The sequence below is a fragment of the Vulpes vulpes genome, chromosome 12 (genome assembly GCF_048418805.1).
Source record: "Vulpes vulpes isolate BD-2025 chromosome 12, VulVul3, whole genome shotgun sequence".
Taxonomy (NCBI): Eukaryota; Metazoa; Chordata; class Mammalia; order Carnivora; family Canidae; genus Vulpes; species Vulpes vulpes.
The window spans coordinates 183,343,636-183,413,444 of NC_132791.1; the positions used below are offsets into that span (position 1 = coordinate 183,343,636).

At 45.1% G+C, this 69,809-nt stretch overlaps 3 protein-coding genes across 9 annotated transcripts in view; 2 read left to right on the forward strand and 1 right to left on the reverse strand.

Annotated features, from left to right (window-relative positions):
• Nucleotides 1–708: 708 nt before the first annotated feature.
• On the forward strand, nt 709–21,902 carry ZDHHC1 (zDHHC palmitoyltransferase 1). 4 transcript variants are annotated; one of them, XM_072731707.1, is made up of 12 exons: nt 709–888; nt 7,008–7,053; nt 8,857–9,099; nt 14,687–14,862; nt 16,638–16,739; nt 17,079–17,233; nt 17,324–17,482; nt 17,769–17,881; nt 20,694–20,776; nt 21,013–21,106; nt 21,245–21,323; nt 21,427–21,902. In XM_072731707.1, the coding sequence occupies exons 3-12, from the start codon at nt 8,857–8,859 to the stop codon at nt 21,708–21,710; spliced, it is 1,488 nt and encodes a 495-aa protein (XP_072587808.1). In that variant the 5' UTR covers nt 709–888; nt 7,008–7,053; the 3' UTR covers nt 21,711–21,902. The 4 variants fall into 4 exon arrangements, with proteins under 4 accessions (XP_072587808.1, XP_025867280.1, XP_072587810.1 ...); XM_026011495.2 differs by having other exon boundaries at nt 17,109–17,233; XM_072731709.1 differs by lacking the exons at nt 709–888; nt 7,008–7,053; nt 8,857–9,099 and adding an exon at nt 9,737–10,135 and having other exon boundaries at nt 14,754–14,862.
• Nucleotides 21,903–22,629: 727 nt separating this feature from the next.
• On the forward strand, nt 22,630–26,384 carry TPPP3 (tubulin polymerization promoting protein family member 3). Of its 3 annotated transcripts, none has more exons than XM_026011498.2 (4): nt 22,630–22,884; nt 25,249–25,442; nt 25,558–25,711; nt 25,830–26,384. In XM_026011498.2, exons 2-4 carry the CDS (start codon nt 25,255–25,257, stop codon nt 26,016–26,018), a joined length of 531 nt encoding a protein of 176 aa, XP_025867283.1. In that variant the 5' UTR covers nt 22,630–22,884; nt 25,249–25,254; the 3' UTR covers nt 26,019–26,384. The 3 variants fall into 3 exon arrangements, with proteins under 3 accessions (XP_025867283.1, XP_072587811.1, XP_025867285.1); XM_072731710.1 differs by lacking the exon at nt 22,630–22,884 and adding an exon at nt 23,033–23,198; XM_026011500.2 differs by lacking the exon at nt 22,630–22,884 and adding an exon at nt 25,034–25,155.
• Nucleotides 26,385–29,948: 3,564 nt separating this feature from the next.
• LRRC36 (leucine rich repeat containing 36) overlaps nt 29,949–69,809 on the reverse strand; it is a 46,040-nt gene continuing 6,179 nt past the window's right edge. Inside the window, exons 2-14 of one of the 2 annotated variants that reach the window (XM_072731705.1) lie at nt 62,057–62,184; nt 59,057–59,249; nt 58,181–58,277; nt 54,440–54,528; nt 46,585–46,712; nt 45,097–45,142; nt 41,146–41,586; nt 38,929–39,218; nt 36,778–36,943; nt 35,649–35,794; nt 34,737–34,860; nt 31,731–31,845; nt 29,949–30,284 (exon numbers count right to left, since the gene is read on the reverse strand). In XM_072731705.1, the coding sequence (XP_072587806.1) occupies nt 30,059–30,284; nt 31,731–31,845; nt 34,737–34,860; nt 35,649–35,794; nt 36,778–36,943; nt 38,929–39,218; nt 41,146–41,586; nt 45,097–45,142; nt 46,585–46,712; nt 54,440–54,528; nt 58,181–58,277; nt 59,057–59,249; nt 62,057–62,184 (2,189 nt within the window). In that variant the 3' untranslated portion in view covers nt 29,949–30,058. The remainder of the gene's footprint in view (nt 30,285–31,730; nt 31,846–34,736; nt 34,861–35,648; nt 35,795–36,777; nt 36,944–38,928; nt 39,219–41,145; nt 41,587–45,096; nt 45,143–46,584; nt 46,713–54,439; nt 54,529–58,180; nt 58,278–59,056; nt 59,250–62,056; nt 62,185–69,809) is intronic. The other variant, XM_072731706.1, reaches the window with a different exon arrangement.

Genomic DNA, 69,809 nt, shown 5'->3' on the forward strand with positions numbered 1-69,809 from the left:
TGGCCGCTTAACCAACTGGGCCACCCAGGCACCTCTGTCCCTGGCAATCCCCTCAGAGCCCAAATCTGAAAGTCCTGTTGGGACAATGACTGTGGCCTCAGTGTCAGAGAGGCACTGTGACTAGAGGGTGTTTCTCAGACATCCTGAGTCCTTGGAATAACCTGGTTAGGAGGAGCCCAGTGGAGACCAAGAGTGAATTTCCTACCAGGCTGGAGGATGGGGGCTCCCAGTAGGATTTATACTTGGTTTGAAGGAAATGTAAAAAGAAGACATTCTGTGCTATATCTTTTGCTCTTCTACTTCACACTTTATATTGTGGGGAACCTGCATATGCATTTGGGTATTTGTCTGTGTCTTTCTCTTAGCCTGGCAACTCGCTGAGGGGCAGGCGTCTCGAGAGCATCCCCCACGGAACGGCCCGTGCAGGCTGCCTGGGGGGGCTCCCGCCGGTGGTGGTCTCGGGGGAGAAACTGAAGGGGGACGCGTTTGGGACAAGTTCGCAATTCGAAAGGGCGGGGGAAAGCACGTTTCCCAGGACAAAAGTTGGAAGCGAACGGGAAACCCGCGGGCCGGGGCCTCGGGGGGCACCGGCGAGCCCCGCCCCCGCCTCGGCGCCGGCGCGAAGGGACGCGGCGCGGTTTGGCCGCTGTGGGGCGCCGTAGCCCGCGCCGTTGCCGGGGCAACGGGCCCAGCGCCCGGAGAGTTCGGCGCGCCTCGGCCTGGCGGGCGGTACCGGCGGCCCGCTCCCGCGCGACCCCGGGGACTCGGCGGCCCGGCCTGCGCCGCGCGGCCCGGCATGGGGCCCCGCTCCGCGCTGCGCCGCCGCCTGGCCCCGGGCGCCGTCTCCGCTGCGAGGGTCTGAGCGCTGCCCTGGAGGGGCACGGCCAGGTGAGTGACCTTGGCAGGGCCGGCGTAGCTCGGCCCCCGCGACGCGCAGGTGAGGAGCCCCGCCGCGGTGCGCCCCTGGAAGCCTGGCCCGAGCCACGGGCTCGTGGCCGCGCCGCCCGGCCGTGCTCTGCGCTCACCTCGGCCCGGGGCCCGCGGCCTGGCCTCCAGGGACCGGGCCGAGCGCGGGGCTGCTCGCCTTCGTCAGGTTCACGTAGCTGCGCCGAGCGCCCACTGTGTCGGGCGCGGGGCCGCGGAGGCCTCCGAGAAACGGCGCGAGCTCCAGCGCTCACGGGTTATTAAGAGGGGGAGGGGGGCAGGCGCCAGCGAGAAGACCAAAGTGATTTTAGGTGCAGATAAGCGCTCCGGTGATGTAATGGAGGGGGCGGGGGTGGCGGTCAGGCAGGGTCTGCTGTAAAACGTGACTTTGAAGCTACGACCTGAAGGTTGGAAAGGAGCCAGCACTGTAAGTAGGGGAAGGGTGTCTCTGGAAGAGGGAAAAGTAAATGCGGCAAAGTCCGGAGGCAGCGAAGTACAGTTAAGGAACAGAAAGGGGGAGGGGAGCATCCAGGGGCATAATGGAGGTTTCAACTTTATCCCAGCAGCAGGAGGAAACCGTTGAAAAGTTTTGATGAGTTTGAGGTCTTGAAAAGCTCACCTTCCTCCGGCCTCTGTGGACCGCGTCCTTATGATAAGAGGCCAGCAAGTCAGGCGGGGGCCGGTCCTCGTTCTGCCCGCCTAGCTGTGTCTCCCAGAAGAAATTAGCCTCTCTGAACCTCAGTGTCTTCATCCGTGAAAGGGGGATGTTGTCCTGCCTGTTGTTCATGGGAGAGAAAGTGAGAGACCGGTGCATGGAGGCCACTGACTGAGGAGGTCTACCAGAGCAGTTTGAAGTGCTAGGACCTACCTCAGAGGGTAGTTGAGGGTTTATGTGTTAGAGCAGTCAAAGCAGTGCCTGGCACAGAAGAAGTCCCCTCTGAATACTAGTGATGGCCATTAGCACTGAATCGCCGTAGAGGAGCAATGATGCAGGCTTGGAATAGGGGGATGGTGGCAGAGATGGTAAGAAGTGGCTTAATTTCTCTTATTGAAGGAGAATTAGAGATAGATGAGGGGTGGTCTCTGCTTTTGTGGAACTGGTTGTTCATTGTGGGAGATGGGTTCGTAAACAGATAATCACCATGAGCTGCAGTGAAAGCAGCGTTGGTGTTTAATTAGCCAGTTTTTGGTTTCCTTTTGTTTTTCTTTGTTTTGTCACAACGTTGTTCTTAACGACTGTTTCTTGGTGGGTGTTCCTCAGGGCTTGCTCCTGCAATCTTGTGAATTGATTTCCTGGTTAAAATCAACAACCCTTGGCTCCACTCATTGGCCTTGTTGTCCATCCACTTTGCTTCCTCCTTCTTGTCCCCTTTCCCTGGCTATATTTGAATCCTGAACAGTTTGCACTGCCTGCTTCAGGAGAAGAATAGCACAGGAAATGTTTTGGGACCCTGTCAACTCAGGAGTGATTGAGGTTCCAGGCTTTTCTTGCTCTAGCATCAGACTTCTGCATGTTGTTCATGTGAGGAGCCCAGCCGCATCTGAGACCAATGGTTGGAGAGGACTGTGAGAACAGCTTGAAGTCTCAGTTTATTTTCTGGGCATTGTTTTGATGTGCATCTCTTAGTAAGACAAGAGCCACTTCCCAGAATTCTAAGGCCAGAGAGTTCTCTGGCACCCTTGGGGAATGTTAATAAAGTATTTGTCCCAAAACTTTTTATAAATGACTTTTTGCATCGTAAAGCAGTGTGCACCACGCAGCATTTTTCTCCAGCTCCCCTTTAGGTTTAAATTGGGCATCTGAAAATAAATAAATAAATAAATTGGGCATCTGTTAAATCTTAGTGAAAATTATTTTAAAAGCAGATTAAGGGAAAAAAACCTGAAAAGTTGTTTAGAAATATCCACAGAAAATCATTCATGTGGCAACCGTAAACCCTCTAGTCTTTCTTAGCAAAAAGGAAAGTGCTTTGAGCAAACCATCCTATCGTGTGTACCTTCCCTCTGAGTTCTGGTGTCACAGGAAGCTGAGCTGGACTTTGGCTGAGGACTGGGGCAAGTTCCTGCCCACCAACTCCTCTATTTTGCCACCTGGGTCCAGTTCCAGCTTTGACAAGACCCCTAACAGCTCGTAGGGACCTCTGTGGTTCTTCCTTACAGCTCTGCAGATGAATGATTCAGAATTGCTTTTGAGAGTGAGAAAGCATTGAACTAAACTAATAAACTAAGCGCTCTTTTTGCATGGTCGTTAGGTGGGATTTCCTTGTTTGTCAGGCGTGGTACAGGGCTCTGGAGCCCATAAGCACGTTTGGTCCACTTGGCAGCCCAGTGGGGCCAGGAGGGCGTGAAGTGACAATTATTTATTTGACATTTTTTTCCCCAACGCATTACATGCATATAGTAAAAAAAATAAAAAATAAAAAAAATAAATAAAAAAAATTCAAGCGGTACACAGTCAAAGCGAATCTCTCTTACTCCAGCCACTAATTCTCCTTCCCAGAGGACACCCTTGTGTTTGCCTTCTTGCATTTCTTTCCAGAGATAATCTGTGCAAATAGAAACTGAAATGTCTCTCCATCCCCCTTTGCTCCCCCCCCCCCCCGTAGCACCCTCTACAACCATCCCACATCTTGCTTTTCCACTTCACTGTATATCAAAAGTCATTTCATCCCTCATTGTTTTGATGTTGTATAGCATTTCATTGTGTGGATGTGCCATAGTTGGTTTACATTTTTTGGTCCTTTATTATTACAAACAAGACTGCAGTGAATCTTTGTGACCATGTGTATAAGATATGTACCTAGAAATGGAATGACTGGGCCCAAGGGTATATGCGTTCTAAAGTTTGGTAGACAATGCCAAAATGCCTTCCAGCTAACTTTTTTTTTTTTTTTTTTTTTTAAGTGAGCTCTATTCCCAACATGGGGCTTGAACTCACAAACCCTAGATCGAGAGTTACATACTCTATTGACTGAGCTGGCCAGTTAACTTTTTTGAAAGCCTAGTAAAGGAGGCACTCAAAGAGGTGGCTCTGAAATTTGCCTCCGGGTTGCCCAATCTGTGAGTGGCAAGGCAGGAACCAGAACCAGGCTCTGTCTCCAGGCCTAGCTCCAACTGGCCTCTCTCTGGTGGAGGTCCTCAGGCCCTCAATACCTCTCAACAGCCCTGTCTCTTCTCTTCTGACCCTATCACTCGACCGCCCCCCCCCCCCAGTTCAGTGGCCTCCCCCTGCAAACCCTCTTTAGTAATTTTTTTTTTTTTTTTAGATTTTATTTATTCATGGAGCGGGGTGCAGGTGGAGAGGCAGAGACAGACAGAGGGAGAAGCAGGCTTCCTGCCAGGAACCCGATGTGGGACTCGATCCTGGATCCCAGGATTATGCCCTGAGCCGAAGGCAGATGTTCAACCACTGAGCAACCCAGGCGTCCCAGTAATTAAGTTGATTATTTTCTGAAATCCTCACTTTGCAGGAATGCAGGGATGGCCACAGCCTCTCCAGGGCGCCTACTTTTCACCTCAGTTTGCCAGTGCCATTCATGAATCTCAGAACAACATTCCTAAATATATATATATATATATATTTTGGTGAGAGCAGAGGTGAGCAAGAGGGAAGTAGATCAGTCATATAACTACTCTACAGTTCATAATGAGAATTTGAAATGTTAAGAGTTTCCTCATTTAAATTGGGCATATAAATTAAGGTGGCCCAACTTCCGGAAATGCTATTTTAGGCTTTAGCAAGTGAGTGTTAACAGGAAGAGACCATTGTCATTCTGGCAGTGACCATCACCTTACTGGGACAAGGAAGGGGCCTGTACCCTCCCGCCCACCTGAGGAGCTAGGTGGGTCCTTGGCTTACAAAGGTGGTGGCCACTTTCAGCTGTAACACTCCATGGGGCCTCCTCGACCTTGTCTTTTCTCCATCTCCACCGGTTTAACTCTGTGGTTTGTTCTGTGACAGCAGAAGGTACACGAAGAATCTTTTACCATGGCTCATATACCTCTCAGCTCAGCAGAGATGCAGCTGGGGGCATGGGAGTGGTCTGGGGGCCTTGTGGGCTTGACCTCCCTCTTCTGACCAGTTCCTCCCAAAGCACAAGGCCGCTGGGTGGCTGCCCTCTCCCCGGCCCACCCTGTTGTGGTGTCGCCTTTCCCCTCTTGCTCCTGCCCCCTTCCCCACTAGAAAGCTTTCTAAAACACCCATGACCTTTATGTCTTTCCCCTGCTCTAAACTTCCTGTGACTCCTGGTGGCTCTTCAGAAGTACCCAGGCTTCCTTGCCTGGCCTCTAGGCCCCATGGGATCTGACCCTGCAGTTGTCAGGGCTCAACTCCCTCTCTGGAACTCCCCCTGCCCCCCTACCCATGCACCCTGTGTTCTGTCACACTGAATGTCACCCATTCACTCACTGCTCTTGTGTCTGTCTCGACCCCCAGAAAGCAGGAGCCTGATCTTGTCTGTGTTTACATATTTAGCACCCTCGGCCTGGGCCCCCAAAGCGCTGGCTGGGCCAATGTGTGAGTGCACAGGCTGGCCAAGTTGTCCGGGAGCAGAGCCATGCAACTTTCTCCTAGAGAAGTGCTGAGAGGGGAGGGACAGCCAGAGAAGTTCCTGGATCTGGTGACAGTGCTTAGTCCCATCCCGGCTTGAGGCCCCATCTTGGATTCTCTCCTACCTCTTGGTCCTTTTAATCAAAGTTTTTTTGGGCCAAAAGAATTTGTAGCCAACAACCCCACAAGGGAAAATGTCATCAGTTAAGAGCTGGCTGGCCCAGGTTTTTGGGGCAGGTGGCATGCCAGGTTGAGTGTCTGGAGTGCTGCCACTGCCGCAAGCGATTTAGGCCCAATAACACCATCCCATTGCCCATAGTCTCATATGAGCAGCACCTCCCTGGGCCAAGGGTCCCCTGGTTTGGAGTTAGATCTGCCCCCAAGGCCTCGGATGGTGATTCCTCCTGCTTTAGGTAATCAGGGAGGCAGCAGCTCTGGGGTGCCTATGGCCACTGCCAACTCACCCTGGGCAGCAGGGACGTGTCAGCCATGTGTCTGTTTCTTTAGAAACTTCCTCAAGGCGTAGGGCTGCACAGGTGTGAAGATGGCAAAAGGAAAGCTAGAACTTAGGGATCCCAGTTCATGAGTTCTCTTTAAAGTAGTTACCCTGGCGATGGTGTCACTGGAGAATTGATGCGCCAGCCAGGAAGATTTGGCCCAGAGCAGAATCATGCAGCTCAGCTGTTCACAGGCCTTCACCTGACAACCTTTGACTGTTTCCAAAAATCAAAGACAGATTTACTACTGCTGGGGACATTGAAAATGAAGTGGGATCATTTTTTTTTTTTTTTAATTCACCTTTGTCCCTTTGATCAAAGGTGAGAGGTTAGAATAACAATCCAGTGGTCCATCGCTCGTGGCAACATGATCCTTGGGACCACTGGTTTAAAAAAGCAGCTTCAACCAACCCCATCACTTTGAAAATTGACCTCATAGAGTATCAGATGCACCAGCGTCCTTTTGGAGTGATGAGGACAAGCCAGAGGGCTATTTTAAGGGTAATTGCAGTATATATCATTAGGGAGCATTTCTGTGTCAGGGCCTTACTTACAGGGTCACTGATCTATGCACAGCCCTGGGTAGCCACCCCAGCCCCACTTTTCAGATGAAGAAACTTAAGCTACTCAGCTAGTAAGTGCAGAGCCAGGACTTGAACCTAAATCTGTTTCTCCCAAAGCTGGGGCTCTTTCTTTCGCTGTTTCTTATTGAAGACAAAGCAAATGACCAAGGGATTCCAGTTGAGCCCTTGAGAGAAAACTAAGGTCACTCCATTTAGGTTTGAGATGAGGGTACTTGGAGGTGAATATGCTAGACTTGACTTCTAGGAGGCTCTGAGCCTCAGGTGGGATGAAGCGCAGTGGCTAAGTGCGAATGTCCGGCAATCAGGGTAATAGCCAGTGGCCGGGGTGCTGGGACAGGAGGTGTGTCTGCGTGGTGGCTGTGCAGATTGAAGGCAGGGCGGAGTGGGCCAGATGGCTTTGGGTGGACCAAGATTCCACACCATTTACTGTACCCACATTTCCCTTTATTTCAGATGTTTTCAAGTCTGCAAACATTACTGAGCACCTACTAGGTACAAGGTATGTTGAGGGTGCTTGGGGGAGGAGATGTGGGGTACAGGGGTGAATGAATCACAGTATAGTTGCTCCCCTTAGGAGAAACTTGCATAACGGGGGAGGCATGAGGATGACACAGTGTTCCAAGTAGCACAGTGACCTGCCCAGTAAAGACTAAGCACGAGGGCCCCCTGACTCTGCTTGGGGCATCAAGCATCTTCTTGGATACTTAGTGTGGGCTCTGAAGGTCAAGTTACATGTTGGGGGGATCCCTGGGTGGCTCAGCGGTTTCACGCCTGCCTTTGGCCCAGGGCACGATCCTGGAGTCCCGGGATCGAGTCCCGCATCGGGTTCCCGGCGTGGAGCCTGCTTCTCCCTCTGCCTGTGTCTCCGCCTCTCTCTCTCTCTCTCTCTCTCTGTCTATCATAAATAAATAAAAATAAATCTTTAGGGATCCCTGGGTGGCGCAGCGGTTTGGCACCTGCCTTTGGCCCAGGGCGCGATCCTGGAGACCCGGGATCGAATCCCACGTCGGGCTCCCGGTTCATGGAGCCTGCTTCTCCCTCTGCCTGTGTCTCTGCTTCTCTCTCTCTCTCTCTCTCTCTCTCTCTGTGTGTGACTATCATAAATACATTTTAAAAAAAATTAAAAAAAAAAAATCTTTAAAAGAAAAAAGTTACATGTTGGGCCGAGAAGTGAGGAAGATGTTCTTGGCAGATGTGCTGAGGGGGGTCTGCTGTACTTTCTGGCATAGTAGGACACCCTGGCCCATGGGCTCCTGAAAGGAGAGTCCAGGTGCCAGGGTTTTGTCCCCTGCTCCTGGCCTTCCCACCAAGAGTTCTGAGTTGGCCTGTCTCCCCAGTTGTGGCACTGCCTGCCCAGGCTCTAGTCCCACCTGAGGCCCAGAAGATACTGGGCGTGGCGCTCTTCCTCCTGTAATGACAGCACACCCTGCCTTGCTTGTAATTTTGGCCACCAGACCAGGTCTTAGAGTGAAGGATTGTGGGGTGGGGACTGGAGGAGTACTGCCACCTGGTGGTCTGGCTCTGGAGGAGGCCTGGCCTTCCCTGAGCTCTCAGGTGAGTCAGAGGGCATCGGCCTACCTTCCTGTTCTCAGAGCACCAGGCCCCAATTTACCTAGAGAAACATGGTCGTTTCTGCTGCCGGAGGAAAGCGAGGAGGGATCCTCCCTTCTCTGTTGCATGCTGGTTCCTCCCCAGCCAAGATGTGTCAGGCAGCCCTTCTGAGGCATGGGGGAGATGGTTTAGGATTCCCCACTGGCCCCTGTCCTAAAGAGATTGTCCTGGCCCAGGGGCAGAGGCCAGACCCCCTCTGAGTGTCCCTCCTCCCCGTTTCCCCTAGCAAAGAGTATGGGACCCTCTCTGACACTTGCATTTGGGCCTCAGGAAAGAGGTGACTAACAGAATCAGCATGTGTTCTCCTTGCTCTGGGCCCAGCCTGATACTGTTACCAGATGAGAACATGTCTTATTGGGTTTAACTTTGATGGCTGTGGGGACAGAACACTTTGAGTAACAGGCAGCCACACTGTGTCCTGAATAAACCCTGGACCCCCCTACCTTGTCCTGGCAAGCAAGGACTGGGGCTAGAGCTTGCCCTGGGGCTTAGGGAGAAGCGCTCCACTAGCACCCTCCCCTATGGACTATCTTCATCATGCTAGGGCGCTGGTTCTCCTGCAGAGTAGCCAGGAGATGGCTTCACATCCCAGCCTGTGCCCCCCTGCTGAAACCTGGCTGTAGGCATGAGGTTTTGGGCTCCAGCCTGGGCTTCCTCAGGCTAATGCTCTATACTTTTTCTTCCTCTGGAGATGAACATCTGCAACAAGCCCTCCAACAAGACAGCACCTGAGAAGAGTGTGTGGACGGCACCCGCGCAGGCCAGCAGGCCTTCCCCGGAGCTGCAGGGCCAGCGGTCCCGCCGGAATGGGTGGAGCTGGCCCCCTCACCCACTCCAGATTGTGGCTTGGCTGCTGTACCTCTTCTTTGCCGTGATTGGCTTTGGGGTCCTTGTTCCCCTCCTGCCTCATCACTGGGTGCCTGCTGGCTATGCTGTATCCTTGGGAAAGTGTGGGACTAGTACATGGAAGGATTGGGGCAGTGGACGGGGATGTGGCAGGAGCCTGAAGCCGTGCTCCAGAGCCTCAGAGAGTGCGGGTGGGCCCTTTCTCTGCCCGGGAGGATCAGCTGCCTGCCTGCCTGGCTTCCAACCCCTATCTGACCCCACTGCCTGATGGGCCTAACGTACCTTGAAGCATTTAAAGCCCACCCAGCCAGGAACCTCATCAACTGAGGGTACTGTAAGAGTGATCACAGAAGAGAGCCTTAAAGCTAATTATGTCCAGAGCTCAACAAGGGATAAATCAGAGTAATTATTCCATTTACAAAAGAAATTTTCACTTTTCTAAAAGAGTCACGGTAGGATTCTTTTACATAGTAAGTTTCCCGGTATATTTAAAGTGTGGTTTTATATACAGTCAGATAATTATATTGTACCCGGGACTGTTTAGGAACTCATTGGTTTTGTAAATCAGACCCTTAGGGTAAGGTTGAGTTGACAAGAGGAGGGACAAAGATGCCCTGGAGGCTCCTGGGAACAGTGACAAACACAAACTTGCTTTAGCCTAGTGGTGTGACTACCTCAGCCTTGGCCACGACCTCCAGGGACAGAGGACATGGCGACAAGGCTGAGAGATTGGGGTGCAGCAGGTGGCCATGTGCCCCTGTCCACAGGGTGCCCAGGAGAGTGTGCCCCGGTAGGTGGGCTTCATGAAAATGATTTCTTGGGCTTCTTGCGGGGAGGAGTGAGCTAAAGGAGGTTAGCAGGGATGAACTTGAAAGCTTTGGGCATAGCATCAGCAGCAGAGCTTGGTCACAGCTCAGCCCTCTCGGGGCCGTACGGGACTGAGCAGCTTCCGCTAGCTCTCTGGTTCTCGGCCTCCTCTGTCTGACAGGAAGAGCCCTGCCTGCTTCTCAGAGGACAAGTAGCATGCAAGGGTGTGTGTGTGAGCCCCAGAACTTGGGAGCTAGAAGTGTGAGCATGCTGTCTCAGAAACCGCAGAGCCCTCGGCTGATGAATGACAAGGACAGGTGCGTGGAGAAGGTTGTTCTCAGATACCAGCGTTGGCACTGGGGGGCTTCCTGGTTCACTAGGGCCCAGGGCTAGTCATCAGCTCTGTCAGTGGAAAACTGGACTGTCTCTGAGGTGACTAACAGGCCTTAGTCAGTGCTCTTAAGTAGAATGCTTCATGAAACATTCCTCCCATGATCTGGAATGGGCACACCCTTCACTCAGGATTACCTGCGTTTCTGCCACCAGCGTACCTAGGAAGCCAGATTAATAACCACATGGCTGGAATGAGTACGCTTAGTACAAATAATAGGTAAACCAGAGTAACTAGCATTTATTGAGCACATATACGTACTGGGTACTGTACCATCCCCTGTACGTGGACTATGGCATTCGAGCCTCATAATAATCTGTAAGGAAGGTGCTCACCCCACTTTACTAATGAGGAAATTGGGGCTTAGATTAAGTGAGTTCCTGGGGTCACAAAGCTGATACCCACTGAGGCCAGAAGGGCTGCTCAGGCAAGATGACTCTGAGACAGTGGGACAGTTTAGGGCTTTTGTCTTCTCCACGTTCATTGCTTTGGGCAGTGTGGAGGCTCACAGAGCCACACAGATTGGCACTCCCATTTCTAAGCCTGGATGCTTCTCCTTCCTTCCGTCAAAGCCACTTTCCTTCTGCAGGCTTCCTCAGGGCCCTTGAGGCACGAGGTAGGCTAATGGTGTATACCACATACCCACCTTGGGCCTGGAACCGGCCTGGGCCCTAGTGTTGCTAAGGGGAGTAAGACTGGGCCCTGGTCCTGGGTGCTTAGCCTCCAGCTGGAGGAAAGCCTTGTAGATTGGAGGTTGTCACATGGTAGGTGTGAGGGTGGGAGCCTTATAACATATGGGTGTAGGAGCAAGGCTGTCTGGACCAACATCACTACAGGCCCAGATGCACACCTGCTGTGTGCCCATCCTCTGTGGCCGCCTCTCTGGTGCCCTTGGCTCTGCCCCTTCATCACCTGTATCCCGTCAGTCGGCAGGTACTGTCCATGTTACCTCCTAAATAGCTATCAGACTTGCCCCCATTTCTCCCCGCTGTCATCTGCCCCTCTGACCGAGATGACTTTCGTTTCCAGACAGGTCTTCCCACACACACTCTCACTTGGGCCAGTCCATCTGTGTCCATCTGTCTGTGTCCCTGCAGTCAGAAGGCCCTTGCACAATCCGAATCTGATCAAGTTGCTCCCCAGCTTAATGTCCCGTAATGGCTTTTTCCCACCTCAAGGAACGACATTCAGGATCCTCAGGGCTCTCCATGTTCAGGGTTCTGCTCATCTTCCCTGCCTCTTATGTTCTTCCTTCTGATGTTCTGTAGTGACACCAGGAGTCCAGAATTGGTGGCCCACAGGCTTGTTGGGCCTACAGATTTTCTTTTCTTTTTTTCTTTAAGGTAGGCCCTATTGCCTGTGTGTGGCTTGAATTCATGACCCCAAGATCAAGAGTTGCATGCCTCACCAACTGAGCCAGCCAGGCACCCCTCAGATTTTCTTTTTCTTTCCTTTTCTCTAGGTGAGATTTTCTTTTTCAATTGGAGAACGATTAACACACAAAATGGACAAACATAAGTGTTCCCTTGGAAAGTGTGTTTTATTTTTTACTTTGAAAAAAATATTTATTTATGAAAATACAGAGAGAGAGAGAGGCAGAGACAGGCAGAAGGAGAAACAGGCTGTACGCAGGGAGCCCCACACGGGACTCGATCCTGGGACCCCAGGATCACGCCCTGGGCTGAAGGCAGTGCTAAACCGCTGAGCCACCAGGCTGCCCTACTTTTATTTTATTTTATTTTATTTTATTTTATTTTATTTTATTATTTTATTTTATTTTATTTTATTTTATTTTATTTTATTATTATTATTATTATTATTTTTTTTTTTATGATAGAGAGAGAGGCAGAGACACAGGAGGAGGGAGAAGCAGGCTCTACACAGGGAGCCCGATGTGGGACTCGATCCCGGATCCCTGATCACACCCTGGGCCGAAGGCAGGCACTCAACCGCTGAGCCACCCAGGTGTCCCTATTTTTTACTTTTTAAAATACTTTATTTATTTATTTGAGAGAGAGAGTTGTGAGAGGGGGAGAGGGACAGTTGGACTCCCTGCTGATCGCAGAGTTTGATCCCAGGACCCTGAGATCATGACCTAAGCGGAAGGCAGATGCTTAACTGACTGAGCCACCCAGGTGCCCCTGGCATGTGTTTTATTTTATTTTTTTTATTTTTTGTTATTTTTTTTCTGGCATGTGTTTTAAATTTTTTTTTTATTTCTTAACATTTAAAAAATGAGATCCCACATAAAAATCCAGATTTCTGGCTCCTTTTGAAAAGCCAGAATTTGGTGACATGTGCCCCCCGTTCCTTCATGGTGGCAATAAGCTGAGCTGGAACCACACATCAGCCACCCCTCTGGCTGTGACGCTATTTGCTCCCAGTACCCAGCCAAGCACCTCTTGTCTGTGGTACCTACCAGGTGCCTATTATCTGTTCCTCTCCAAGTCTCAGCTGAGATGATACTTCTCACGGCAGCTTTCTGGATACCATCAGACTAGATGAGGTTACCCAGTTACTAACTCACTTAGTTCCAGGGCGCCTGGGTGGCTCAGTTGGTTAAGCATCTGCCTTCGGCTCAGAACATGATCCTGGGGTCCTGGGATGGAGCCACACATAGGGCTTCCCACTCAGCAGGGAGTCTGCTTCTCCCTCTCCCTCTGCCCCTCCCCTAGCCTATTCTCCCTCTCAAGTAAATAAATAAAATCTCAAAAGCAAACTCAGTTAATCCCATGAACTTCCTTCACTGTAATCAACCCATTATTTGATTAATATGCATATCTCCCACCGGACTGGAGGTTCCTTAGGGCTGGTAACCAAGTATTTCTCCTGCCATCGCTTCAGGGCCTGATGTAGAAAACATCTCAGTGAACAGTTGAATGAATGAACCAGGGGGGTGGGGGGCAGGAAGAAGAGTTGGAGCAGGCAGAAAGCTAAGTGTTTGCCCATATTCAGTGTGCGTCTGGAGAGAGGCTGGAATGGTGAGGAATAGTGGTTGGAGATACCAGGCAGGTTTGACAGGATTGGAACAAAAGGGGCCTTGGCACTGAACTGAATAGTAAACTTTAGTTTGAGAGCCACTGAGAGCCACTTTAGAAAATTGAAGCAGGCAACTCTTTAGGTTTAAGCTATTCAAAGCTCACTTTGGGACCAAGTGAATGGCAGGCTTAAGAGCACACGGACACAAGGAACAGTGAGGAGACTACGGAATAACCCAGGAAAGAAGTCTTCGAAGGCCTGACCTGTAGCCAGGGCCGTAAGGACAGAGGTTGCGATGGACTGTAGGCCTCAAGTTCCTCTGTGGTACGCACCTTAGGGCACAGCCTTACTCATGCAGACATGTGAAAATGTGGCTGCTGGGAGGAGGAAAAAGAAGGAAAAAGGAGGGATCCCTGGGTGGCACAGCGGTTTGGCGCCTGCCTTTGGCCCAGGGCGCGATCCTGGAGACCCGGGATCGAATCCCACGTCGGGCTCCCGGTGCATGGAGCCTGCTTCTCCCTCTGCCTGTGTCTCTGCTTCTCTTTCTCTCTCTGTGACTATCATAAATAAAATAAAATAAATTAAAAAAAAAAGAAAGGAAAAAGGAGGTTGGGTAGCTGATGGATGGAGCATGACTGATGGAGGGATGATGTCTGCCTGGTTAGCAGAAGGAAGGAAGGATGGATGGATGGATGGATGGATGGATGGATGGATGGATGGATGGCGGGCAGGTGGATGGCTGCCTGTGTAGAATCTATTGGTGAATTTTTACAAATTTAGACTTGGCAGCAAGTTGTCCACATACTCGTCCCCAGCACTTGGTCTACTCATTGAGCAGACAGGCCCTAGAAAATCTGTTTCAGCTGCAAGAGTTAGCCATGCTGCCCCTGGCCAGGCCCTGAATATTCCAGTCACCTGAGAACCCTTAGCCCTAGGGCTCCAAGTAGCTGGACTCCAGTCAAGGAGGTAGTGAGTGTATGAGCCCCTGTCCACAGTGGTTCTCCATTCTCCATCTGGCCCAGCTGCTGAGAAAGCATGGCTGCTTCCCTCTCAGAGCTGACTTCCTGTGAAGGCAAGAGAAACAAATTTGGAACTTCTACTTTGGGTCCCTCAGCCTTAGAGGATAATCTCCTTCAGTCTCACTTCACCATTTAGAATCTGAAACTACATCAGATTCTGAGGTCAGCAGCCAGCACCTGTGCCGGCTGGTCTGGAGCAGCGAGGCCCAGAACCCTGCGGTTGGGCCCCGAGCGGTGGTAGGCAGTGGCCTGTGAGCCCGCTCCCAGACGGCTCCTCCCTCCATCTGGGGCGTGGGTATGCTGAGGAGGTCTGACCAGGAAGCTCTCGTGGGGCTGGAGACAGGAGGTAGCACAGACAGAGAGTCTCTGCATAGGGGAGTCCCATGGAGGGAGCCAGCTGTTGTCTGGCTCCAGAGGGGTGGGGAGGGGGGCTTCCAGCCGGCAGAGTGCAGAGTTGAGTCTTTAACCTGCTGGGCCAGTGCATGGGCGCCATCTTTGCCGGCCACCTCGTGGTTCACCTGACCGCTGTCTCCATCGATCCAGCAGATGCCAACGTGCGGGACAAGAGCTATGCAGGGCCCCTGCCCATCTTCAACCGCAGCCAACATGCACATGTCATTGAAGACCTGCACTGCAACTTGTGCGACGTAGATGTGTGAGTGTGGGCTGAGGGTGTGTGGGGGTGGGGAGTACCCCAGGAAACTGCCAGTGGGCACTCAAGGCCGAGAGGCACAGGCCCAGGGCTTTAGAGTTGTCCTGGTGCCTCAGAACCCTCATGCTTTACATAGTCAAGAATCTTGATGGGAGTAACAGAGAATTGGAGAATTGGGAGACTGGAGACAGAAGATGAGGACTGGCATTTCTAACCATTAAAGTAGGAAACAGAGGATCCCTGGGTGGTTCAGCGGTTTAGCACCTGCCTTCTGCCCAGGGTGTGATCCTGGGGTCCCGGGATCGAGTCCCACGTCAGGCTCCCTGCATGGAGCCTGCTTCTCCCTCTGCCTGTGTCTCTGCCTCTCTCTCTCTGTCTTTCATGAATAAGTAAGTAAAGCCTTAAAAAAAAAATAAAGTAGGAAACATTTGGCACCACCACGGGCTTTTGTAATGACTGCCAGTAACCCCGTCACCCCCACGCCCCACCCCCGTCTCTCACAGGCATTCCCAGGTAGGGGCAGGGAGGGGAATTAATGCTTGAGTATTTATTACGTGCTAAGTGAACAAGCCTTATGAACAAGCCTGCAGGGTGGGCAGCATCTTTGTCACCTCCCAGAAGAGGAAGAGCCCGACGCTGCAGAAAGCTCAGAGGCCTGCCCGAGCTCACATGGCTGTCGGGGAGCAGGGCCGGATTCACAGCCCAGCCTGTCTGGCCCCCGAGCCCATACTGTTATCCTCAGTTCCCATAAGGAGTCTGAGGCCTGCAGAGGCCAAGTGACTTCCTCCAGATTACCCTGCTAGTGGGAAGGGCAGTCAGACTGTGCAGAGCCCATACCTCCTGGGTTGTTCTGGATTGTTCTGGATTGTCTCCCAGGGCCCCTTCCTACCCTCCTGGAACTTCCAGCCGCAGGCAGGGCATCAGGGATTGGGGGTATGGTCTAAGGCTAGTTCCACATTTCTAATCTTGAGATCTAGCAGCCTCTTGAGGTGGGGGTGTCCACAGGATGGAGAAAGAGCCAATGACGTTAAGGCACCAAGGAGTTTGGTGTCAGATGATCCTTTGCTTCACTGGTTGCTCTTTAGTGGATGTGTGGCAGTGGCTGCCCGCTCCGTTCTGTCCTGGGGAGGGCGTGCAGCTCACTCTTCCACACCTCTTTGGGCTTGCATTCCTAATGGAGCCTCCATCATCTGGCCCCCTGCAGTGAACTGCTCACCCAGATGTCACCTTGCTCCTCTTCCTTTGGCTCCCTTTGGGCTAGCCCAGACAGACAGGTTTTCTGGAAGAATGCCAGTAAAATTCCTACAGACTGGCAAGGAAACAGGGACTCAAAAAAATGGAGAGGTCAGAAAAAGCAATGCAGGCCCTGTACCCAGCAGCCTCGTTCTCTTCTGCTCCCTGGTACCACACCTGCGTCGTCTCCTGGCTCGCGCAGGGTCCTTGCCTGGAAAGGAAGCCCTGTTTGCATTTCCTACCGCCGGGAGGCCGGAGTGCAATCCCAAAGGGGCGAAGTGCAAGCCGCCCCGCCCCTCCCGCCGCTGGGTCGCGGCCCTTCAGACGCGAGGCCTCCTGTGGGTGCTCTGCTTCGCGGTGCCGCCAGAGGGCGTTCGCGTTCCCCTTCGCCACACGGCCCGCGGGCCTGAAGGGCCGGCCCCTACGGGCTGGAGGCGGGTGGGGGTCCTGGCCCCTCCGCCGCCGCCCGCTTGGCTGCCGGCGGCCCGCGGCGAAGTGCGAGGAGAGCAGCCAACCGCGTGCGGCCCTTCCACCCCTTCCCGCAGGAGCGCGCGCTCCAAGCACTGCAGCGCCTGCAACAAGTGCGTGTGCGGGTTTGACCACCACTGCAAGTGGCTCAACAACTGCGTGGGCGAGAGGAACTACCGGTGAGAGCGGGACACGGGCCGCACCTTTGCCTGCATTTGCACGGGTCTGAGTGTGAGCCAGGGACCCTGAGCCCGCATAGGGGGCGGGGCTGGGGTTAGGGCGCTTGGGGGACCTGTTGCCGTGCATTCGCGGGTGCTGGTCTGAGCGTGATGCTCCTGATGGCTGCTGCCCGGGCAGGTTTGGGGCCTCTCTCCTGCTGGGGCAGCCACTCAAATTAATCTTTGCCTTAAGCCATTGGGTGAGGCTCAAGCCAAGCATGAGGAGCTGGGGCTGTGGGGTCAGAGACCTGGGTCCCCATCCCTCCCTTGGGCCCCTCTGAGTTCTGGGCCCTTACCCAGCTGGAGCACCTGGGTGCCGGCTGGGCCCAGGCTCTTTCTACACAGTGTGGCATCTGCCTTGCTGGGTGTCCTGCTTCTCGTGCTGGTGGCCACTTATGTCTTTGTGGAGTTCTTTGTCAACCCCATGCGGCTGCGCACCAATCATCACTTTGAAGGTTAGTTCCAGCTCCAGGCCCACGTCTGCCCGCCGACCCTGGGCCTGTTCTGGTCACAGTCCCAGATGAGGAGTCTGCTTTGCCTTGCAGTCCTGAAGAATCACACAGATGTGTGGTTCGTGTTCCTGCCCGCTGCCCCTGTGGAGACCCAGGCTCCTGCCATCCTGGCTCTGGCTGCCCTGCTTATCCTTCTGGGCCTGCTTTCCACAGCCCTACTGGGCCACCTGTTCTGCTTCCACATTTATCTCAGTAAGTCCCCTCCCCCCCCCCCCCCCCCCCCCCCGACACACTCACATACACCTACACCTGCCTTGCAAGGGACAGGGTCCCTAGGCCTCAGGGAGGTGCCAGTTGTGCTGTAGAACTCTGAAGCCGTGCTCCTTCTCAGTACCGTCTTTGATGGTGGCCTGGTCTCGCTTCATGGATTAGTGTATTTGGGGACAGTGGTTTCAGCCTGGGGCTGGGCACCCTCCCTTACTTTCTGAACTCTAGGATCCCCTTTCCACTGCATTGAGCCCTCTCCTCACCCCCTCAGTGTGGCACAAGCTCACCACCTATGAGTACATCGTGCAGCATCGCCTGCCACAGGAGGCAAAGGGGGCCCACAGGGAGCTCGAGTCATGTCCTCCCAAGATGCGGCCCATTCAGGTATAGAAGTGGCCCAGAGGGCTAAGGGGGTGGGAGATGGGGCCTGGATGTGGGAGTGGTGGTGGGCTGTGTAGCAGGCATCAGTGATGAGACAGGGCAAAGGGAAGCAGGCTGGGAACTGCAGCTGGAGTAGAGGATGCCCAAGGCTATAGGAACAAGGCCAAGCCTATACTAAGCACAAATTGGCTTGCTCAAGTGTGGGCGCAGCCAGAGGGAGCCCTGTGTTTCCCTGACCCCATGTACATGCCTTTCCAGGCTCCAAGCATGTGCTGGAGGGCATGGAATGTGGGAGCCTGAGAGTGGGCAGGTTGGGGCTGCAGAAGAGAAGGATGGATCAGCAAATGGGTCATGAGGATATAGCCATCTGTTGTCTCCATTTGTGACCCTGAACCCTTATACCTATTATCATATCCTGTATATCATAATCCTTAGAAGAGCCTATGAGGCAGGTAATGTAACTGTGCCCATGTTGCAGATGAGCCTATTGAGGTCAAGAAGGGTTAAACAAACTGGATCTCGGAAAAGTTAAGGTCTTTACACTCTGAAGCAGGAACCCTCCAGGCCTGACCAGCCTATCCCCATTCCCACGCCCCGTGGCTGCCTGAGGTCAGCAGCTGGGGGTTGGGGGTGGTCCAGTTCTTGGAGCCCCCAGGGACTGGGAAGGCAGGGGGCCCAGGCAGGCCTTGCTGGGAAGGCTGAGATCTGGATCCCACGTCCTCATGGCAACTGGACACAAACACAGGCTGGTGGGCGGGTTGAGAGAAGGCTTGGGACCCCGCTTCTCCTGTTCTCCCCGCTAGGGGTGGGCCTGGCTGCCAGGCCTGGGAGGCCTGGGGGAGTGGTGACTTGTGATGGCAGCCTCCGCCCCCCGCCATGCTACCGTGTACACAAATTGGAGCCTGGCCCTGAACCCATGTAAGTGGTGTGGCAGCCATCCTGGGAGTGGGCATCTCCATCCTCGCTTCACGGAGGCGTGGGCAGGAAACTTTCCCGGGCTTCATGGTCCGTGCCGTTGAGGCAGGGCTGGCCCTTCGATGCTTAGGCTAGAGGGCTCTAGGCCCCTGTCCTGTAGGCACTGCCTGCCTGCGCTTCCGAGTCAGCTGTGGCAGCGGAAGCAGCTAGGCCATTTCATGTCACCTGTATGTGATCTGAGGGAGGCCTCCCCAGGGGGAGGAGGGATGTGCTTGCCTCGGTGCTCGAGGGGAGTGCTGCGGCCCAGAGGTGCCCTTTACTGTTCAGGAATGTGCACATTTTGAAGGTCTCTCTGAGTGGATCGGAGGGACAGCTGTGATGAGAGGAAGGGGGTTTGAGCGGGGAACCCCCTGGGATACCTTCAAACTTCTCCAGCTGGCAGGGGCCTGGCCGCTGTCTCATCGTGGTCCCTCGGGCTTCCTCTACTGCTGCTCCTCTCCCCCTCCACCCACCCTCCTTCGGGTACCAGGGTAGGCTTCGCCTCCTCCTGCTGGGCCCTGGAGGGGTGCTGAGTCCACACTGGGGAAGAGGAAAGATGTAGGGGGCAGATTACCTTGAGGTCCCAGCTCTCATGACTGGCCTCTGACTGCTTCTTTTCCAAATTTCCTCTGCTGAGGCCGTCACCCTCACACCACTTCCCAAAGGGCTAGCCTGGGCTTTGGTTGGGCATGAGGCTTACCCTGAGCTTCAATTTCTGCATCTGTGCAGCCAGCCTGGGGCTGACTGGGCTCTGTCCCCCAGATTTGCCAGGGCCCTGAAGGCAGCCTCCCCACCCCCACCCTGAGCAGGAATGCGGGAGGGGCCCCATTCTGGAGCCGTTGCCCCCAAACATAGGCTTGTTTTAGAGACGGCTTGCTGTTACAGTGTCATCTCTGCATTAGTCAGGACGCCTGGGTCTCCATGGAAACGACTGCTGAGCAGGCGACAGCTGTCCGGTGCCCTCCCCCCCCCCCCGTGGGGGCGGGGTATCATTGTCCTGGCTCTGCCCTGTACCCTCCATACCCGGGTTGGCTTTTTACTAGCTTTTGTCTCATCTGCAGTCCTCATGGGCGTCCTGTGTGCTGGATGGCAGCCCAGGCCACTTCTGTGACCTCCTGGACTCAGGTTCCTTCACTTTCAGGGGTTGGGTGTGCCACTCCCAGTGTCACTGTGGGGATCAGTGACTAGAGGAGACACAGAACTTGCCCATAAACCTGACCCCAGATGGGGCTGTGGTGCTGTCTACACCCCCCCCCCTTCTTACTACCTCCTCTTTTGAGGTGGGGAGACCTCCCATCATCCCACCAGCCCTCATCACTCCCCTCCCTGGTAACTGAGATTGTGGCTGGTACCCTAAGGGCTCAGCTCCCGTCCAGTCATGCACGCAGCCTCAGGTGCACACCCCAGCATATGAAAGGCTTGGCCGGTCTCCCAACCAGAGAAAAAAATCAGTTCAGAGCCTGGGGCCTTGGGAGTGGAGAGGAGCAGGAAAGGATTGCTCTGAGAGCCTCTTCCCCACCCCCCACCTTGGCCAGAGCAGGCTGGGGGCCTTGGACCTATGAGGCTGGGGGCTTCCTGGAGGAGGAGTTTGACTAGATGAAGTAAGGAAGATGGTGGGGATGGGGTAAGGTCCAGAAATGGGTATTTTAAACCTTGGCCTATAGAGGGGTCTTCCCAGCACAGCTGGGAAGCTTAGAGGACAGCCATAGACCTTTGCAGCCAGACTTCCCCCAGACGCCAGTAAGCAGTAGATGTTGTGCACAGGATGGGGTGTTGTATACAGGATGGGGTGGGCTCAGGCCCTAGAAGGCCTTGGATCCATACCTGGCCCCCCAGCCTCCCTGATCCCCACCTTCCCCAGGAGATGGAGTTCTACATGCGGACCTTCAGCCATGTGCGCCCAGAACCCCCTGGCCAGGCCAGGCCTGCCACAGTGAATGCCAAGTGAGTGCAACCTGGGCATGTGCCACCTGAACATCTCTCATTGGCATGGCAGGGACATCCCAGGTGGGAGAAGGGGGTAGGCTAAAATACAGGTCTGGGTCCAGCTTGGTCTGCCCTTGAACAAATCAGTGCCCCTTTCTACGTGCTAGGAAGGGAGGCGTATTCAGGACCTCTACTGGGGTGGGATTTGAGGAAACAATGAGCATCCAGTGATTACCCTTTCACTCCCCCCTCAGTCTTTCCCAGTTCTTTGCTACCCGAGGCCAAGGGGAACCCCCACCTCCCTCCTCCCCAGAGATGCGTGCTCTGCCCCCCCGGATCCGACCCCAGGTAAGGGGGACTGTGCTGGGCTCCTTGCCCAGGAAGAAGGGGATGGGAAAGAAGCCCCTACCCTGCCTCAGTCCTCTGCTTCTTTGAGCGATGTGGAGTCTAGGGAAGGGGTACTCAGGCTCCCCCCTCTCTCTGCAGAAAAAGAGGAAGCGGCGAGTGTATAAGGTGCCAACCTCTGGGACCTTGGAACCAGAATCACCGTTGCCCAGGCTGCCGGGTGAGCGTCCCCTCCAAACCAGATCCTGAGCTCTGAGGGAAAGACAGGTAGGGCCCCGAGAGTGTCACAGCCCCCAGTTTCACATTTTCCTCCGTCCCCGCAGGGCCGGGGGCTCCGGGCCCCCGCTCCAGCTCGCTGTCGGATTCCACGGGCTCCAGCCCAGTGCACGATGCTGGGCCCGCAGGCGCCTACCACTCGGCGTCAGCCGAGTCCATGGACGAGATTCCAGTGGCGCAGACGCGCCTGGGCAGCGCCGCTCTGGCCGCCCCGGTGGGTAGGGGCCGGGAGCCGGGGCTGGCCCTGCAGCTGCGTGCGCCTGCCGTGTTCGTGAGCCCGAGCAGCGGGGAGCCCCGGGTGCGGGGAGGCCTGGAGGCGGGCCTGGCTTAGCGGGGTGGAGGCAGGAGGGCCAGGGAGGAGCGGCCAGCCCCGTTCTCTATGCAACACCCCCACCGTCGCTGCACCGAGTGCACTTTAGGGGCCCCTACGGTCGGCGGGATGGGTCCCCTTCCTCTGCAACTCAGCAATACCCGCCCCACCGGCCATGATGCTCCAATAAAGTCTTTTTTATGCTTTTGTGGATTAAGTGCATACTTTCTTAATGGACCGTTGTCAGTTGGGGGGCGGTGCTCGTACTTTGAGTCGCCACCCAGATTACCATATGGACAGGTCCTCATGGGCTGAAGGCGCTCAGGTACAGGGCACTTGGTTGTGAAAAGGCTTTGGAGTGCTGCCTGGAGGTGGTGGTTTTTCTTGAAGATAGGCTTTATACCTGAGAGAAAGCAGGCTTTGGGATCTGGAGGCAGCAGCGGGAGCAGAGACCCCGAGGCCAACACGGAGCGGAACGGGACGCGGGTGCCAGGGGTCCTGGAGCTTTTTTTCCTGCAGCTGGGATGGCAGTTGGTGCCCCAGGATTTGGGGGCTGGGCTCGTGATTCGCTCATTGTTCCCTCTTGTTGCCAGCGCTCCGAGTTGTGGCCGGGGATGCCACACGTTAATTGGAGAGCTGTGGTCTGGGGAAGGGACCTTCTCATTCCGCTCCCGCCCTGCCGCCCCTCCCCGCAGCCCGCTCCAGGTCCCAGTCTTAGGTTGCTGCTCTGGGAAGCTTCATCTCCCCTGTGGAGGTGGGGGCCTGTTTTGAACTTTGGGCGAAGCCCCGGTTGAGGGTGTCTTCCCGTTAGGGGGTCATCTGAGGACGTCCAGAGCTGCAGAGGGCCGGTCTCCCCCAGCGTGGAGGCCGCAGAGCTGCCCTGAGAGCTGCGGGAAAAGGCTATAGCAGCAGCTCCGCCCCCACGGAGTGCGGAGGGGGCGGGGCCTAGTGGGTGGGGCCGGCGTGACCTTGGTCATTCTCCCACCGAGACAGCCCCGGGGGTGGGACTCCCCGTCTCTATGGAGACCGAGAAACAAGGGATAATACGGTGGAACCGCCCGGGCTGCAGTCCCGCCCCGGAGCCGGCAGGGAGCAGAGCTGTGGAGCCGCCCGGTCTCCCGCGTTCCTAGGTCCGTTCTTGCGTCCTTCTGTCCATCGAACACGCACTAAAGGAACAGCCACCAAGTAGAAGCAGGTAAGAGACCCGGGCGCCGATCACCCTAATCCGTATCCTGCACAATAAGCAAGGGGGTGGGGTGGGAGCGCCCTGGAAGGGGTTCCAACCCCAAATGGTACCGAGCCAGCTGAGCGGCCCTGCCCTGGGCCCCAGGCGTTCCTCCCCCACCTCCTTGCCCTGATTGATGACTCCAGCTGTCCCAGTGGGAGCCAGCGGGTGGCCCCAGTCCCTGGGCGTGGCTGCTCCCCATCCTTGGCCTGCAGACTCCTGGGACTACAGCCTGCGACCCGCCTCCACCTGATCAGTACCAAGAATCCTTCCCGCATACAGGAGTGAGCACCGGATCCCGGATCCCACCAGTCACCTGGGACAAGCATCCGTAACCCGCAAGCTCCCCCAGACTTTACCCGTGGGCTGAGTCTCCATATCCCTGGTGGGAGGTCTCAGGGTAGAGAGAGGGAAGGGGAATGCTGTGCTGACTGGGATTATGGGGCGACGGAGCCACTACATGTAGGGTCTGTAGGGGAACCCAGGCCCAGAAATTGCAACTTAGGGACGGATGGCCACTGGGAAAGGGTTTTTAGTGTTAAGGCTGGTGGTAAATATAAGGGGGTGTAGTTCGGTAGGGGCTGTGGTCACTGGAGGCCTTAGGATAAAAGGCAGAGGTAGAGGTTTGCTGAGGACATGATGGAGGGTGTGGTCAGGCTGCTGCTGTGGAGATGCAGGGTGTGCTCAGGGAGTCTCAACGTGCGGGTTCTGGAAGTGCAGGTCCCTGGACGTGGACACCTGACGGGCTTCAGGGCAGGGTTGAGCATAAGGCCACAAGGCTGTGGGAATGTGAACAAGGGTGGGTGTGAGGATGTGATCAGAGGCTACAGGTGTAGGGAGGGAAGGGGAGTTGTGAAGCTCTGGTTATAACAGGGGCTCAGTAAGGGCAGTGGGCATGCGGAAGGGGGGCTCCTAATCCCAGGGCTGGGGTGTGTGGATAGAGGCAGCTGCGGTGGAAAGCTGAAGGTGTGGTCAAGGAGGCCTCAGTGCAGGGCTATAGCTTTGGTCAGAGGACTGCAGAGGGACTGGGGGCGGGGGGCGGTGTAGGAGACACACTTCAGTGCAGGGCTGAGGGTATTATTGGTGGGTTTCTGTACAGGGCTGTTAGTATATGTGTGTGGGGGGGTGCTGAGGTAATGGTCCAGGCCCTCAGTCCCAGGGCTGGTTAAGGGTGTGGTCAGGGGAATAAGGCGGAGAATGTGGAGAGCCAGTGCTGAGTGCATTCAGCTGTGGGAGTGTGGACTGGTGTGAGTGCTCAGGGTGTGGCCAGAGGCTTCCATGGGAGACTGAAGGTATAGATGCTGGGGAAGTGTGTGCCTCAAAGTAGGGTGTAGGTGTGAGGATTACAGGACCAATGCTGTAGTTCCAGTTGCCAGCATGCCTCCAGGGGCTCATAACTCCACAACCCCTACCCATGCTAGTCCCTAAATCACACCGGCTCCCCTGAAACTCTACAGACTGGGAGGTTACAGCTCCAGTGGATGGCAAGGGGCCAGGAGGCCACGGCTGTGCCCCAGGCACTGGGAGTGCTGGTGTGCCGCACCCGTGAGCCCAGTTCCTAGTCCAGCCCAGCCCAGCAGCACTGGGAGCTTCTCCCTGAGCCACCCTGACACCCTCCTGCCCTTAGCAACATTCTCCAAGCGGCACTACCCTCCCTTAGCAACTGTCTCCAGGCTTCACAAACTGTGGCCAGGCCAGCCCCAAACTCCTGCTCCCCTCATGTTTTTGTTTAACAGCAAATAGTAACAAGGTCCTGGCTGGGCCAGCTGTACCCCTGCTTAAGGCATGCACCCCTGCTCATGCTTTGGCTCCTTTCTCAGCCTGGGCTGGGTCTTGCTAGGTCCTCACCACCCCAGTAGAGACCCTGTCCTCACCAAATACCTGCCCAACCAACAGCCTGGCCTGGCCTGACCTAGCCTGGCATAGAACTCCCAGGGAGGGGGGCCAGCTCTGCCACCCTCACTTCCACCCAAGCAGGCCTTGTGCCAGGGCCAGACAAAGCCATGGTCCCAGCTGCTGCCCTCAGAGTCTTTCTGGACAGTGCCACTCTGTTCCTAGCTTGGTGTGGGCATTATGATTTCATCTTCTGAACTCCACTGTAAGCCAGGGCTGGCATTAAGTGATACCACCTTTCCTCTCAGGGCTCTGGGACCCAGGGACACAATGAGTGCTGGCCCCTCTCCCCAGGCAGCTCCATCTCCAACAGGGTTTATGGCCTAAGTGCCCGTAACTCAGACTTTGGTAGGTTTTGAGGTAGAGGAAGTGATGTTCTGTGCCTTGGGGAGGGAAGGGGCAGACTGGCTGGGAAGTGACTGAGGTGGGTCCCTCCTACAGGGTGGTATGGCAACGAGCACAGATGTGGCTGGGCTGGAGGAAAGCTTCCGCAAATTTGCCATCCATGGTGACCCCAAGGCCAGTGGGCAAGAAATGAATGGCAAGAACTGGGCCAAGCTGTGCAAAGACTGCAAGGTGGCTGACGGAAAGGCCGTGACAGGGACGGATGTCGACATCGTCTTCTCCAAAGTCAAGTGAGCCCCAAGCAGTCCTTGCTTCTGATGTTCCCAGAAGGTGGGGAACTGGGGGGCTGGAACCAGGGAAGACATGGAGAAGGGGGAAAACTCATGGTGTTCACATACCTGGCAGGGGAAAATCGGCTCGAGTGATCAACTATGAGGAGTTCAAGAAGGCCCTAGAAGAGCTGGCAATGAAGCGATTCAAAGGGAAGAGTAAGGAGGAAGCCTTCGATGCTGTCTGCCAGCTGGTGGCAGGCAAGGAGCCAGCGAATGTGGGCGTCACTGTAAGTACCCTGGCTGGTCTTGGGTGGCCACTGAGGGGGATACAGAGAATCACTGCTGGGGGTGGAGGGCTGGGCTCCCTAACCAGGTGTCTCTGGGGGAACAACTCTATCCTAACAGAAAGCAAAGACAGGAGGTGCTGTGGAACGGCTGACCGACACCAGCAAGTACACTGGCTCCCACAAGGAGCGCTTTGATGAGAGTGGCAAGGGCAAGGGCATCGCTGGACGTCAGGACATCCTGGATGACAGCGGCTATGTGAGTGCCTACAAGAATGCAGGCACCTATGATGCCAAGGTGAAGAAGTGAGGCCAGGAAGGCCCCCCAGTGTGGCTACACCCAGAAGAGGCTCAGGCCTGGGCCTAAAGGGCATGTGGAGCAAGAGAACCCTGTCCCCTCCCTGCTGGACCTGCCACCCAGAGCTTCCTGCCCAGCCCCACAGGGCTAGCCCACCAGGCCTCTGACCCAGACTGCTCTGCATCCCCTTTCCCTTCCTCTTTTCCTCCCTGACTTCTGGATGTCTGAGGAGAGTCTGTGCCTATAGCCTCACTGCCCCAACCTAGCCCTGGGCATGGCTAACCCCATGGCTAATATGCTTGCCTCATATTTAAGCTGCTGCTCCGGCCAAGTGCCTAATTCTTACCCTGACCTCAATAAAGACACCTTTTGTATCAATATCGCCTGGTCATAATGGGGGTAATGACATTCATACCCTGCTGACCTCTGTGTTACCGCTTACTTGCATGTCACACTCTGCCGATCTTTCCACTGGTAACCCTGCCCAGAAAGAGACACACACCAGGCAGGCCCCTTCCATTAGCGCAGAGCCAGAATGCCTGAGGATGCTCCTTAGGGAAATCTAATCTTTCTCCTCAGTCCTGACCCATAGTCCTAACATCACAGCTTGCCATCCTGCTATTAGAGCTCAGTGTTGGCCCCTCCAGGAAAGGAATGAGACAGCAGACTAGGCCTGGGCCAAGTGTTGGGTAGGGCCCAGTGCCAGGCCTCAGATCAGTGCCTGGTGACAGGTCCCCATCTTGATGGGGCTACCAAGGTTAGTCATTGTGGGGTCCAGCTCAGAAGATCAGAAAAATGCGAGACCAAGAAGAAACTCAGAGACTAGATAGTCCAACTCTCTGATTTTATAGCTGAGAAAACTGAGGCCCAGAGTGAGGGGGCTTCTGCAGAACAGAGCCAAGAACCATGCCTCTTCCCCCAAGGCCAAAAATGGGGCTGGATGGCCACTGATAGAGCATAGCACCCAGCCTTTGGTGTGACCAGGGTGTCCAACAGTGAAGGGGCTTCTTTTCACTGATACCCCTTACATGTTCAACATCCCAGGTTGAGAGGAGGTAGGGGAAATCTCTGGTCCCTGAGGACTCCTGGAAGTTTCCAGATCAACCTTTTTTCTTCTCTGAGGCTCTAGGTGTTAGGCCATAGCTATTCCCAAGTCCAAGGCTTTGGGGCCAAATCTCCTTCCTTCCTAACAAGCAGGCTGGATGGGACTTTGGCCTATCCAGGACAGGGCAACTCCCCAGGGTGATAGAAAAGGCTTAACAGATACACACAAATACCTTTTTTTCTGACCTGGATAAAATTGGCAAATCAGTACCCTTGCTAGCAAAGCCAGGTAGGCAAGGAAGAAAGGTTAGGTTTTGTGGGATGGAGCTATTAAAACTCTCTATATAGGGGTAGCCCAGGTGGCTCAGTGGTTTAGCGCCACCTTCAACCCCGGGGTGTGATCCTGGGGACCCAGGATCGAGTCCCACACGTCGGGCTCCCTGCATGGGGCCTGCTTCTCCTCTGCCTGTGTCTCTGCCTCTCTTTCTCTGCCTCTCATGAATAAATAAAATCTTAAAAAAAAAAAAAAAAAACCCAAAACAAACAAAAAAAACTATATATTAAACTGGCAGGAAGACTACACCTGTCAGATTGCCCCTGCTCTTTCTTTTGGACACAGAACTTCCTGAGAATCCAGTTTCCATCCCAATTCTGTTTCCTTTTTTCTCCCAACAGTGCCAGGCATAGGGTTGAGGAATCTCTCTCCACTTACTTTCTACTTGCCACCAGAGCCTTCCCCATTCTATGTTGAGCCTGCTTAGCCCCACAGGGCAACAACTCTTTGGCCCTTTCTTTGACACCACCAATCCCTGCCCCTGCCCTCTGGACCAAGGGCCATGAAGGGGAATTAAGAAACACAGCTGACTTCCCCAGAAGGGGAGAACAGCCCTAGAGAGGTGCCTGGCCTGGGACAGGGCCAGCCACTTTCAGTGACAATAGAAAATAGGATGGAAGGTGACTAAGTCTGCTTTTCCTTAGAGGTACCCTAAGTAGTTCTGGGTCTAGCATTATTAGATGTTCATAGGGCAAGGGGGGAAGGGCTGGGGTTGGAGAAAGAAGTTCATTATTTTTCCCTCAATGGTTTGCCCCCTAAGTTGGCCTGTGTACTCTGCTAGGACCTTGAAATATGACAACTTAGGGCTACGAGGCTACTGGCTAAGGCTACCCTACCTGTGCAAAGCTTACACTCTTTGAAGGCCTCTTAATGGGGCCAAGGCAGGCCTAGAAAAGTCAGGAGGGGGGCTGTTCCTACTATTTTCACAGAGCTCACTTGAGCTCCTACAGAGCCATGCAGCTCAAAGAAACTTAGGGCTCCTCTGTACATGCTTCTTTTGGGAACCCACATAAAATTCAGAGGTCTGTGGATTTTATTTATAACTTAGAAATGTGTGATCTTGGTTGTGATCTTCTTGTCTCATTATTTTGGCTATAGCTCTCCTTCCCTGCAGAGTACCTGGGTCAGGGGAGCAAATAAGTGTGTAATCTTTCCACCTGTCTCTTTCTCTGACAAGACCGACAAGACCCTGGAGATGAAGAGAAGCACAACATGGAGTTAGATTGACAGTCCTTCGCCCCCTACATGCTCTCCGGCAACATTAGCTGCCTGGGCTACTCTAAAGCAGAAACATACTTAGAGCCATTTTCATGACCTTTCCCATTGATTTTTTAAATGCTCAACCAGTCAGGATTCAAATAAAAATTATGCCTTAATTCTGAAATACAGGGTACTCATGTGTAAAATGAGCTCAAAGCTAACATTCGGAAGTTTCATCTCTGGTCTGGATCACACTAGTCTTTTCCCATATTTCTTCCTCCTCTTTGGTTCTCCCCTAACTCCACATGGTCCTCAACCCATTCCTCTTACAGAGAAAGCTTCTCAAACACAAATATCACTCCTTTGCCCTCTCAATCTAAAATCTTCAAGGAATGGTGTGACCTAGCTCCTATCATCTCCTCGCTCCTCAGTTCCCTGAATGGACCATGTTCCTTCCCATTGCCTCTGCCCTTGGCCCTATGCTTTGCCTGGTGACCTCCTATTCATTCTTCAGGTCTCAGTTGAAAAGTCCTTTCTTTAGGGGTGCCTGGCTTTCTCAGTTGGAAAGGCATGTGATTCTTGATCTTGGGGTCAAGAGCTTGAGCCCCACATTGGGTACAGAGATTCCTTAACATAAATAAAAATTAAAATAAAAAAAAAAGATAATTTCTTTAGCAGATTTTTCCTGACACCACACCTCGCAGGCTAGGATAGGTCCTCTGGTTGTATATTCTTCTACCATTATGACCCCATGACCCTCTAAGGGCTCCAGACTCTTCTACTCTGCATTCTTGGCCTGGGAGACTTCACACACCCCCTCTGTTACCATTTTAATTCTGGAAACTTCCACTAAAAAGTCCTCATTGGCGCCTTCTCCAATTCCCCAGAGTGGAAACTCCTTTCTTTGCCTCTCTTTCTCCCTGTCATTCTCTCCAGGGCATCTTTGGGCTTGTATTTAAACTTGTTAGGTACCACTATCAATCTTTGAACTCTATCACATGAGTTTTGCTTTTCTCTTCAACTCAATAGTTGGGCTGCTCCTAAGCTGACACCAGACAGTGTCACCTTTTTACTATGGTGGAAGGAAACTCAAAACATGTTTGATGAGCCAATCAGTATAAGGTCTCTAAATTTTTCTAACACAAAACACATCTGTCCACTGATGTTCTTTTTAAACCTTCTACTGCATAGTTTCAAGTTTCAAAAATCAGAAAAATGTCTGATTTTTTTCTCTTCAACATTTTCAGCCAAATGTTTCTATGTGATATGCCTAGAATTACATGCATTATTTCTGTGAGCAGGAAGAAAGAATGACTAGACAGGAGGAGATAAAAAGAGAAATAAAAAGGACCAATACAATGTAATCAGATTAAGATTTTTTTCTTAATCTTATAGGTGAATACCACCATACTAGTGGCAATGACACTGAGAGCCCCTGGGGCCAAGAGGGAAGCTGCAGAGAAGGTGCTCAGTACTAGCTCCATAAACTAGCCTCTGGAACAGAGTCTGAGACACTCTGTATTAGATACTGACCCGTGTCATGTGCTACTGGTGAGGAGGAAGTCAGTGTGCTTTTCCCAAAGGGTGATGATCTCCCCGAATGATGACTCTTCTCAGGAGGCAAGAGTGCTTTCCCAGAATAACCTTTTTGCTCTTTATTCAGCTGCTGCAGCAAATACTCATTAGTTACCACCAGGGATCTGAGGCACAGGCAAAAAAAGATAGTCACGAAATCATAAAAGCAAAGCAGATGCTATTCAGACCTGAAATGTTTACTAAAGACAAATGTTAAATGAAGTAACATCTTTAAATAGAAAGAACTGACCGATTTATGAGTGGGTTATTTTAAAAGCAGGCTGACAGTTTCTTTCTTCATTACATTTCTGTTTGATAATGTTCCAGACTGACTGTAGCAGTAACATAGTTCACATTTTATATGATTGTTCTATTCTTTCCAAAGCACTTTCATGATGAGGTAAGTAGAAGTACTGGAAGATTGGCATCTGACCAAGCCTCCAATTTCTATCCCCAAATCTTAACCTCTACTTCATCTAATTTATCCTGCCTCTGCAATTAACTGATGGTGCTAGTCAGGACTGTATTCTTGGACTCTGTATTACCATATAATATTAAAAGCTATCAGAGGCTAGCCAAAACAAAACAAAACAAAACACATGGTTTGACAACACAAAGAATTATTTCAAGTTACTTTAAAATACAGCAATTTGTATATCACTTAAAGAGATATACCCTAATGTTCTTAAAATGTGGTCTCCAAATCAGCAACAACAGCATCACCTGGAAACTTATTAGAAGGGTAAATTCTCTGTCCCCATCAGGCCCGAGTCGGAACTCTGGGGAGTGGGGGCCCAGCAATCTGCATTTCAGTAAGTTTTTCAGGTGATTCTGATAACCCATTTTGAGGAGGATGACTTTATACCACTTCCTCTGCTTTTGTGTTTGAAATAATTATAACGAAAAGTCTACAATGGATCTGAGTCCAATTCTCTGAATATGGAGCTATCCTAATTCACTAGCTATTCAGGAAGTAAAGTTTAGGGATCAAGGTTTGGGGATGGAGTTCTTTAAACTTCACTGAAAGCCACAGTGAAGGTGTTTTGCAAATCAAAATGTCAAGAGCTTCTGTAAATGTACCAATACAATATTCTTGGGGCCCCTTCTGATTTGTCTAGCTGGCATCCTGAGGGATGAATTATGTTCTTTGAAGAGGCTGATGCTGTTAAACTCCTCTGAAAAGAACAAATACATTGGACTTTCTATCATTCCCCCTAAGTGCTTAATGTGTCTTCTGAGATCATTAGGAGGCAGGCATTTTCCAGAAGAGCCAGAGAGATGATTTTAGGGGCATGTAGTGATCAAGTAAAGCTAGCTGACTCAAACAAGGGTCCTGTTGGATCCAGTGAGAAACTACTTATTGAGGTGTTGCAATCCACCAATGCCAGCAAAGACATTTAGTCCCTCATGTGTCCTGGAACACAGAAGGTTTACACATGGATACACCCAGATACATGAGGTTTATACACAAAATGAATGTGAAAAATATATAGATATTATCAAATAAGACAAAGCATATAAAAGAAAGTAAATATCTGCTCCAGAATCCAGCTAGATGGACTCTCTCCTACCTCTGACTTTCATGGAGAAGGGCCACTGTCTCCTCCAGCTTTTTCAGCTGGGCAAGCTCCTGATTCAGGCAAGCCACTTGCATGTTCAGCTGTTGGTTTTTGCGCAGAAGATCGTCTACAGAGGGTACAGTAGCCAGGTGTGAACAGGATTCCAAGTCACTATCTCTGAGCACAGTTTAAATAGTCAGGTGGCCATCTTAAAGAATTGGGCACCCCCCTGCCCCCACCTCCACACTGTATTCACCAGTCCTTCCCTTAGAGACAGCAAATATGGGGCTTAGCAACAGAGAGATCTGAATGAAAATTCAACCATTTAATATTTCACATTAGTTTATTTTTCTGAGTTTCACTAGAGCTAATAACCCTGCCCCACCATGGTTATGAGGATATAATCTTCATTTAGCATAATCAACTTATATTAGGTCTCTCTGTATTCTCCATTTTACTTTGTGAATGGCTGTCCTTCACTCTTTATAGAATCAGTGAAAACATCTAGAACTGCGTCAGGCACATAGTAATAACTCAGTGAGTGCTTGCAGAAACTGAATTTGTAGTCAAGACGCTCATAGTGTCTAGCTCCCCAAATATATTACCAATGACTGCAATAATGAAGTAGGTAAAAGCACAGGAACTCTGGTCCTAAGTCAGTCAGTCTTCTAGAACAGTACTTCTTAAACTTTAATATGCTTATAAATCACCTGGGGATTTTGTTAAAAACAGATTGATTCAGTAGGTTTGAGGGAAGCCCAATATTCTACATGTCTAACAAGCTCCCAGGTGATGCTATCATTTCTGATCTATGGATCACTCTTTGAGTAGCAAGGTTATAGAATATGGAAAACAGAGCTGAAACAGCTGTATCAGCACTAAGCCAAAATACAGTACTGTACCTAATGGCTGACTGAAAGTTGACATGTAGCAAACAAACATCTATTTTCAGAGTAGGTAAGTGGAGATGCCTTGATTATTCAGGCTTGTGAGAATCAGATAGTGAGGAGTTCCAATTCTGGAAATTCAGTGCTGACTTCTAAATCAAATTCCTCATATAAATCCAAATGCTCATGATGTTTGCTTAGCAATGCTGAGCTAAATGTTTAAAGTTCAGGATAGATATTATCTAAAATACTGGCCTAAACTATGTTAATAATAAAGTAGTACAAATCAAAATGTCAATGGGATACTATTTTTCACATCACAATAGAAAAAAAAATGTAAAAATACCAAAAACCAGTGTAGACAAGGATGGAGTGAAAAGGGCATTCAAATTTACTCACTGCTGGGATGTCTGGGTGGCTTAGCGGTTGGGCGTCTGCCTTCAGCTCAGGTCATGATCCCAGAGTTCCCGGATTGAGTCCCACATCGGGCTCCCTGTGGGGAGCCTGCTTCTCCCTCTGTGTGTGTCTCTGCCTCTCTCTGTGTCTCTCATGAATAAATAAATAAGAATCTTAAAAAAAAAAAAAACTCAAATATACTCACTGCTGATGTGAGTATAAATTTTAAAAACCTGGGCAGCCCTGGTGGCACAGCGGTTTAGCGCCGCCTGCAGCCCAGGGTGTGATCCTGGAGACCCGGGATTGAGTCCCACATCGGGCTCCCTGCATGGAGCCTGCTTCTCCGTCTGCCTATGTCTCTGCCTCTGCCTCTCTCTCTCTCTGTGTCTCCATGAATTAAAAAAAATAAAAATAAATAAAAAATAAAAAAACCTTGCTTGGGAGTATTTTGACAATATGCAATAAAAACCTCAAAAATGTCCACATCTTTTGAGCCACTAAATTCTACATCTAGGAATGTCTCCTAGGAAAATAATCTAAAATTTATGTGCATAAACAGGTGTATTATTCATGATAATGAATATTAAGACTCTCAGCTCCATTCAAAGGGAAGAGACAATTTCAGAGAAGCATTTCTACTTAGGGTCTTCACTCAAGCATTTCATTTCAAATTTTCTGAATATTTGTAAATTTTTAAAAATTATTCATATGATATTATAGGAAATGCCTTTACCATTAAATTAATAATATTAGGGTATTAAAATCAGATTGCTGATTGCCTAGGGTAGAAAGTAGGGGAAACTCACTGCACAAGGATCTGAGAAATGTTCAGTATTTTAACTGAGATGGAATTAAAAGAGTGTATATATTTGTCAAAATGCATCTAATTTAAAATGTATGCATTTTGTTATATGTTATTTATTTTTAAAACATCAAGTCATAAATTTTATTTTTTAAAAGATTTTATTTATTTGAGAGGAGAGAAAAACGGGGAGAGAAGCAGAGGGAGAGGGACAAGCAGACTCTACACGGAGGGCAGAGCCTGATGCAAAGCTGGATCCCATAACCCAAAGACTATGACCTGAGCCAAAAAAAAAAAGAATCAGACGCTTAACCGACTAAGCCATCCAGGCACTGCTAAAAGATTTTATTTTTAAGTAATCTCTAAACCTAACATGGGGCTGGGAGTCACAATCCTGAGATCAAGGGTAGCATGCTCCACAGAGTGAGCCAGCCAGGCGTCCCTCTCAAATTTTAAGTTAAAAATATATGTATTGGGATATGGTGAAATAAAATATACCAGAAATAATAATGGCAGTATTACAGGATAATGGGATTATATTTTCCTTATATTTTCCCAACTATCTATAAACAATATGATCTTTTTTAAATTTTAAGTAATCTTTACACCAAACGTGGGGCTCAAACTCACAACCCCAAGCTCAAGAGGCACACCTTTACTGACTGAGCCAGCTGGTGCCCACAGAACAAGATCTTCTGCAATAATCAGAAAGTGTCAGTCTCAAAAATAATGACAATAATAACATCTGTACCTGCTTTACACTGACAAAGAGCTTCAAACAGTAACTCAAGACATTTATATTACAACTCTCTGAGGCAAGATGATTATTTCTATATAGGAAGCCATGTGACCTCTAGATAATGAAGCTTATTAAATGGGTCATCTATAAACAGTTGTTTTGGGACATCCCACATGTTGCTTTCCTGAACTCACCATAAGTGTGTGACTGGTGCCCACTCACCACCAAGGTGGCAGCACCTTCCTCCAACTGTTGGATTTTTTCTGACAAAATGAGGTTTTCTTCTAGTACTCTGACCAGTTTTTGCTTCAAGCTTTCCTTTAGATGAAATGAGAAAACAAAATACAGGTATATTAAGAATTTGAGTGGAGTGCTTTTAGTGTCTGTGAAAGACACTTTCCTCTGTTTAGTGATAAAACGAGTGGAGGTCAGCATCTAACTTTCTCATTAGAATTTTAATTCATTGGTAAACATAGCACAAGTGCAGCAAACAAACATCACATGGAGATGCAATCTTTCCTGTGAGTTATCCACTACTCTTGAAGAACAAGTACTTCTTTTGACAGGTAGTACGCAATTCTGAATCACCTATCCAAAGTTTCTAGAAGCTCAAGTTGGTGTGTGAAAATCCTCTTAGGTTAAGAAAAGAGGGAAAAAGCCTAAGGATGGGAGTCCCTTCTTCCTTTTCTAAACTCAGCACCCTAATGCTCTAGGAATGGCCTCTGGTTCAGGGCTCTCTGTTCCATCAGAAGGGAGGAAAGCCAATCCCAGAGACATTGACCTCCTCTCATTAGAATTAAACCATAACCTTCCAAAATATGAACCTAAGTATTTTCATTCTAAGGTCATTTTTTTCTTTCTCCAAGTCTTTCTTTAGAATTTTTGGAATACGGGAAATATTAGGGTGTCATCCTTGCAGAACCTCCAAGTTGTCCTTATGCTGGCAAGTTTTGTGTTCCTAGTTTCCCTGACTTCTTTGTATTTTGGTTCCCAAACATCTAGGTTCATGGTGATGATGATCTTTATGGCACAAAGCTGTTCTAGTTTTGCTGCTCTATCCTTTTCTAATAAAGAAAGTTTAGGAAAGGAAGATGAGAGAGGCATACCATGTCATTGGGGACCACATGCCCAGCCTCCTTCAATTCCATCTCTCTTCTCCGGAAGGTCTTTGACATGTCTTCAGGATGTGAGTGACACCACTGCTGGGAAGGAGCAGGGACTACCAAAGTCAGAAGCAAATCTCGGGCAGGACCTGCCAAAAATTCAGGTAGGGCACACGAGCCAATCTTAAAAGCTAAAGCACAGAATTCCTAGTCAAAAACTACCAGCTCTGTAGGACAAATACAGTTATCTAATACCCCCTTTTTTACAAAAATTTACTAAGTGGCTGTAAGAGGTATTTCATAATGGATAAGAAATTCTATCCCATCCCCTCTATGGAGAAATGACTGTAGACCTTCATGAGTAGTCCCTCAATAGCCCTGTGCTATTCTCTAGTCACTGATGAGTGGCTCCTGAGGATAATTTCCTAAAAAATGAGAGACAAGAGTCAATGTGGGAAGGAAAGTAACTATGCTAAGACTTTTTCTCCTATGTATCCCTTTAGAAATTCAAATTAAACAAAATTAAGCCCAAGCAATGTTAAAGTTTCTAGTTTTTCCTTTTTCCTAAACATTTACCACCACCAATATCTCCTTGAACTTTTTTTCCATTAAACAAATAATACTGTGGGGGCAACATTTACAGAACATTCTTTCCTCCAAATTCCTAAAAAAGAAGCCCTAAGAAGAGTCCAAATATTTTATTCATTCATTCAAATTTTTCAAATTATAACATTTCAATAGGCATATTAGAATTCTGATGATCAAACCCAATTTTTATTGTATTTATTATTGGCACTGTCCCAAGGGTCATAAAATCCTTCTGTAATCATTACCACCACCATGCTCTATTTTACATACCTCATCACTCTACGTATTACTTAAAGACTACCAAAAAAAGTCATTAAAGAGACAAAACAATTGGTATGGGAGGGAAGGATGTTGATAAAACAGGGAAGAAGATTATGAGAAAAATGCAGATTTGTCAGTTACTGTGCCACTGAAAGATTTTGTTAAGTGATCACGGGAACAATTTTTTCCCTACAAGTTAAAGGGGCTGAGTGGCTTTTATAGGAACACAGACTGGAAGCAAGGTCTGAGCCCTTCTCCAGGAGCAGAGAATGCATTCACTTACCGAGAAACTTCTTGTTAAGGAGGAGAGAGCCAGAGCCATTCCAGTGCTTATCCACAAGCTCCAAGAGCTGTCTGAGGACAGTGGCCACATGGGAGGTTCTGGCAGAAATCGGGGGACTGTGATTTCCTGGCAAACCATGCAAACTGCCCAGGTCACTAGAGAGAGGCTCAAGAAAAAAAAAAAAAAAAAAACCAAACACCAACCATTTGTCATTCTAACACAATATGGTAAGACTCTGGACATTTAAAGTGTTAACATTAAAAAAAAAAAAAAGGCGGCTTCATCATTCAGTTTCGATTTGAATATTATGTCTAAGCAAATGTAGTAGTATATTCAAAGATAATTTCAAATATAATAGTATACTAATTTTTTGTAGAGATTAAAAAAAACATTAAGTTATATAGTATAAAAAGATTAAACTTGCAGAACATTTTAAAAACATATTACTGGGCAACCTGAGTGCCTCAGCAGTTTAGCGCTGCCTTCAGCCCAGGGCCTGATCCTGGAGACCTGGGAGGGAGTTCCACGTCACGCTCCCTGCATGGAGCCTGTTTCTCCCTCAGCCTGTGTCTCTGCCTCTCTTCCTCTCTGTGTCTCTCATGAATAAATAAATAAAAATAAAATCTTAAAAAAATATTATAGATCATAAAATGGGGAGTATTTTTTTTTTAATTTTTAAAGTTTATTTAAAAAAATAAAGTTTATTTAAGTCATCTTTACAATGAACATGATACTCAAAACTCATTCATGACCCTAAGATCAACAGGGCTCTACCAACTGAGCCAGCTAGCCTCCCAAAAATGGGGAGTATTTTATCTTATTTCATTTTATTTTAAAAGATTTATTTATTTTAGAGAGAGAGAGAGAGAGAGAGAGAGCATGAGGGGAGGGGCAGAGGGAGAAAAAGAGAGAATCTCAAGTAGACTGCACTGAGCATGGAACTTGATATAGGGCTTGATCCCATGACCTAAGACAAAATCAAGAAGCAGATGCTTAACTGACTTTGCCACTCAGGGGGGCCTGAGTGAGTATTTAAAAAATTTTAACTCATAAGCTTATATTTAATATGCTAATATATATTATATTTGTATACATTTATTTATATATTTATATATTATGTATAATATATACTTATAAATATGTATTCAATTACAATATTAAATATAAGTGTTATAGAACTTTTTAAAGATTTTATTTACTTATTTGAGAGACAGAGAACATGGGCAGAGGGCAGGGTCAGAGGGAGAGGGAGAAGCAGACTCCCCACTGAGCAGGAGCCAGACATGGAACTCAATCCCAGGACCCCAGGATCATGACCTGACCTATAGGTAGACGCTTAACTGACTGAGCCACCCAAGTGCCCCTATAACATTTTATTTTATTTTATTTTTAAAAATTAATTTTATTTATTTATTCATGAGAGACAGATGGGGGGAGGGAGAGAGGGAGGGGGGGAGAGAGAGAGGGAGGGAGAGAGAATGGCAGAGACACAAGCAGAGAGAGAAGCAGGCTCCATGCAGGGAGCCCGATGTGGGACTCAATCCCGGGTCTCCAGGATCACGCCCTGGGGTGAAGGTGGCGCTAAACCACTAAGCCACCCGGGCTTCCTTGTTGGACCCAATACTAAAGTTACTTTTTATTTATAAAGAATCTTATATAGAAAGATGTATAGGTAGACCTGTCCATTAAAATTCACAATTTTTTTATTCATTTATATATATATGTTCATTAATGACTGACTGAATTTAAAAAAAAAAACTGAATAATTTTAAGATTATAAACATCAGTGCTACAGAGTTCACTCTTCAGCCAATCCACAGCCCCTGGCAACTTCTGCATTTCCTGCTGTGGTAAACTTTGTCTGCCACTTCTTATTATCAACATATGTCCCCACAATATTTATGCTCTGGAAGTAGATTAGGGAATGTTCTCAATGTGACAGAAATGAGAAAATGCAGCAGAAAGGGAAAGTCTTTCCCAAGGGCAGAAGAGTCACAGGCTTTGGCCTGGCCATATTAACCACTGGCCTCTAAAAATCCCTTTGAATTTGTAGTACCCTTGGTCAGAATCACTGCCATCCCCAACAAAACCCCACTGTGGTCTTGGATCTGATGTGTTTTTTTGCACAAGCACAAACAAACCAGTACTTGCCTCGCTCCCTGTAGTATCTCTGAAACCAATCTTTGGATTCAGGGCAGCAAGTATATTGTCCTTCCGTTTGAATCCTCTCCTCGATGGACTTAATGATCTCTTGGTCAAACTCTCTCTATGTTCTGAGGTCCCAGTAGGCAACAGCAGTGTCCGTAGAGAGTCTCCCAGGGCAGGGTTGTTTGGGAAAGAACCATGTGCTGGAGTCAAATCACTGACACTGGTAGATAATTGTTGCTCTGCATTGACCAGTAGAGCAGGGTCACTGTTGAAATGGGTTGTGGCATACAGATCTGTGAAGGAAACAGGCTGGGAGATGACCCTGCCTTTCAACTCTCTCATGTCTCACTACCAACCTTACCCCACCTAGTCATAACAACCTCTTCTTACTATACACCCTCAATTCTCTGGATCCTTTCCCTTCCCCCACTCCACCTGACAAAATCATAACTGTCTAAATCCAACTGTCTACGGACTCCAAGCCTGCATGAGAGTAGTAGGAAGTGGCTGGAGAACATGCATCTTTTCTGTCTTTAAACTCATGGCCACTCTCTTAATTGGGCCCTGTATTGCCCAGTTATAACTAATACACTAGTCGATTTACTGTTTTGTTCTCTGAGATGACCATTTGACATCTCTCTTCTCTTCAAACTTCCAACACCTGCTCCTTCTCATTCTCAGGTGCTGACCACTCTATTTTTCTAAGAAAAACAGATGCAATCAAATAAAACATCTACATGATCTTGCCACCAAATCTACCAACTCACCTGTATTTGTATTTATAAATTCTCTGCCTTCCTTTTTTTTTTTTTTAAATTTTATTTATTTATGATAGGCACACAGTAAGAGAGAGAGGCAGAGACACAGGCAGAGGGAGAAGCAGGCTCCATGCACCGGGAGCCCGATGTGGGATTCGATCCTGGGTCTCCAGGATCGCGCCCTGGGCCAAAGACAGGCACTAAACCACTGCGCCACCCAGGGATCCCTCTGCCTTCCTTTTTTAATAAAAGATGAACTATCTGTGCTTCTAAGGCCAACTTCTCCACTGGTGGACTGGATTCTAACCTCTTGATTACCCAAGGATTTTTTTTTTTACTTGTGATTGTCCCTTTTCTCTCCTACATCATTGGCGCTAGATGCCTCTACTGGATCATTTCCATCACAATTTCCTTGATCCCATCACCTCTCCATCTACAGTTCTCTTTCTCTACTTCCCTTCACTGCAAACCTCCTTGAAAGATTGTATATAGTCTATGACTCTATTGCTTCTTCTCAATTCTTTCTTGAACTTACCTCAATATGTCTTTTATTAACCATGCATCTCTTAAAGCTACTTGCTAATGCACTGCCAAATACTATATATCATCAGAGAAGCTTTCCCTGATCATTCTAAAACATCACTTCCTCATTATTCTCTATACCCTTACATTATTTTTCTTCACAGTACTTATCATAACTTGACACATATTTATATGCTAACTTGTTTATCATGTCTTACCCCTTTATTTTTTTAAAGATTTTATTTATTTATTCATGAGAGACAGAGAGAGAGAGAGAGAGAGAGAGAGAGAGAGAGAGAGAAGCAGAGACATAGGCAGAGGGAGAAGCAGGCTCCATGCAGGGAGCCCGATATGGGACTCGATCCCGGGACCCCAGGATCACGCCCTGGGCCCAAGGCAGGCGCTAAACTGCTGAGCCACCCAGAGATCCCCTGTCTTACCCCTTTAGAATGGATGAAAATTGGGAATTTTTTATTGTGTAAAAGATAAATGGAACTTTAGTTTTGTTTGTTACTTTATCTGCAGAGCAGCATCTGGCAGATAGTAGGTATCCAATAAATTCTGTTGAATAAATTAATAAATAACTGAAGCATAGTCTCTATCATTTACATAGAAACTAGCTTTTTTGGAAAAAATAACTCAGAATAGAAGTGACTGTGATCAGAGAAGACTAGATGGTACTAGAAATATGTCCTGGCATGCTAGTTAGCTACAACAGCATATAGTTATGAAGCTCACATTTCCACAAATTTTCTTCAATATATCTATCATGTTAAACTCATGTCCTGAAGATTTGTGGAGGTTTCATTGGCTACTGATGCCCCAAAATAAAATTTAAGAATCACTAATGCAATTTAAGAAATGTTAATTCCAAAATTTCCAGTTATACCTCTATCTTCATGACTAGAAAAAGGCCTATAAACTGACAAGAAGCTATTACCTGAACTAAGCTTCAAAAGCCTTCCAGTGCTGGAGTCAGGATTTGACAGAGAAGTCAGTAAGTCTCCACAGGAATGGGATGTGGTGGCCTTCGTGTCATTTGAAGGCTTTATGCTATATTCTCTGTAATTCTTGCTTCTCTGAGGCCTTTTACCAAGACTTCCGTGCAGGCATAGATTTTGAGAATAATGACTATCATAATTTTCTAGACCAACATCTGAAGGTAACTGATAGGGATGGATCTGGCTAGAATCACCCACATCCAGACGTTTACCCAATGAGACATCATGGGTAAGCTGATAAGTATCAGGTTTTAGTATCAAGTCCTTTTCTGGAGAAGAACCTGAAGACTTATTGTCCAAAAAAGACAGTCGGTACCCTTCTCTAGTCATCTTCTCTGGGGATCGGACTGTGGACTGATGAGGAGAGTAGCGTCTGAATTCTAACCACCACCGAGGGAAAAAGAAAACACAAAATACAATGAGAATTCTTGGCTCAGTTAGGGTACCTCAGTTCACTGGGCATACCACTGTCTACCAGAAAAAGTTCTCAGGAAGAGATGGTTTATAATTTTGATAAACAGTAGCATAAAATGATAAAAGGACTTTTACATGGAACAGTAAAACATATTGGACACTGTGTAAACAAAGAATCTCTAACATTCTGGAAATAAATTTCATGTCAACATAATCCCCTAGGAATTTCCTCCTAAAACTGTAGTAGCAGAGTTTTCTAGATGTTGTTTTCATATAGAAATTTTGGTGTACTCCATATGACAGTAGTTGTGATGTTATGTCTTCAGTCCATAGACAATAGTTGGCAGGTCTATAATTTCATAGACTCCTCACAATAAAGCTAGGCCCACCCCTACTCCCAAACTCTACTCAGAGGCTCTAAGTTCAAACACTGGAAATGGATATCCTAAGCCAATTAAATGGCAGGGAATCCAAAATCTATGAAAATCCCTAATGAGCTATAAAGCATTTCTTTCCAACAGCTATCTGTCATCTCTAAAGAGTGTCAGAGTGGAGTAAGTAGAAATTTTAGTCTTAGTGCTCTTTGGAATTTTCAGAGTTTCACGTGCTTAAAGGTCTTCCTTAGAAAGCAAAAAATACTATACCTGACTTAGTCACTTTACCTTAAAAAAAGTAGAATCAGGCACTTTTTATCTCTATAGGACCTATAGAATATCAACATTTTACCCAGGGCCAGCCTATACAATGGAGAAAATGATGCAGAACAACTTTTTTATGTAACAAAAAGAATTTAATAACAGATGCTGAAATTAGGTAATTCAGACTGTGTCTCCTATTGAAGACATTAAAAAAGTGGGATGATACAAGTTCTTAAAAGCATCAAAGAACTTGTTAGCTAGTGAGGAATTTCTAGGCCAAAATCTAGGAAACAGCAAGGACTCACATAGGTAAGTCTAGCAGTGAAAGTCACTTTTACTTTTAGGAATTTTGGGGTAATAGGGACAGAAGTTCAAGTTTAGCAACTATGCAAAGTGAGGACTATAAAAAACCATCCCTACCCCCACCCCTCCACATACACTTTAAGATGGAATCCCCGAGCAGAATGCAACCTTCAGAGTAAAGGTAAACTGGAAATAAGCCAGCCGTTGTATGGACTGGTAATCCAGGTTTGCATCATCTGAGTGGATCTGGGGAATCCTAAACTTTGAGCTTAAAGTGATCCCAGAATGATAGTGTCCCAGGTACCTGGTAGAAACAAATGAAAATATGATCTGGAAAAAATTATTTTATGTAAGACTTTAAATAATTCCTATAAGTGGTTTTTCAAATACATAGCAAGTAGCTAAAGCAAAGGAACAAAAAAGGAAATGAGACAACATAAATAAGTATGAGTAGAAAAAAATTAGACAATAAATTTCAGATATTGGAATTAACAGATACAGCCTATGCAACATCTATGTTTACTATGTTTATTTTATTTATTTATTTATTTTTTAAAAGATTTTATTTATTTATTCATAGAGACACAAAGAGAGAGGCAGAGACACAGGCAGAGGGAGAAGCAGGCTCCATGCAGGGAGCCTGATGCAGGACTCGATCCCAGGTCTCCAGGATCACACCCCGGGCTGCAGGCGGCACTAAACTGCTGCCCCACCAGGGTTGCCCCATTTACTATGTTTAAAGAAATATAAAACAAGCTGGAAACTTTTTATTAAAATTGACCCAGAAGACTTAAAAAAATAAAACTTATAGAACTGAGAAATAAGACTAGTGAAATTAAGAATTCAGCAGACAAGCTTAACAACAGATTAGACACAGCTGAAGAAAATATTAGTGAACTGAAACATGGGTCAGAAGGAATTATACAGAATGCAGAACAGACCCCCAAAAAAGAAATATGAAAAATATAAAAGAATAAGAGACAAAGAGAAAGAAGACAAAGTAAAAATCTCTACCATATTTTTATTTAATCAAGAGTCCCAGAAGGACAGAGAGGAAGAATGGGACACAAATAATATTTGAAGTACTTCCCAGAATTAATGAGACACAATTTACAGATTTCAGTGTAATAAATGCCAAGCAGGATAAATAAAAAGAAATCCACATATCATATTGAAACTGAAGAAAACCAAAGACAATTGGAAAATCTTAAAAGCAGTCAGAATAAAAAATAAAGATTGTCTTTGCAGGAGTAACAGACATCCAGCTGACTTCTCAAAAGCAAAAACAAAAGAATACAGTGGAATACCTTCAGTGTTCTAAAGGAAATAACTGCCAACCTAGAAATTTATACCTGGCCAAAATACTCTTTAAGAATAATGGTGGGGGGATCCCTGGGTGGCTCAGCGGTTTAGCGCCTGCCTTTGGCCCAGGGCGCAGTCCTGGAGTCCCGGGATTGAGTCCCACGTTGGGCTCCGGCATGGGGCCTGCTTCTCCCTCCTCCTGTGTCTCTGCCTCTCTCTCTCTCTCTCTCTCTGACTATCATAAATCAATCAATCAATCAATCAATCAATCTTAAAAAAAAAAAGAGTAACGGTGGAATAGAGACATTTTCACCCAAACAAAAACTGAAAGAATTCAACAGAGCAAACCCACACTAAATTAAATTCTAAAAGACACACTATAAGCTAGATAAATTCTAAAAGACACACTATAAGCTAGCTAGATCTTGGAAGGGAAATCTAGGATGAAAAAAAGAACAAAGTGGTAAATACTTTGTTTAATAAGGATAATTTTTTTAAGATTTTATTTATTTATTCATGAGAGACACAGAGAGAGAGAGAGAGGCAGAGACACAGGCAGAGGGAGAAGCAGGCTCATGCAGGGAGCCCGACGCAGGACTCAGTCCCATCTCCAGGATCACGCCCTGGGCCGAAGGCAGCGCCAAACCACTGAGCCACCCAGGCTGCCCAATAAAGATAAACAGATGAACACTGTACAAAAACAATTTCATGTAGGCTAAAAAATATAGAGAATTAAAATCCATAATAATAATAATAATATATAAATTGGGAGAGACTAAAAGGAGTAAAGTACTTTAAGGTCTTAAAATTTTCTAAGAGGAGAGTTAAAGTATTGATTAATTTGTAATTATATAAATTAAGAGCACATATTGTAGTTTGGGGAATAATAATAAAAGTATTGAAATGGTGTATAACTAATAAATAAACCAGTAGAGAGAAAAAATGGATGAATAAAAACATAATAAATTCAAAAGACGGCAAGAAAGGTAAGAAAAAGAAACAAGGAGTAGCCAGTCAGTACAAAAAGTCAAGTACAAATGAAGTCAGAATATCCACTCTTCAACCAGAAAGGCCTCACAGATCACCAAGCATCCAGGGCAGCCCCCAACTAAAGCAGAAAGAGTTCGTTGACTATGTAGAGCCCCAGGGCTGAGACATCTTCTCCCAAATCTCATCGCATCTAGGTTTCTTTAATTAATGTGGAGAAAAATACTCCCTGAACAAAATATTTACCATCTTCCTGGTGATTGTCACTTGGGATCTCCCTTCTTGCCACTTCCTGCAACAAAAAAAGTTTGAATGTTTAGGAAAAGAGAGTTACTAGACATCCAGACCTGACCTTACTAGACATTTCCTTTAAAACAAATACTAAGATAGTTTAAAATGGTAATTGAGCTAGTTTCTAAGTTACCTAAAGAGAATCTTCAAAAACAAAGGAACCAACTAAATGCTAATCTGTCTTTTTAAAAGTTGAAGGTATTAGGGATCCCTGGGTGGCGCAGCGGTTTGGCGCCTGCCTTTGGCCCAGGGCGCGATCCTGGAGACCCGGGATCGAATCCCACATCAGGCTCCCGGTGCATGGAGCCTGCTTCTCCCTCCGCCTGTGTCTCTGCCTCTCTCTCTCTCTGTGACTATCATAAATAAAAAAAAAAAAAAAAAAAAAAAAAAAAAAAAAAAAAAAAATTAAAAAAAAAAAGTTGAAGGTATTACAAACTCAAACTGAAAAAAACCATACTTTTTACTAGTACAATGTTGATTATCCAAATGTGGATTAATCAAAGCTCTCACTTCTTTTTTCCCTTCTTTTGGCTATTTTAAGCAATTTCATTGCTCATAATTTATCAAAGAAAATGCATACAAAAGGAGAAGTTAAAGCAGTCAATTCTCTTTCCTACATCATATTCACTCATACAAATGAGTCTTATATAATGGTTGTATCCCCCTCCCACCAATTTTTTTCACCAAAAATTTAGTCTTAATTTTTGCCTCATTTTACACAATCCCTACCTCCCCACAACTTCTATGCCATCTTTACCCCTTAACTTTTCTCCTTTTATGTTCCAATGGAGAGGCAGCTTTGGGAAAGCCACCCTTGAGATGTTAAGATTCAGTAATTAAAAGTAAGAGGTAGGGGTGCTTGGGTGGCTCAGTTGGTTGAGCATCTGGCTCTTGGTTTTGGCTTAGGTCATATCGGGTCCTGCATGGAGCTCCATGCTCTGCAGGGAGTCTGCTTCCCCTCACTCTCTTCTCCCATTCATTCTCTCTCTTTCTCTCTTAAATAGATAAATAGATAGATTAGATAGATAGATAGATAGATAGATAGATAGATAGATAGATAGATTAAAGAAAAAGTCAGAGGTAGAAAATGTAAGAAGTCATGTAACAAGGGATGGAGACATTTGGTAGAGAGAAGAAATTTTAAAACTAGCCAAAACCTCTAACTGTTGTATTCCTGTTTGAGAGCCAAAACATGTGGCATAAAATGTGCTAAAGTTGTATGTATAAATATGCTACTTTCAATAATGGGATAGTAGGGGAGAGGGAAAAGGGAGATTGCAACTAATGGAGAAGATCCTCTGCATCCTGTCTGTTCTTCTTTCCTTTTAAAGGGTCTAAAATGCGTTCATCAAACAAGTCCTCCTAGATCTCATAAATAATTGAAAGTCCAATGAATTGTTAGTAGTAATCATTGACTAGTCAACAGGAAAGTGAATACATTACCTGTGTTCCCAGTGGGAAAGTGTCTAATTTCTGATCTGGTATAGCATTGTCCTGGGTTGCAGAAGTACTTGTTAGGGAATCCTTTATTTCCCGGTTAGGGAAGGGAATAAAAAGTCCTTTGTTTGAGTCTGTGTTAAAAGAAAAGGCACACAATGAAGCACTGACCAGACTTCCACAGCAACATGTCTATGGAAAGATACTGGAAGGGAAGTCACAAGATTGAGAGCTAGTTCTGGTGCTACCAGTTGGAAACCATGTGAACTCAGGCAAACTGCTTAATCTCTCTGATTTTTCCGTTATAAAACAGTGATGATAAGACCTAAACCGCCTATCTCTTAGGGTTGAGTTAAGGTTAAAACAAGGTAATTGGAAGTGCCTGGCTGGCTTAGTCAGTGGAGCATGCAACTCTTGATCTTGGGGTTGTAATTTCAAGCCTCACACTGGGTAGAGATTAATTAAAAATAAAATCTTTAAAACAAACAGATAAACAAAACTATATCCTCGTCCTGGCCATCCTAGAAACTATTATCAAAAAGAGCCAGTTGGGATTTTTATTAGATTGGAACACTTGTACAGAAGTTTTAGTACATATATTTTTTTAAGATTTATTTATTTGAGAAAGAGAGAGAGAGCACGTGTGACCAGGGGGAGGGATAAAGGGAGGGAGAATCTCAAGCAGACTCTGCACTGAGCTTAGAGCCCAACATGGGACTCCAACTCAGGAACTTGAGGTCATGACCTGAGCTGAAACCAAGAGTCAGTTGCTCAACTGATTGAGCTGCCCAGGCACCCAGTACATTCTTGATCAGTTCTTGATCAACTTGTTAATCATAGAGTTCTGGGATCTGGACCTTGGGGGGAATTTGGATGAAAATAAGAGTTTCCTGTTTAGGAAAGTTTTTTCTCCTAACAGGATTATGTAAGAATTAAGATAGTTTCAAAAACCTGGGCCTTAGTCAAACAATGTGCTCTTCTGCTAGTTCTCATCTGTAGGCTCTGGCAACAGAAAGCTCCTGTAAGCCAGGGAAACTGAGAATATGCAGTGAATAAAGCCAGCTTTTTGAAAATCCAGCTCCTCATTCCTTTTGGGGTTCTAAAATGCTTCTTATTTCTGAGTTGCCTTCTGGGACTGGAATTTCCTATTACTTCAATATAAAATGCTCTTCTACCATTGTATTTGACACAACTACTTTTAAGCTTTCAAAGTTTATGTTCTCTGGCCCCTATTGCACTAGTAACACAGAAGAGAACAAAACAAAGCAAAGTAAAGCAGAAATTACTGGTCTTACCCTGATTCTTAGTAGAATATGAGAATGGTAAGTAAGCTGCAATTTTGGGTACAGGCCTTCTCTTACCTTAATCCTACAGAACAATACTTAGACTTCCCAGATGTCCAAGACCCTGCTCCATCTTGGTTTTCCTTCTACTGTACTTATATTCTTTTGGAGATTCACAGGTTCTTTCAAATTCCCCAATGTCCATATTCTTTGCTGAATGCTATCATACCTTCTCTTTATCACCTAAATCTGGATGACCCAAAATCTAAATCTTAAGTCTGATCTCTCTTTTGATGTCCACACCTAAGTTTCTTGAACTGCCTCCAAGGAGTGCCCCTGTCCTAGACAAGAAAAACATCAGTTTTTTCTAAACCAAACTCATTATCTTCACATCCAGGCCTACTTCTACTGAGGCTCCCCACCTTCCACTCAAAACTACATCTCAGCACTGGCATTACTATTCAACCAATCCCTCAAGACAGAAACAAGTTCTTTGACTCTTACTCATCTCAAACTTCAATCAATTACCAAGGGCTATAGAATCATTTTTTGGAGGGGGGGAGGAATCTTTAACTTTATTCATATACCATACAATTAACCCTTTTACTGTGTACAATTCAGTGGTTTTCAGTACATTCACAAAGTTGTCAACCATCACCACCATCTATTTTATCTGAAAAGAAACTCAATTAGCTGTCACTTTCAATTCTCTCTTCCCTGCCAGCACCTGGCAACCATCAATATACTTTCTTTTTTTTAAATTTTTATTTATTTATGATAGTCACACACAGAGAGAGAGAGAGGCAGAGACATAGGCAGAGGGAGAAGCAGGCTCCATGTACCGGGAGCCCAACGTGGGATTTTGATCCCGGGTCTCCAGGATCACGCCCTGGGCCAAAGGCAGGCGCTAAACCACTGCGTCACCCAGGGATCCCTCAATATACTTTCTGTATGGATTTTCCTATTCCGAACATTTCATATAAATGGAATAATATGATATTTGGCTTTTTGTGTCTAGCTCCTATTATTTAGCATGATGTTTTCAAGATATATATTGTAGATGTATCAGTACTTCATTCTTTTCTTATGGCTGAGTAATGTGCCTTATATAGATATACCATATTTTGTTTATTCATTCATCAGCTGATAGACTTTTGGGCTATTGTAGATAATGCTTTCATTCCTGTACAAGGGTGATTGTGATGAATTTTTCTTTGTTATTTTATTTTAAAAAATATTTTAAGTAATCTCTATACCCAATGTGTGGCTTGAACTCACAATCCTGAGACCAAGAGTCACATGTTCTACCCAATGAGCTGGCCAGATGCCTGCCCCCCTTTGCTGTTTTAAAATAAGATACCAATTAGGGGATCCCTGGGTGGCGCAGTGGTTTGGCGCCTGCCTTTGGCCCAGGGCGCGATCCTGGAGACCCGAGATCGAATCCCACATCAGGCTCCCGGTGCATGGAGCCTGCTTCTCCCTCCGCCTGTGTCTCTGCCTCTCTCTCTCTCTCTGTGACTATCATAAATAAATAAAAAATTAAAAAAAAAATTAAAAAAAATAAAATAAGATACCAATTAGATCTATGTATTTTAGGTGTAATTCTATCAAAAGGTAAAACGAATTGGCTAAAAAGAGTTATGACCTCCTTCAACTCAGAGTTTATATGTGCTATATGCATGTAAATCATCTTTTGTTCTCCGGTAATCTGACATTCTACTCAACATAAACCTTCTATCCAAACCACCTGATTACTCAACTGTCTATGACCTGCTATACTCATTGACCCTTTCTTTCTTTTTTTTTTTTTTAATTTTTATTTATTTATGATAGGCACACAGTGAGAGAGAGAGAGAGAGGCAGAGACACAGGCAGAGGGAGAAGCAGGCTCCATGCACCGGGAGCCTGATGTGGGATTCGATCCCGGGTCTCCAGGATCGCGCCCTGGGCCAAAGGCAGGCGCTAAACCGCTGCGCCACCCAGGGATCCCCTCATTGACCCTTTCACACAGATATTCAAACCAATCTCACTAACCTCCCAGGCTATCCCAGGGCTCCCCTGTCTTTAACAGTTAAGGGCTTTGTTTCCACATCTGCCACAAAACCTTTTCACATATGCTTTTAGCACAGTCCGAGCTTCTATAACATGTGCCCATCTACATCAGTGTTTCTCACTCATTATTCTCACAAATTCTGAGAATATGAATCCAGTTTGAGCGATTTCAACTTAAGGAGCTCAGTATATAAAAAGATATTTTAAAAAGCAGATTGTATTGGGTGACAGTTTGGCAGTTTCTTACAAAATTAAACACTTGGTATTTGCCTGAAGGAGTTGAAAACGTATGTCTACACACACTGCACATGGATGTTTATAGCAGCTTTTTTCAAAATTGCAAAACTTAGAAGCAACCAAGATATCCTTCAGTAGGTGAATGGATAAATAAACTGTGGTACACCCAGACAACAGAATATTATTCAGCACTAGAAACAAAGGAGCTATCAAGTCATGAAAAGACATAAAGGAATCTTAAAGGGATATTACTAAGTAAAGAAGACAATCTAAAAGGCTACATATTTAATAATTACAACTATACACCATCCTGGAAAAAGTAAAACTATGGAGACAGGGGAAGATGGCAGAGTAAGAAGCAGCCTGTATCTGTCTTCCACCTAGGCAAACAATTATATCCGCAGAATCTGTCTAATGTAACTATTTTGGAATTCTGGAGTCTATTGAATGGCTCGCATTTCCCGGGGTGGGGGGGTGGGGGAGACCTGGAAGCTAAATTGAAGTTAACTTCAGTCAATTTCAGCTCTTGGCAGTATCAGTAGCAGCTACACATGTCCCACCCCTCACGCAAAAGAATGAAGGGGGACCCTTACCTAGTCATCCCTTCTCCCCTCTAGCCCCTGGAAACCACTGATATATTTACTAACTCCATAGATTTGGGTTTTTTTTTCCTCAATTATTTTTATTGTGGCAAAATACACATGACACAAAATTTATTAACTTAACCATTTTAAGTGTACAGTTCAGCAGTATTAAATGCATTCATAATGTTGTGCAACCATCATCACCATCATCTCTGGAACTCTTTTCATCTTATAAAACTGACACTATATCCATTAAATGCTAATGCCTTACTTCCTCCTCCCTGCAGCCGCTGGCAACCACCATTCCATTTTCTGTCTCTATGGTTTTGACTGCTTTAAGTACCTCGTATAGGTGGAATCATTCAATGTTTATCTTTTTGTGACTGGCTAATTTTGCTTAGCATAATATCCTTAAGTTTCACTAATGTTGTAGCATATGTCAGAATTCTCTTCTTTTTTTTTTTAAAGTTTTTAAAAATTTATTTATGATAGTCACACACAGAGAGAGAGAGAGGCAGAGACACAGGCAGAGGGAGAAGCAGGCTCCATGCACCGGGAGCCCCATGTGGGATTCAATCCCGGGTCCCCAGGATCGCGCCCTGGGCCAAAGGCAGGCGCCAAACCACTGAGCCACCCAGGGATCCCTTCTTCTTCTTCTTTTTTTTTTTTTTAATAGATTTTATTTATTTATTCGAGAAACAGATAGGCAGAGACACAGGCAGAGGGAGAAGCAGGCTCCATGCAGGAAGCCTGACATGGGACTCGATCCCTGGTCTCCAGGATCACACCCTGGGCTGAAGGTGGCGCTAAGCCACTGAGCCACCCCGGCTGCCCTCTTCTTTTTAAATAGTGAATAATATTCCATTGTTTGTATATATCGCACATTCCTTATCCATTCATCTGTTCATGGACACTTGGATTGCTTCCATGTTTTAGCTACTGTGAATAATGCTGCTATGAACATAGGTATACAAACACCTCTTTAAGACCCTGCTTTCACTTCTTTGAGGATAGGCCCAAGTGGAATTACTGCTTTACAGGGTAATTTTATTTTTATTTTTTTCAGAAATTGCCATACTGTTGTCCATAGTATCTGTACCATTTTATATTCTCAGCAAACAGTGGGACCAGTAGTTCCAATTTTTCCACATCCTTGCCAACATGTGTTATTTTCTGTTTTTTTAATAGTAGCCATGCTAATAGGTATCATTGTAAATGACTGGTTGGAAAGCACTGTTTGGAACAACTGAGCTAGTGGGAATTGTTCTCCAAAAAGCTTTCTCCTAGCCTGTAGCACAACCATTTGAACATGGCATAACCACTTTAGTCATATTGGATTACCAACAGTGCTTATAGGCAACACTTCCCAGGGGTCTAGCACAAACATAATTTTCAGTGGAAAGCAAAGCTCTTTAACGTTTCAAAGTAGCAAGATCAATTTTATATTAAAAAAAAAATCCAGGCAACAGCTGGAGCTTTCAAGAACCTTTAAAATGCCCTGTGTCTAGTAAAGCTAATTGTTCTCAGTAGAGAATATACACCTTAAAAAAAAAAAAGATTGGAACCCTGGGTGGCTCAGCGGTTTAGCACCTGCCTTTGGCCCGGGGCGTGATCCTGGAGTCCCGGGATCAGGTCCCACATCGGGCTTCCTGCATGGAGCCTGCTTCTCCCTCTGCCTGTGTCTCTGCCTCTCTCTCTGTCTTTCATGAATAAATAAATAAATAAAATCTTAAAAAAAAAGATTGATTGACTGACTGATTGATTTGAGAGACAGAGTGGGCTCAGGAGTGTGAGGACGGGGAGGGGCAGAGAATCTTTTAGCAGGTCCCTGCTGAGAACAGAGCCTGATGCCCCATAAGATCATGATCTGAGCCAAAACCAGGAGTCCCACACGCTTAACTGAATTACCCAGATGCCCTAAAACTATGCACTTTAAGACAATTCATGGAGGGAATTTTTATGTGTGCTAATGATGTAATATGACATAAATGAAGTTTAATTCAGCTTGTCTAAAAAGAGGCAGTCAAATTATACTTCATTATATCTTCATGATTCTGGAAATGGATATATGAATGTTTTTACCTAGATAAAATACAGGAAGGCTGTATACCAAATTATTAATTAGGATTGTCTCTAGGGTACAGGCTGATGAGTGATTAAAATGCTGTTCTTCATGCTTTTTAGTATTTTCCAAAATTATCACAACAGAATTTCATCAGGGGCATCTGGGTGGCTTAGTAGATTAAGTGCTGACTTTTGGTTTTAGTTCAGATCATGATCTCAGGGTCATGAGATTGAGCCCCATGATGGGCTTCAGGTTCAGCAAGGTGTCAGCTTAAGGTTCTCTTTCCTTCTCCCTCCCTTCTGTCCCTCTCACCATGTGTGCGTGCTCTCTCTCTCTCAAATAAATAAAATCTTAAAAAATAGAATAGCATCAAATTTTATCTATTTAAAATATGTATTTATTCATTTTAGAGAGCAAGCACAAGCAGGGAGGACATGGGCAAAGGGAGAATCCTAAGTAGACTTCCCACTGTATTTTTATTTATTTTTAAAATATTTTATTTATTTATTGTGTGAGCAGGGGTAGGGGCTAAGGGAGACAGAGAATCTCATGCAGACTCCTCACTGAGCACAGAGCCTGATATGGGGCTCAGTCCCACAACCCTGAGACCACAACCTGAGCTGAAATCAAGAGTCAGACACTTAACTGACTGAGCTAACTGGGTGCCTCAGAATTTCATCAAATTTTAAATATGAAAAATGCTATTTAAAATGAAATAAAGCAATCCATGCTCCATAATGTATGTGCACTGAGATTTCCAAGAAAGAATAATAAAAATCATACTTCACAATGGCTTATTTTACCATGAAATCATGTGAAACTGACTTATCAATAAATGTCCACATGGATAGATAAGTAGTAAGGAAAACAAAATATGTTATAAACTGGAAATTCTTAATGTCTAAGCTACACAGCCCATCTTTAAAAGTAATTGCTGGGATTTTAGGGATTAATTTTTTTCAGGGATTAATTTTTAGAGATTATAAATAATTTGGTATATCCTTCAAAGGGACAAAGGCCTCTACAGAATAAAGTTTTCTCACCTAAAAGGTCATCTGATGAGTGCCAGGTTAATCCATAAGGGTCCACTGCATGTCATTTCTTTTATGGAAAGCTATCTAGTTGCCTGTGTCATGATCATTAATGTGACATAACCACTTTAATCCTATTAGGTTACCAACAGTGCTTATAGGCAACACTCACCAGGAATATAGCACAAACACAAGAGATTCTGCAGCTGCAAAGGTTCAAGGTGGAGAAACACAGAAGGCCCAGGGTCTGAGCTGCACTGATGCAGATGAATCATGAGTCTCTGGCTAATTAATCAATCACCCTAGCAATGCTCAGGGGCCATAGGGACTGGCAATGCAATTTTCAGAATGTACTAAATGATATAAATGGATGTAAATGAAATTGAATTCTGAGTACAGCTTGTACTTGATGGGTTCTGGCTTAGGCCTACTCAATAAATAGGGCTTTTTCTGGTAGTGAGAGGAAGGAGGAAAAACAGTCAGTAAATCTTGTGCTTCTTCAAGTTGGTTACTTCTCAACTATATTGTCTTTGTCCTACCCAGGGTTGGCCACAAAAGCTGAAATAACTAATATTTTAAGCATTTTGTGATCAAAGAGAGAAAACTTACCAGTTTCAATTCTGTTATCAACATTGGCATTGATTTTTGATGTAGAGCTCTCGTCTGTCACACAGTTTTTCATTGTCTTCTCCCTAGAGCTGCCACAAAGAATAATTTATTTAAAACTCAAAAAAAAAAAAAAAAAAAAGCTGGAAAGGTTTCTGAGATCACTCAGTAAATGCATTTGGAAAACATTAACTCGTGGTAATCAGATTTCTTTTAAATGTTCTAGAAATGTTCACAAATATTTCAGTTAAGCCCATTTTTCAAAACCATAATATTACTGGGAATAGTGAGAGAGGAGGACACTATAGTTCAGCTTTTATTTATTTATTTTTTTTAAAGATTTTACTTATTTATTCTTGAGAGACAGAGAGAGAGAGAGAGAGAGAGAGAGAGGCAGAGACACAAGCAGAGGGAGAAACAGGCTCCATGCAGGGAGCCCGACGTGGGCCCCGATCCCGGCACGCCAGGATCACACCATGGGCCGAAGGCAGGTGCCAAACCGCTGAATCACCAAGGGATCCCCCTAGTTCAGCTTTTAAGGTATGAAAGTCGGGCAGCCTGATGGCCCAGCGGTTTGGCGTTGCCTTCAGCCCGGGATACGATCCTGGAGACCCGGGATCGAGTCCCACGTTCAAGCTCCCTGCATGGAGCCTGCTTCTCCCTCTGCCTGTGTCTCTGCCTCTCTCTGTGTGTCTTTCATGAATAAAAAAAATAAAGTATGAAAGTCAGGGCTCAGCTGGTTGAGCATCCAACTCTTGATTTCAACTCAGGTCATGATCTCATCAGGGTCGTGGGATGGGGCTCTGCATAAGATTCTGTGCTACGGAAAAAAAAAAAAAAAAAGACTGTGCTACGCTGAGCCTGCTTGAGATTCCCTTTCCCTCTGCCCCTCCCACCCCCGTTTGCAAGGGCTAGCTCTCTAAATAAAACCCCGCCCCCCCCCAAAAAAAGTATGAAAGCCAGAAAATTCAGAACTTAGACTGTTTTTTTTTTAATAAATATTTTTTCATGAGACACACACACACACACACACACACACACACAGAGGGGCAGAGACACAGGCAGAGGGAGAAGCAGGCTCTATGCAGGGAGCTTGATGTGGACTCGATCCCAGGTCTTCAGGGTCATACCCCGGGGCTGAAGGCTACACTAAACTGCCGAGCTATCCAGGCTGCCCTAGAACTTAGACTGTTTTCTTGACATAAACTTAGGTCTAAATGATTAAGGGAATAATAATTTTTTTTAATTAAAAAATTCATAGAGCACAGAAAGGAAGGTTCTGCTGCCAAGAATTATAGTGGGGGAAACTACAGCCATTAGTTAAAAAAATAAAAAAGACAAAAAGGCAAATGTTTGCACTTGATTGATACAGTATAGTAAGATGTAAGCACAGTAAGTACAGATTGGGACATATAGACAGGCCAGATGATGAGCCAGGCACTTTACACGCACCATTTCATTTAATCATAAAGGCTCCCCTATTATCTATAGGTTGGGAAAACAGGAACTCAGAAAGACTTAAAAAAATCTTTACTCAATGTTGAAGAGCTTTTAAGATATTAATGCTAGGACTGGGCACTTGAGTAACATTTTACCTCTGGGTTTGCAATCATATGGTAATTAAACAGAAATATGATGGTGCTAATTATCTGCCTTACTATGTATTTAATTATACATTAATTCATCTCTGTATTTCTGTAGTAAAGAGGGTACCCTCAATGAATTAAAATAATTAGTTCACAAAATATATAAACAAATAATTTTTAGGAACATTCCATTTCTTTCTATAGCAGGGTGAATTTTACTCTATATAAAAACCTCAATAAACTTGATTTTATTTTAATTTTTTTAAAGATGTATTTATTTATTCATTCAGAGAGAGCGAAGAGAGAGGCAGAGACACAGGCAGAGGGAGAAGCAGGCTCCATGCAGGAAGCCCGATGTGGGACTCGATCCTAGGTCTCCAGGATCACACCCCAGGCTGCAGGCGGCACTAAACTGCTGCGCCACCGGGGCTGCCCTAAACTTGATTTTAAAAATAGAGAACAAAAAAATATATATAGGGTTACATTATAAAATACATAAAGGATCAGAGCAGAGAGAGACAAAGGAAAGATCTCAGGCCAACAGAGCAGACATTGACTTCATTCATTCATCATTCAACAAATTATTTCTTGGAGCCTTATATGTCTCAGGCATTGTTTTAGGCACTAGGGAATACCGCAATAAATACAACAAGCAAAGTCCTAGCTCTTACGGAGGGAAAAGGCAATAAACAAAGAAAAAATCTCATTTTGGAGAATATTTAATTCTGGGATGCCTGGATGGCTCAGTGGTTGAACATATGCCTTATGCTCAGGGTGTGATCCTGGAATCCCAGGATCAAGTCTTACACTGGGCTCCTTATATGGAAACTGCTTCTCCTCCCTCTGCCTATGACTCTGCTTTTCTCTCTGCCTCTCTCTGTGTCCCTCATGAATAAATAAAATCTTTTAAAAGAAGAATATTTAACGTTGTGGAGACATGTTCATATCTTATCAAACTAAAAATGGTATGTATAGGAAGCAAATTACTATAAATATATGTATTATTTTATTATTAATGTATAAAGATCTATTATATAATATAGATATTGTATACACATACATATACCTAAAACTAAGAGGATATTTACTATAATTAATGTTTATTTCTGGGTAATGAAATTATGAGTTGCTTATTTATTTCTTCTGGTTTTTCTATACTTTCCAAAATCTCCGTAAGTATGCATTACTTTTACTATCAAAAAACAATACGAGGGGGATCCCTTGGGTGGTGCAGCGGTTTGGCGCCTGCCTTTGGCCCAGGGCGCAATCCTGGAGACCCAGGATGGAGTCCCACGTCAGGCTCCCAGTGCATGGAGCCTGCTTCTCCCTCTGCCTATGTCTCTGCCTCTTTCTCTCTCAAAAAATAAAAATAAAAAAATAAAAATAAAAATAATAATAATAAAAAGAAAACAATACTAACAGACACATGTACATGTATCTATAGGTAGGTACGCAGATGTCTAGAAGGATATATATCAAACATTACTAGTAGTTAGCTCTTGGTAGCACAGTATGGGGTGATTTTGACTTTTTTCATTGCACTTTTCTGTATTATGTAAATTGTAATGGACTTCTGTTTTCCAAAAATAATAAAGCTACTTTTTAAAAATAAAGAACGTGAGTTTTGGAGTAGAAGATATGGTTATCTTATTTTGATCAGGTTTTAGTAACAAGAAGTAGAAAAATCTACCTTTCAGATACTTTAGAGCTTCAAGGTCTGTTTACTTTTGGTTCTGTAGATAAATGTTTCCCTTACCTTTTAACAAACTAACCTCCATGGTAATATAAACCTTCTAATTCAATAGGAAAAGACCATGTACTGATTTATAACTCCAAGAAAGAGTTGGTAAGCATTTACAGGGATGATTTCTCATAGTATCCATATCTTTAAGCTTTGAACAGCAGCTTTAGAGAATTATCAACAATTAATCCAAAGCAGACCCAATAGTTCAAGAAAGCAGAAATGTTCCCTCTGAGGGCCAGATTCTCATCCCAGATAAATCTCGATATGTTAAATATTTTTATTTCTGATCTGAGGATTCTTATACCTTGTGAAGATTTCTGCTAGAAAATGAAGACATTAAGTTGGAATTTACTACTGTCTATGTCTGACCTAAACTTTTTTTTTTTTTTTTTTTTTGGTAAAGAATTGTCTTACCTTTTTTCCACCTCTAAAAGAAAATTTTCACTGTTGCCCAACTGACTAAAATGCAGCTTGGCAGCTTTTCTCTCACTTTCTCGCACAGCTCGGTCATCTGGAGGCAAAAACCATGGTCTGAGCATATTTCTTTTTTGGAGTAAACAGTACTGGGTCAGAAAACCATATTCACAGAGCAAAAACTAAAGATCAGTATCATATTCTTTTGTTAGAGACAGGTCACAAAATAATGCTATTATGTTGTCACTGCAGCAAGTAGTAACTCAGGGAGACTGCAGGGATACCATAGCAACAACTGCCACATAAGTGTAACTACACCTGCAGGAAAGTAGAGTTTAGGCAGCAAACAATTCAAATGGTCTAATATTATGTTGAAAGTTAAACCATTTCTGAAAGAAATTAGTTTCCCCACAGTAACTTTCCTAGGGGCATGTGAAATCCAAGTTTGTATCAATAAGAAATGTATACTCATCAATAAAATTATAAAGAAATGCAGCTCATTTGAAGGAATATTTTATTGCTCCTTGACATTAAACCCCAAAGAGTTGTTGTATTCATTTTCTATTGCTAATACAGTTGCAAATTTGGGGCACCTGGAAAAATAAATCTCAACCTGGAAACTCTTTGTTGGGGAGGAAGTGGTGGTGAAACCATCAACTGAAGAAAACTAAAGCTGGAAGTAACTGATAAAATCAGATTGTCATTCAATAATAAAGGACTCGTCATACATCCTGCCAACCCAAAAGAATTACATAAATATTGACTAATAAACAAATATATCTTGCCAGCGCACACTCTGGGCCAACACCCAAAAGGTTAGGAGGGAGCTGGTTTAATGTAAATTCTGGGACAAGGAACAGGGGAGGAGGGTCTCACCCAGTTTCTCCAGAGTTTGTAGTGTGTACACAGCAAAGAGCCTATAATCTGTATCTTTCCTGACAACAGGATTGAGTCTCAAATCTAGTTCTTTGAGGAAGGGTAAAGGCTGTAGGCGGGACACCTCCACTAATGAAGGAATGTTGTTATAATATAAATTCAGCTCTTGGAGTGAACATAAATACTGGATACCCTGCAAGGAAAAGACCACATTATGAAATCACACATTGGTAAGGACTAGGAATCTCACAGATAAATATATGGAAATATAAATAGATGGAAATATATCTATTACTTCCATCCTTAAACATGTTACCTGAGTCACCTGTGAGAAAGGCAAGGTTGAAACTCTTATTTAGATGCCTGAGAATAAGAACAATGCAGTCCATGGGCACTAGATGTTCTATATATTAAATAACCTGTAGATGTCATACATTTTCTCCTTACCAAATCTGACTGGAAATATCTGCAGTCAATTATCTACTTCTGTTGCTCCCTGATTATTCTCTTTTCCAGTGGTTAGCCCAAGCTACTTTTACCCTTCTCTTACCCTTGCCACATCCACTCTCCAGATCCCAGAAGCACCCCAATTTTCAAGAGGAAAGGAGGTAGGCAAAAGAGATAGTTCTAGGGGGTAGAAGGGTATAATTTTAAAAAATTAATGTGTGTGTGTGTGTGTGTGTGTGTTATATGTCCTTATATCTCAATGCCTCACGTTTAGGGTCAATGGAGTATATAGGAAAATGAAACAATGCTATATCTAATTCTTCCCTCTTGGAACAGTCTGGAACCCTTCTTATCCTTGTTTCTCCTTTCAGAATTACCCCACCCTCTCTATTTCTCTGGGATACTGGAGAGGAAAAGCCACAATTTGCCTCCTTTGCTGAAATCTACTACTGAAAATATTGTTTAATTTTTATGTATTTGGCTAGTTAGCTGCTTTTGCCCAACATTAAACTTCAAGACAATAATTCAAAACATGTACATATATGTATAATCATATTTTAGTAGTAAAAATGCTTAGCATAGAAGGAACTCATTGAGAGTAATTTCAGTAAAATTATTTTCCATCATGTATTTATGAAATAATGTTTTTTAGTCTTCTCTCATTCAAAATTACCATTTTCTTGTAGAAAATTTAGAAAACTCAAAGATATACACAAAGCATTTCTGAATAGATAATCCTGTTCACACTCCAATTCATTTCTTTCTGGCTTTTTTCTATTCCATTAGCTTCTATGTTGTGAAAGGATCAGTAGTTAGGAATAGTTCTCACTGACTTTGGCCCCACTCTCAGGGCAGAACACCATTAGGACTTTCTTTAAATGTGTCTAATGGCCTAGCTTAAGTAATCTTTTAATGTCTCTCAGTGTAAAAATCAAGGAAATGACTTCTATCCTCCTCTCACTTTTCCCACTTGGCATGAATTCATGTATTCCCCAAAGTTACACTAGAAATAATCACAAAACATTTATCCCCTGAGTAATTGAGAAAATTAAGAAAATTGATTCAGAACTGCTAGAGATGAGCATATATAGATAAGTCATAGATGCAAAAAAAAATGCAGAAAACATTTACTAAGTGCTTCCTATATGCCAAGCAATGTACACATGCTAATTTGATTAATTTTTACAACAGTTTTTTTGCCCAATTTACAGAAATGGAAAGAAAGTAAGATAAAAACAAATTATGACAACGTTCACTCAATTTTTTAGCCTGAAAATTAACAAAGATACATGTGAAGAGGAGACTTAAGTAACTCTGAACTAATGCTTTCTGAAATTGATGTGCCAAATATAAATGGCTGCTCCCCAATAGTCTGAAGACCTAGTTTAACTTGCAGCTTCTGCTTTTCCGAGTCCTAGCTGGAAATCTTGCTTGAACTTCCTCTTTTAGAGTCCTTTGTTTTTAGAACTTGACAATGAGTCTGGCTTGTCTTGTTGAATAAATATCCCCTTAAAAGCACAAAACTGGCAGAATAATCCATGAGATCACTGACTAATCCTGAAAAGCATTTGTGAGTCTTTCACCTTAAGCCTTGCAAAGAAGGGTTTAATCAAGACAGGCACCTAACTGGGTAAAAAGGTAACATACGGAAGAAATACCATTTGGGGATCTACCACAAAGAAAACAGAGGTGGAAGTTCTGTGTGGAACTTATGTGTGCACACTTATATTTGTAGAGCTCTTTGTGTATTTGCTAATCCTCACATACTCTGCTTAAGCCTACTTTCCAGTCCTGCCCTCTGCTCTACCATCCCTTGATCTATACATTTTTCTCTGTTTTCAAGACCACCATTTCCTCTTCCTCCTTGAAAACACCCACAGTAACAATCCAGACCAGTGTTTCTCCACATGTGCTCCATGTACCAACATCCTCAGAATCCCCTGGGTGTATCCTGAGTCCACCCCAGACCGGTTAACTCAGAATCTCAGAGTAGGAACTAAGAATATGTACTTTCACGAGGGCTTCTCATATTTTCTTTTTACACACATAAAAAAAAATGTCCTATTGCCTTAGCCTGTGATTGTTTAATATAATTTTCCTTGAGTACAAAAGAAATTTTCCCCAATATTTTATACCAGAAAATTTCAAACATAGAATAAAGCTGAATCAGTTTTATAGTAAATAATAAAATTTAGAAACATTTAAAAGGAAGATCATATATTCCCCAGGCTGACATTATCTATCTCTTATTTCTTTCCATCAAAATAACTTCTACTACTACTAAAATAAATTGGGCTGGAACGACTAGTTATAGAATATAGAACTTAGGGATCCCTGGGTGGCGCAGCGGTTTGGCGCCTGCCTTTGGCCCAGAGTGCGATCCTGGAGACCCAGGATCGAATCCCACGTCAGGCTCCCGGTGCATGGAGCCTGCTTCTCCCTCTGCCTATGTCTCTGCCTCTCTCTCTCTCTCTCTCTCGCTCTCTCTCTGTGACTATCATAAAAAATAATAATAATAAAATCTTAAAAAAAAAAAAAGAATATAGAACTTACCTTCAGACTTGTGATCAAATTTCTTGATAAATCTAAGGATCGGAGATTTTTAAAATTTCTGAAGGCATCACCGATGGAATGAATTTTTCCAGCATAAGATCCCTGCAATGAAAGAGACTCCACCAATTCTGAAAAGAGATCACCAGTAGATATATTATGAACTCTGCTTAGATAAACAACAGAGTCAGTAAAAATCGGTCTTCCTTCCTCCCATAACCCATTTGTGAAAGGCCCTACATCCAAAGTTCGTAAGAAGATCAGATCTTCCTTTTAAAAGCAGCAATGTTGCCTAATACAGTGATACCAAATCTTGGTTTTACAGAACACTTATATTTCTCTATTCACCCAGAAGAATGTGGTAAAAGTCTCCAAAAGTTCTGAAAACAAATTTTAAAAGGAATTCAGCAATCCCCCTGCTAGGATTTAGCCCTATCTATTATACTAAAAAATTCTGCCAGGATATATAATATATACATATGGGTATCAATCACAGAAAGGCTTTAGGATAGTTTAAAAAGAAAGAAAAAAGGGACGCTTGGGTAGCTCAGCAGTTGAGTGTCTGCGTTTCACTCAGGGCATGATCCTGGGGTCTGGGATTGAGTCCCATATGGGGCTCCTTGTGGGGACGCTGCTTCTCTCTCTGCCTGTGTCTCTGCCCCCCCCCCCCTCTCTCTCTCTCTCTCTCTTTCGGTCTCTCATGGATAAATAAATAAATAAAATCTAAAAAAAAAAATAATTAAAAAAAAAAAAAGAAAACTATCACAGGGTCCATCAGTAGGAGAGTAGAACTTAATGTCCTAAATAACAGTAGATTGATACAATGGACAAAGTACTAGATCTGTGGCTTTGTACAAGTCACTTACTCTCTCTGTACTTTAGCTTCCTTGTCTGTAAAATGGGGATAATAACAGTAATTAACTCATAAGGTGTTGTAGGGATTAAATTAATATATACAAAACTTAGAACAGTATCTGATACATGATAGTTGCTATATATGTGTTAATTATTGTTACACAATTATCAAAAAGAATGAGGTAGATTCGTAGATGATCATATGGAAAGATCCCAAAGACATTATGTGAGGGAAAAGTGTGTATATGTGTAACTATATTTTAAAGAATTTATATACATATATACTGGGATGCCTGGGTGGGTCAGAAGTTGGGCATCTGCCTTTGGCTCAGGGCGTGATCTCAGAGATCAGGGATGGAGTCCCACATCGGGCTCCCTGTATGGAGCCTGCTTTTCCCTCTGCCTGTGTCTCTGCCTCTCTTTCTTCCTCTCTGTTTCTCATGAATAAATAAAATCTTTTAAAAAAACCCTTAAAGAATATATATACACATATACAAATATAATATATTCATGAATATGGGAGAAAGTCCATTAGACTTCTAATAGCACTAAATAGAGAAGAATCTCAAAATTGTCAATAGGAACTCACTAGCAAATGTGATGAATCAAATAAAATCGTAATCAAAACTGTAAGGAGGTTCTGCAAGATCCAATTTGTGAGTTCCAGGGGACTGCACTGAACTAAGTTTTGAGGTTCTAGAGCAGTCTGGGCCCTATAAACTCTGAAAAGTAATAAACCGAAGGTCTCTTTCAAGACAAGACCCACATCAGGGAGAAATTAGTGAGAGTAGAATCCACATTGAATGCGACAGAAACAACAGGTTCAAAGAAAAAAGAAGATCAAGATACAAGTGGGGAGAGAAGCAAAGATGGCAGTTATCAGGAAGTGTAAAGCCCCCAGTTTTCAGCACTTTGTGAACATAACAGAAGAGGGAGCTCCAAAACCCTGAAACCAGAAAAGCTACTCGGATCCACTCTTACCATGTAAAAGTATAGGAAAACTTATTGGACTTAAAGAGCCACAGGAAAGGATTACAGTTCAATTTTATATGAGAGTAACATCACTAAAGAATGAAAGCACTCCAGAAAGATATATCACAAATGAAAGTTATAACTTAATATTTTGGAACAAGTTAAAAGATACCAAAACAAAATGTAGCAGTTCTTAGAGTGTGGTTCCTAGACCCCTGAAGGTCCCTGAGACATGTACAAGGGTCTACAAAATCAAACTATTTTTTTAATTACTTTAATAATAATATTAAAATATGGGCAGCCCGGGGAAGCTCAGTGGTTTAGCGCTGCCTTCAGCCCAGGGCGTGATCCTGGAGACCCAGAATCGAGTCCTACATTGGGCTCCCTGCTTGGAGTCTGCTTCTCCCTCTGCCTGTGTCTCTGCCTCTCTCTCTGTGTGTGTCTCTCATGAATAAATAAATAAAATCTTAAAAAAATATTAAAATACTAGTTAGCTTTTCCACTGTTGCACTTACAGTACAAAAGCAAAACTACCGGGGCCTTAGGATGACTCAACACTCATAGAATGCTCTTTACCATCATGTACTTGCAGTTTTTTAAAATAACCAGTTTCACTTAAGAATGTCCCTTAAGGGATCCCTGGGTGGCGCAGCGGTTTGGCGCCTGCCTTTGGCCCAGAGCGCGATCCTGGAGACCGGGGATCGAATCCCACGTCGGGCTCCCGGTGCATGGAGCCTGCTTCTCCCTCTGCCTATGTCTCTGCTTCTCTCTCTCTCACTGTGTGCCTATCATAAATAAATTAAAAAAAAAAAAAAGAATGTCCCTTAAAAAGGACATTTTTATTCATGTGACTAAATGAGAAATACGTATGAAGTACTGCTGCATAATGAAGTATGGTGGATGCCCTGAAGGAAAACATTTATGTGATTTTTTTTTAAAAAAAGATTTATTTATTTATTTTACAGAGAGTGTGTGTATGTAGCAGGGAGGGGCAAAGGGATGGGGGTGGGGAGAGAGAGAGAGAATCTCAAGCAGACTCCATTGAGCACGGAACCAACGGGGCTCTATCTCACCACAGTGAAATCATGACCTGAGCCTAAATGAGGAATTGGACACTTAACCAACTGAGCCACGCAGGTGCCCCACTGTGATTTTTGAGATGCCAGCTTAACTAGCTACTTTTTCTCTGGAATACCATTTTTATTTTTATTTTATTTTATTTTATTTTATTTTATTTTAAGAATTCTAATTTACATTTTTCAGCAGTTTTCAAACTTTTTGAAAAAAGGAAGATTTGAAATAAATCTTCAGGAAAAAAGGAAGATTTGAAAACAAAGATAGAACTAAAAAATAAAATAAAATAAAATAAAAAGTCCTTTAAAAAGTGAAGATCAGAGGTACCTGTGTGACTCTAGGGGTGCCTGGGACAGTTTGGTAGTGTCTTAAACACAGCCGTCTAAACACAGCTTATCAGATGATCTAGCAATCATGCACCTTGATACTTGCCCAAATGAGTTGAAAGTTTATGTCCACACATAAACTTCTATATACTTTTTAAAGATTTTATTTATTTATTCATGAGAGACACATAGAGGCAGAGACACAGGCAGAGGGAGGAGAAGCAGGCTCCATGCAGGGAGCCCCATGCAGGACTTGATCCTGGGAATCCCAGATCATGCCCTGAGCTGAAGTCAGACACTCAACCACTGAGCCACCCAGGCATCCCAGAAACCTCTAGGTTTATAGCACCTATACCATAGGTATATACCATATGTACCTTTATGTACATAAAGGCTTGTATGTATAAACCTGAATGTTTATAGCAATTTATAACTGCCAAAACTTAGAAGCAACCAAGATGTTCTTCAATAAGCAAGTGGATAAATAAACTATGGTACCTCCACGCAGTGTAATATTATTCATCAATAAAAAGAAATGAGCTATCAATTGAGCTGTGGAAAGACAGAGAAAATTTAAATACATATTGCTAAGTGAAAGAAGCCAGTCTGAAAAGCTTACGTATTGTATGATTCCAACTATATGAGATTGTGAAAAAGGCAACACTAAACAGCTCACTGATGTACAGAATGGTGACTATTTAATAATACTGCATTGCATATTTGAAAGTTGCTAAGTAGGTCTTACATGTTCTCATCACAAGAAAACAAATTTCTTTGTAACTATGTAAGGTGACAAATGTTAACTAGATTTATTGTATGTATACACAACAAAATGTATACAAACATCAAATCATTATCTTGTATATCTGAAACTAATATAACGTATGTCATTTATATCTCAATTAAAAGGCTTTTTATTTTTTTTTTTATTTATTTTTTATTTTTATTTTTTTAAAGGCTTTTTAAAAAGGTTAGTGGTTGAGGGTGCCTTGGTGGCTCAGTCGGTTAAAGATCTAGCTCTTGATTTTGGCTTAGGCCATGATCCCAGGGCCCTGGGATGGAGCCTTGCAGCCCTGTGTCAGGCTCTGTGCTCAGTGGGGAGCTTGCTGGTGGGGGGAGTCTCTCCCTCCCTTTTCCTTTGCCCTCCCCCACACTTCCACACACATGCCCTCTCTCTCTCAAATCTTTTTTTAAAATGGCTAGTAGTTGCCAGTGATTACATATTAAATGATTACTTACAACATTCTGAAACTATATGACATTCTGAAAAAAGTACTAGTAAAAAGATGAGTAGTTGCCAGAGGTTAAGTGGAAAGGGAGGGATGAACCGATGGAACATAGGGGATATTAAGGGCAGTAGAACTATTCTGTTTGATACTCTAATGGTATACACGTGACATTACATATTTGTCAAAACATGATCATACAACACAAAGGAAGAATCTTAATGTAAACAACAGACTTCAGTTAATAATAATATATTTATATTAGTTCACCAATCACAATAAACGTACCACAAATGCAAGATAATAATAGGAGAAATTGTGGGGAGATGTGGGGGAGATATGAGGGGAAGAGGGAGCTTTTACAAAACTCTCTGTACTCTCTGCTCAGCTTTTCTATAAACCTAAAAATGCTTTAAAAAATAAATTCAAGGGATCCCTGGGTGGCTCAGCGGTTTAACATCTGCCTTCGGCCCAGAGTGTGATCCTAGAATCCTGGGACCGATTCCCACGTCAGGCTCCCTGAATGGAGCCTGCTTCTCCGTCTGCCTATGTCTCTGCCTCTCTCCCTCTGTGTCTCTCATGAATAAATAAATAAAATCTTAAAAAAATAAATTCTATTAATAAAAAAAGGAACAAAGTACCCATACATGATAAAATATGGATGAACTTTAAAATACCATGCTAAGGTACTCGCTTTGGCAGCACATATACTAAAATATCATGCTAAGTGAAAGGAGCCAGATTAAAAAAGCCATATATTGTATGATTCTACTTATATGGAATATCCAAAGCAGGCAAATCCATAGAGACAGAAACAGGTTAGTGGTTTCCAGGGGCTCGGGTGAAAGCTGGAGATGAGAAGGGACTGCCTGATGTGTATAGAGTTTCCTTTAGGGCTGATGAAAAAAAATGTTCTGAAACTAGACAATAGTAATGGTTGCACAATGAACTAAGTGGCACTAGATTATATACTTTAAATTTTATAGTATATGAATTATATCTCAAAAAATTTTTTTTCCTGACTGAGGAAATATGCTGCCTGAGGGCAGCATATTTATAGTCCTGTAGTATGCAATGATCTGGTACCCTAAGAATCTATTACCATGAGACAAAAGCTAAGGTCAATTATTCTATCAGTGCCCTGCAGCATTTCTCATGTCTTTCACTGCAGTCTGTTTCAAAGAGCAGACATTTTAATATTTTGAAGAGAACTAGGATTATCACTCAAATGATAAACTGCCACAGTGATTTTTTATTTTTTTTTTTTATTTTTTTTTTTATTTTTTTTTTTATTTTTTTTTATTTTTTTAATTTTTATTTATTTTTGATAGTCACAGAGAAAGAGAGAGAGGCAGAGACACAGGCAGAGGAAGAAGCAGGCTCCATGCACCGGGAGCCTGATGTGGGATTCGATCCCGGGTCTCCAGGATCGCGCCCTGGGCCAAAGGCAGGCGCCAAACCACTGCGCCACCCAGGGATCCCCTACAGTGATTTTTTAAAAAAGATTTTACTTATTTATTCATGAGACACAGAGAGAGAGAGTCAGAGACATAGGCAGAGGGAGAAGCAGGCTCCCCATGGAGCCCAACCCAAGACTTGATCCCAGGACCCTGGGATCACAACCTGAGCCAAAGGCAGAGGCTCAACCACTGGGCCACCCAGGTGCCCCAACAGTCTTTTATGATTCATATGAAGTGCAAGGTCATTTTTTTTTTAAAGATTTTATTTATTTATTCATGAGAGACAGAGGAAGAGAGGCAGAGACACAGGCAGAGGAGGAGACACAGGCTCCAAGCAAGGAGCGGGATGCGGGGATCACCCTGAATCACACCCTGAGCCAAAGGCAGATGCTTAACTGCTGAGCCACCCAGGCGTCCTGAAGTGCAAGGTCTTAAAAGTTATGCAGTTTCAATGTTTATAAAAAGAGTGAAGACAAATAGGTCAGAGATCAGATCAAACATTGCATGTCACAGATGTCAAGAACAATAGAATAAACTTCCAATTTTAATACATGACCTACATAACCCCAATGGGTCAAAACATATCTTATCCATGAAAACAACACATCAAGTAAATAATCTCTCTATAGAAAATCATTTATAACTCCCTTGGAAACTGAATTCATAATCTTTAATAAAGCTTGTTTATAATGATGATGAAACACTTTCAAATAAAGAAAACTTTAGGGCATCCCTGGGTGGCTCAGTGGTTTAGCGCCTGCCTTTGGCCCAGGGCATGATCCTGGAGTCCCAGGATTGAGTCCCACATCGGGCACCCTGCATAGAGCCTGCTTCTCCCTCTGCCTGTGTCTCTGCCTCTCTCTCTCTGTGTCTCTCATGAATAAATAAATAAAATCTTAAAAAAAAATAAAGAAAACTTTAAAAAGGCCTCAGGAATCAACCTAAAAGATTTTCCACACGCCAAAGTTGGGACAAGTTCAGTAGCAATTATGATAATAACTACAATGGATTGGAACACACCAAAAACACTTAAATCCGTGAATTTATAATGATACTCAGAAAACAAAACAACTCTCTCATTGGTCACCTTTAGGGGATGCTAAGAGAACTCATTTTCCCAAAAACTGATAAATAAGCTGAAAAAAAAAAATCAAAGTATCCTGTTTTTCCTCTACAAACTGTACCTCAAGATAACCAAATAGTTGATAGGAAATGTCTTTTTTTATATAAGTCTTACAACTAATAAAAATGAAAGACAGAATTAGAAAATTATCATATCATTTTTGCAATCCCCAATGAATTAATGGACTTTACAGTTGTATTCAATAGCTGATAATATCACAAAAAGAATACCAGATAATTATATACTTCATGACAGAAGTATATACCCTCACCTATGAAGTAGTCTTGCAAAAAACAAACCAACCCAAATCTAATCAAGCTTCACCTAACTAGTAATTCATAAGAACAGGGGAAAATGTTAAACATCTTAGGAATGTCAGGAGCAAAATCCAAATTGTAAGAAACTATTCAAGACAAATGGCCTAGTTTCTTTAAGGACAATAGAAAATGCAAGGAAAAAAAGAAGGGGGAATCTATAGATCAAATAATATTTAAGACAAATATCGGGCAACCCCAGGTGGCTCAGCGGTTTTAGCACCTGCCTTCCGCCCAGGGTGTGATCCTGGAGTCTCAGGATCGAGTCCCACCTCGGGCTCCCTGCATGAAGCCTGCTCCTCCCTCTGCCTGTGTCTCTGCCTCTCTCTCTCTCTGTGTCTCTCATGAATAAATGAATAAAATCTTAAAGAAAGACAAATATCAACTGTATAATGTCATATGAAAT

What these genes read in the sequence shown, in the direction of transcription:
- ZDHHC1 (XM_072731707.1), top strand. Translation starts at nt 8,857, where the DNA reads ATGAACATCTGCAACAAGCCCTCCAACAAGACAGCACCTGAGAAGAGT. An exon ending in AACTTGTGCGACGTAGATGT is followed by an intron (nt 14,863 to 16,637) that starts GTGAGTGTGGGC and finishes CCCTTCCCGCAG; the next exon opens with GAGCGCGCGCTCCAAGCACT. An exon ending in CCAAGATGCGGCCCATTCAG is followed by an intron (nt 17,882 to 20,693) that starts GTATAGAAGTGG and finishes CACCTTCCCCAG; the next exon opens with GAGATGGAGTTCTACATGCG.
- TPPP3 (XM_026011498.2), top strand. Translation starts at nt 25,255, where the DNA reads ATGGCAACGAGCACAGATGTGGCTGGGCTGGAGGAAAGCTTCCGCAAA. An exon ending in ATCGTCTTCTCCAAAGTCAA is followed by an intron (nt 25,443 to 25,557) that starts GTGAGCCCCAAG and finishes CATACCTGGCAG; the next exon opens with GGGAAAATCGGCTCGAGTGA. An exon ending in CAGCGAATGTGGGCGTCACT is followed by an intron (nt 25,712 to 25,829) that starts GTAAGTACCCTG and finishes CTATCCTAACAG; the next exon opens with AAAGCAAAGACAGGAGGTGC.